Source organism: Scomber japonicus, chromosome 15 (assembly GCF_027409825.1).
Source record: "Scomber japonicus isolate fScoJap1 chromosome 15, fScoJap1.pri, whole genome shotgun sequence".
Lineage (NCBI taxonomy): Eukaryota > Metazoa > Chordata > Actinopteri > Scombriformes > Scombridae > Scomber > Scomber japonicus.
This window is the reverse complement of record NC_070592.1, coordinates 22,684,810-22,756,898: the sequence shown is the minus strand read 5'-3', so window position 1 is coordinate 22,756,898 and position 72,089 is coordinate 22,684,810. Positions and strand designations below refer to the sequence as shown.

General features: G+C 39.5%; 3 protein-coding genes and 1 long non-coding RNA gene across 4 annotated transcripts; 3 read left to right on the top strand and 1 right to left on the bottom strand.

Annotated features, from left to right (window-relative positions):
* Positions 1-18,374: 18,374 nt before the first annotated feature.
* LOC128374488 (uncharacterized) lies at positions 18,375-19,001 on the bottom strand. The gene is made up of 3 exons (XR_008323004.1): positions 18,843-19,001; positions 18,630-18,692; positions 18,375-18,512 (listed from the first exon to the last, which is right to left on the bottom strand). It is a non-coding gene; the product is annotated as an uncharacterized LOC128374488 (long non-coding RNA).
* A 9,050-nt stretch (positions 19,002-28,051) lies between these two features.
* LOC128373941 (uncharacterized) lies at positions 28,052-29,855 on the top strand. Its single transcript, XM_053334144.1, has 4 exons — positions 28,052-28,062; positions 28,142-28,256; positions 28,370-28,546; positions 29,217-29,855. Exons 1-4 carry the CDS (start codon positions 28,052-28,054, stop codon positions 29,853-29,855), a joined length of 942 nt encoding a protein of 313 aa, XP_053190119.1.
* A 14,782-nt stretch (positions 29,856-44,637) lies between these two features.
* Positions 44,638-48,911, top strand: rpl14 (ribosomal protein L14). Its single transcript, XM_053334202.1, has 6 exons — positions 44,638-44,693; positions 45,275-45,376; positions 45,479-45,573; positions 45,927-46,026; positions 47,972-48,025; positions 48,816-48,911. The coding sequence occupies exons 1-6, from the start codon at positions 44,691-44,693 to the stop codon at positions 48,873-48,875; spliced, it is 414 nt and encodes a 137-aa protein (XP_053190177.1). The 5' UTR covers positions 44,638-44,690; the 3' UTR covers positions 48,876-48,911.
* Positions 48,912-52,425: 3,514 nt separating this feature from the next.
* LOC128374333 (SNF-related serine/threonine-protein kinase-like) lies at positions 52,426-67,490 on the top strand. Its single transcript, XM_053334619.1, has 8 exons — positions 52,426-52,598; positions 55,805-56,192; positions 56,484-56,702; positions 57,706-57,952; positions 62,051-62,192; positions 62,797-63,009; positions 63,260-63,394; positions 64,852-67,490. The coding sequence occupies exons 2-8, from the start codon at positions 56,070-56,072 to the stop codon at positions 66,119-66,121; spliced, it is 2,349 nt and encodes a 782-aa protein (XP_053190594.1). The 5' UTR covers positions 52,426-52,598; positions 55,805-56,069; the 3' UTR covers positions 66,122-67,490.
* Positions 67,491-72,089: the final 4,599 nt, after the last annotated feature.

Genomic DNA, 72,089 nt, shown 5'->3' with positions numbered 1-72,089 from the left:
GCTCTTCGCGGTCTGTGTGAACGGTGTTCATGAGCAGCCTGTGACTTCTTTTTTCATTCTGAGTTCCTGGCAGCACCACGAAATTGCTCAACTTCCTCGCTGATTCACCGTCTTCACTCCAAGCACTTCAATGCAACATAAAAAGCTTTGTATTTTAATTAAATTCACAAGTTGTTCAATGTGATCTGTATAAAGAGCAGCCGTTAAAAGTTCCCCAAAATGTTTCTTTTCAATCCTGAGCAGCACCTCTGTTGTAATGAGGTGGAGACATGTGACATTTATGAGTCATATCTCAAAACTTCACCCCATAATGAGACTGTTTATGAGTCATATCTCAAAACTTCACCACATAATGAGACTGTGTGCGGTGCAATGCAATTACGGGAAGTGAGAAAATGTTGTTTTATGATGTATTTGTCAATTAACACTTTTAAAAAAGGTACTGTACTGTATCAACAAAATATGTTCATGTGACTGATTCATTCACTTGAGCTTCTTGTGCTACATGTTTCTGTTGTCTATGCTGATGGAAACATTTTGTAATTACTTTTCTACCTCTTCAAGGGAAGTTTCTCTTTGCCACTGTCACCAAGATCTTACTCATGGGGGAATGTTGGGTCTCAGTCTACAGTCTAGACAACAGTATGAAAAGTGCCTTAAGTACATAAAATTGAAATGAAAACATTTGAACTCCCTTAAAGTGTTCAAACTAGTCGCTATGCCCCTGCAGTACACAGTGTACAAACCTCTTTCCAGGTGTTGTGTAACATTACTTGTTTAGACCTTTCTGAACAGAATAAAAAAAAATGGTTCTTACATGAAGCTCTTCACTGGACTCTTCGCCATGATGTCTTAGTGTCAACTGGAAAACAACATTGTTATTGTTAGACATTGTTACAACATTAGTTTTTTGTTAGAAAGTGCACAAACACTATACTACAGCAGTTGCTATGCAGGATTCTGATTGGTTAACGTGGGCTTGAGCTGCTCTTGACGGCATCGGGTTAGTGTAAACGGAAACTTTTCTGAAAACGCACTGGTGTGCACGCAGTTTTTTTTTTAAACGGAGGGGATGAAATGTCCGTTTATGAAAATATCCGGGCACGTGTTAACGTAGTCTGACTGAGTTTTAGATAAGCGACAGATAGATCCTCAGATATACACAGATGAAAGAGCAGAGGGAGTTAACAGATCATTAGAATAGTTAAAATTAACCAACAATATCAGACAAAAAAGTACAATTTGAAAAGTATGTTTAAAAAACCTATTTAAAATAATATTATACTTGTATGTTTTTATGATTTAAGGTCAGAGATATTAAAAGGTAATTTCAAAATGATCTCAAATAAATATTTATCTTACATGTTACAATTTGTTAGTTGTAACGAGGCTACTTAATTAAAAAGTCTATCATTATTCAGACATTCAGGCCCTGAAGTCAAAGTATTTTTCCCTCAATTTATTTCAACCATGTTGCCACAAGTGGCGTAGATTCCCCCTTTGTTTTCACAAATGAAACTTATCTTTCTGAACCCCTAAAAAATTTTAAATAAAATGTTTAGGCAATCAAGATGTAGCCTGTTCAATCAGCGTTCCTTGTTTATTCCCCGTTTACGCTTCAAATGGTAAACAAACTTCATCTTTTGTTCATCCTGTTTCAAAAACAGCTGATAATTACCTCAAATGTTAAAACTCTTGCCTATACTCACATATAAACATTATAATGAAAAGAAACTATCTGTAAACTACATAAGAGGCACAAAGGTGTATGTAAAATAATAAACAACAAACAGACCAAATAAAAGTATTTACCCAAGCTTTAGGGCGACGGTAATGTCGTGTCCTCAAAAGATAAAACATGCGGAAATACCACCGTCATATATATTGCTGTTGCTGTGCTGCGTTCAAGTGCTGATCAAACGCTGTTTTATTGAAACTTCCCTATGTTTTATGGTTTAATTTCTCGGACGGGATCCGAAAATATTACAAACTTTGTCTTACTGGGAGCTTTTGTTCTTTTTAAACGTCAGAGTTTGGTGTTAGAGGTATTGTTTATTTAAAACTGGGCAAGTAAAAGGGGAAAGAAGTATTCAGATATTTGACTCAGTTTAATGCAGTTGTGTTGACACCATTCTCCATTTCCAATAACAACACTTATGGGAAACATTTTATGACATTAATACCCGTGTCTTTCTTCGTTGTGCTCACCACTGAAACCGTAAGTAATTAATTTTCTGGTGTTTCTTCTCAGTCAAATCCGATATTTTGCCGTGTCCCTGAAGGCGACAAGAGAATGTGACGCAGATGTTTTACTTGGCGATCCAGACCTGAGGCCTGTACTACGAAGCTGGATTAACATACCCGGGATATATCTCCGTTACCTCGGTTGATTTATCCAGACATTCGCAATCTAGGCTAAACGGTACTACGAAGCTGGTTATCAACTCGGTAATTGGACCCAGGGTTTTCCAATCTGGATCACTGCACGCTCACATAAAGGGGAGCGTATGACCAATCACAAACATGGAGACACCCTGCAGAGCTACTTTACCATGGAGGAGCAGACACTTATTCTTCAACAATATGAAGAATTCAAACATCATTCAGGCCAAAATCAACACTGTTGTCGCAGCAAAAGCCAGGAAGGAATGCTGGCAGAAAATTGCTGACTCTGTTAATGCGTAAATTCATGAGATCATACAATATTAATAAATTGGACAATAGAAACGGACAGCACTCTGATCACACAATGTCACTTTATTACGGCACAGACGTTTCGGGCAGAGCGCTTCCTCAGTGCCCTTCCTTTCATAAGAGACATTAAGTTAGTTTAATATTCAACATTCAAAATACAAACCTATTATGCGCTTTAACCATTTGAGTGAATGATGTCAAACCAACTGTATAACAGACTAATATCCCTCATGTGCCTCAAGGATTATTTTACAAATATATATTTTCGTCAATTTTTTACAATTACAATAAATATATACTACAGTTATTATGCTCCCTGACACTTTGATCTCAGGATGTCAAACCAACTGTATAATGTACAGAATAATATCCCCCACGTGCCTCAATGATTATTTTTTAAATATATATTTTGGCCAATTAAAAAATTGCATCTATCACTAAAAGCTCATTCTCTCCTAAGCGCTCCTCTCGCGATCCGCGCACCAATGTTGACAGCCAGGATCTTTTAAGAATGGGCAGGTCATTTTCTAAGAGAGCTGATTGGTCAGGAGGTGGTGCTTTTATACTCATTGATCTCTTATCCAGAACATAACCTGCTCCGGAGCAGGTTAGCCGTTCAGCATAAGTTACCATGGTGATTTACCCCGGTAAGAAGTGAACCAGCTTCGTAGTACGGAAAACCCAGAGTTAACCCTGAAGTTACCTCGATAAGAGAAAATCCAGTTTCGTAGTACAGGCCTCTGATTAGTATTGTACATTAGACATTTAATTTGTATACATATTAGATAGTCCAATGCTTCGTGGCTTTATTAAGACATTTGTGTATGAAAATATATCCGCATAAACAGCAGAACTTACTGCGCATGTGTGGCGGAAACAGTTTGTGCGGTCGGCGGAAGCTGTAACGTCCTTTCTGCACATCTACACCAAATCAAAGTCCTTCTAAGGACTCTCTTATTATAAGAGAGTAAGAGGTGCTCCACAGTCTAAAAGTAGAATTATTCAATGAAATCTCGACCGATCTCCCAACGGTTTGGTTCCCGTTTGGAAATGTCACACATGTAGCTATGACACAGAATGCTTGGATATTTTACAAATGATGGTTTTACTACCCAAATACAAATTCTACTTACTGTTTGCCGCAGTCATCAGTGGTGACACATGTTGTACGGGAGGAGATTGGCTCAGAGGATGTGTTCTCACTCAGGGAACAAGACACACAATTTGGCATCGACAACCACCACTCAAACTTGCTGAGTTTAGTGGTGTCTGTGTTTCACAAAATGAGGCTGCACCACATTGCTAAAATCACTTCAATCACATACCGGGGGGGGGGGGGGGGGCTCAGGTCTCTCCATAGACTGTATGGTCTCTACACTGAGAGCCTGACATAGGAGGAGCAGATAATCTAGTGCAACTGTGGAAGCCTAATGATGCCAAAAGTAAAATGAGTCGCACTACAAAATTATAACACTATTTATATGTTGTTCTACTTGTGTATTTATGTGATACAGGATTTGTGCAATTTACTTTTATTTCTGTTTTTTTATTTATTTTATGTTTATTTTATTTTATGTTATAATTTGTGATAATTAGATTCTTTATTTAATTTATATTTTATATATTAGAAATGTTTCTACTCTTTATAATTTATTTTTTAGTATTTGTGATTGTATCTAGCTTTTGTATTTATGGTTGTTATTTCCATAACTACCAAAATGATCCATCTATAAAATATCTAGGCTATATGGAGAAACCTTGTACAGTGCTGCATGCTGCATATGATAATTATATATTTAGAAAGTAGAACTAAAGTGATTCATTACAAGATGATTGTCAAATCCTTTCAAGTCTAGAAGGCCCTACCAGTCATGATCATATGAACATGAATTAGAGTTAGTTCAGGTATTGCACATCTTTATTATACCACCCAAATACCACCCAAGAATCCACTTGAATGCAGGAAATCACATCTACTTTATCCAACATTTCCTGGGGGTGGACCTCCAGCTATGTCTTTGCTCCAGAATGTAACCAATGTTGTCCATCTCCAGTATGCCGCCCTACAGTATCAATGGCTTTGGGCCCTACAAACCACCAGAATGCAGGGCACAACATGGGTACAACGGCAAATTAATTCCAATTCCCTGATATTTGAGCCACAAATGTGTGTGGCTGCGTGTGGGACAAAATTTTGGTCACCCCCGACAAAATCTCACTCCAAGGTTTTTTGAAAAGTTGGCAGCTCTGCAGTATACAATGAACAGTATACAAGAAAGACATAAGATAACAGATGAGCCAGGGGTAGTTACATTAAGTAAAAATATTGTAATAGGTACAGATATTTAGCGTTTTAATAGCCTTTTGTTTAGTCAAATTATCAAGTAACTTAAAATATTGCTCAATTTCTGTCTGAAAAACAACAAAACAAGGTTCTTTCTTATTAAATTTACTCTTATGGATATAAAACTTTGCCAGAAATAAAATCAAATTTATTAAGAAATAACATTTTTCTTCCTGCTTGGGATAATTATGGAAGCCGAACACAACATTTTCCCAGAGTAGAAGGAAATCTTTGAAGAGATGATCAATAATAAATCTGCTGAGGTCTGCCCATAATTTCTTTGTAAAGGGACAGTGCCTAAACAGATGGCCACTTTTCGCTCTTTTTCAGTCAATAAAAAGTTCAGGTCAGTTCGGTAAAAGCTGGGAAGTGGAAGATTACTTGTTCTTTGAGTAATTACATCTTCCAGTATCTATTGGTCAGATACAGTTTGTGCAGCAGCTATGGTACAGACATCTTTCTGTCTTTTCCATAGGACTCAGTTGAAGATCGCATTCTTCGTGATTGCAGACATGCAGCAGAGTGGGTTGAGGCCAACAAACAACTGTTCTCTGCCAAAGTGGACCTGTCTGATGTTCTGTACATGGGGGAAGGAGAACCAGGCTGAGGCTGCTCTGCAGTATGAGAGGGTGTGGAAAGATCAACTGGATGACCATGAGAAGGAGTCAATCCTGGAGCCCTTCAAATTCACATTTTATAGCACTGAGGACATGTGGAAATAATGGACAAAAGAAATAATTTGGCCTATTGTGAATGTCACACAGATGAGTGTCTTGTGTTCGAGAATAAAGGTCTACAGAACATTTGATCATGTAGATATCAAGAGGTAGGGTTGTATCTAGTGGTACTTAGGTGTTCCAGCAGCAAAAGAACATAATTAGCATAGACATAGAACCAAACATGAAATTTATGATGGTTAAGAATAAAAATACAGAATAATACAACAGAAAAACAAATTGGGGAAAAAAAGTAAAACAGCAGTCCAATAAAGTCAAAGTTAAATGATAATGAAAAGCCAGCGAAGTACTGTATATACTGTATAGTACACAATAAAATGTATAGACCTATGACATCTTATGAGATGTAGGCTTATGAATGAGTGATAACTTAAAAATTGTGCACTGACCAAAGTTATTCCTGCCCTATATTGTTTTCATTGATCAACTATTTGATCTCTTTTCAAGATCCTAAGCTTTATAGTAGGCCACAAAGACCATTGAGCCCAAGTCATATCACCCACTGTTTGTTTTTCATAATGACTAAGTTGTACAGTTAAGCAGTGCAGTGTATATTAGTCTACATATATGGCAATCATTAATGAGAAGTGTTTTGAAAAAGACAAAGGCTAATGCTTCAATTGTCCAAATCAAAATCTTTTTTTTTCTTTCAATTAATACAGGTTATGGATAGCTTTTTGTCCTAGATTTGGACAGAATAAATCAAAAAGACCACGTTGGGGCTCATGTACAACATAAAAAGTAAACACTGAACAAAAATGTCAAACAAGACAAAAGTTTACTATATAAATTCAAACGATATATACTACAGCAATTGATATTTTTTACTAATTCATGCTTTTGTGAGGAAGGCGATTCAACCGGAAGTGCATTCGCGATTTTATGTTGAAACGTATCCCGTGCATTTCCTGTCCTGACAGGGGCGGTGGTTTGAGAGAGGATTTTTTTTTTCAATAAACTTTATTTTCATTTCCGTAATTTACAAAAATCTCTCGATAGGAAAACGTGCATTCTTTTTACAATACAAAGATATCTCCATTAAAAATACAATCTACAAGGCTATAGACATAAAAGGATATCATTTAAAACATTTATAAAAAATAAAAGAAAATACAAGGCACTTTCATATCATTAATAAAAACAAAACCTTCAAAAAACAAATATTTCATTGCAACTTCACTCAATTTACAAATTGGCTTGTATACATTTAACCACTTAAAAGAAGAAAAATATTTATTTAGTTCGTTTTTAAACCAAACTATTGAGGGGTGTTTATTTTTCCATTTGCTTGAATGGATGTGATATTTACCCAAAACTATAATAATATTGACCAGTTCTGAAAATTCTTTGGAAAGATTATCTTTATATAAAAGAATCAGATGTTTATCAAATGGTGTGATATTTTCTATTTTATTACCTATCCATTCAAAAACATCTTGCCAAAAATGTGATGTCACTGTACAAGAATAAAAAAGATGTTCAGTAGTTTTTACAATCCGCATTACAAAAACAACATGTTCTTTGGCTTTTGGGCTGATTGGCCATTTCAGATATTTTGTAAATTTGTTTATAATATTTAGATCACTCTCTCTTATTCTAACGTTTGTTGCTCTTGTATGACCATAAAAAAGGTTCTGCATGAACATCTTTCGTATTATTTTATTATTGCATTTTTTATCAGTAATTAGCATTTGTTCAATTTTAATATCTGGTAAGACTATCTGTACACTGGAATGAGATATTTGATGAGTATTTTTAATCAATTGTATTAGTGGAACTGGAATAGCTTTACATATTTTGCTGTATTCCCTATAAGAGGACTTCATATTAAATTTTTCATTGAAAGAGTTGAGTTGTAAGATTGAACCATGTTCATCCAACAGGTCAGCAACCTTATTTTCTTTTTTGTTATTATTTGTTATTTTTGTAATTATTTGTGGATCATAGACTGTATAGATGTGGATCGCCAAGTAAAACATCTGCGTCACATTCTCTTGTCGCCTTCAGGGACACGGCAAAATATCGGATTTGACTGAGAAGAAACACCAGAAAATTAATTACTTACGGTTTCAGTGGTGAGCACAACGAAGAAAGACACGGGTATTAATGTCATAAAATGTTTCCCATAAGTGTTGTTATTGGAAATGGAGAACGATGTCAACACAACTGCATTAAACTGAGTCAAATATCTGAATACTTCTTTCCCCTTTTACTTGCCCAGTTTTAAATAAACAATACCTCTAACACCAAACTCTGACGTTTAAAAAGAACAAAAGCTCCCAGTAAGACAAAGTTTGTAATATTTTCGGATCCCGTCCGAGAAATTAAACCATAAAACATAGGGAAGTTTCAATAAAACAGCGTTTGATCAGCACTTGAACGCAGCACAGCAACAGCAATATATATGACGGTGGTATTTCCGCATGTTTTATCTTTTGAGGACACGACATTACCGTCGCCCTAAAGCTTGGGTAAATACTTTTATTTGGTCTGTTTGTTGTTTATTATTTTACATACACCTTTGTGCCTCTTATGTAGTTTACAGATAGTTTCTTTTCATTATAATGTTTATATGTGAGTATAGGCAAGAGTTTTAACATTTGAGGTAATTATCAGCTGTTTTTGAAACAGGATGAACAAAAGATGAAGTTTGTTTACCATTTGAAGCGTAAACGGGGAATAAACAAGGAACGCTGATTGAACAGGCTACATCTTGATTGCCTAAACATTTTATTTAAAATTTTTTAGGGGTTCAGAAAGATAAGTTTCATTTGTGAAAACAAAGGGGGAATCTACGCCACTTGTGGCAACATGGTTGAAATAAATTGAGGGAAAAATACTTTGACTTCAGGGCCTGAATGTCTGAATAATGATAGACTTTTTAATTAAGTAGCCTCGTTACAACTAACAAATTGTAACATGTAAGATAAATATTTATTTGAGATCATTTTGAAATTACCTTTTAATATCTCTGACCTTAAATCATAAAAACATACAAGTATAATATTATTTTAAATAGGTTTTTTAAACATACTTTTCAAATTGTACTTTTTTGTCTGATATTGTTGGTTAATTTTAACTATTCTAATGATCTGTTAACTCCCTCTGCTCTTTCATCTGTGTATATCTGAGGATCTATCTGTCGCTTATCTAAAACTCAGTCAGACTACGTTAACACGTGCCCGGATATTTTCATAAACGGACATTTCATCCCCTCCGTTTAAAAAAAAAACTGCGTGCACACCAGTGCGTTTTCAGAAAAGTTTCCGTTTACACTAACCCGATGCCGTCAAGAGCAGCTCAAGCCCACGTTAACCAATCAGAATCCTGCATAGCAACTGCTGTAGTATAGTGTTTGTGCACTTTCTAACAAAAAACTAATGTTGTAACAATGTCTAACAATAACAATGTTGTTTTCCAGTTGACACTAAGACATCATGGCGAAGAGTCCAGTGAAGAGCTTCATGTAAGAACCATTTTTTTTTATTCTGTTCAGAAAGGTCTAAACAAGTAATGTTACACAACACCTGGAAAGAGGTTTGTACACTGTGTACTGCAGGGGCATAGCGACTAGTTTGAACACTTTAAGGGAGTTCAAATGTTTTCATTTCAATTTTATGTACTTAAGGCACTTTTCATACTGTTGTCTAGACTGTAGACTGAGACCCAACATTCCCCCATGAGTAAGATCTTGGTGACAGTGGCAAAGAGAAACTTCCCTTGAAGAGGTAGAAAAGTAATTACAAAATGTTTCCATCAGCATAGACAACAGAAACATGTAGCACAAGAAGCTCAAGTGAATGAATCAGTCACATGAACATATTTTGTTGATACAGTACAGTACCTTTTTTAAAAGTGTTAATTGACAAATACATCATAAAACAACATTTTCTCACTTCCCGTAATTGCATTGCACCGCACACAGTCTCATTATGTGGTGAAGTTTTGAGATATGACTCATAAACAGTCTCATTATGGGGTGAAGTTTTGAGATATGACTCATAAATGTCACATGTCTCCACCTCATTACAACAGAGGTGCTGCTCAGGATTGAAAAGAAACATTTTGGGGAACTTTTAACGGCTGCTCTTTATACAGATCACATTGAACAACTTGTGAATTTAATTAAAATACAAAGCTTTTTATGTTGCATTGAAGTGCTTGGAGTGAAGACGGTGAATCAGCGAGGAAGTTGAGCAATTTCGTGGTGCTGCCAGGAACTCAGAATGAAAAAAGAAGTCACAGGCTGCTCATGAACACCGTTCACACAGACCGCGAAGAGCGTTGACGAAGAAGGATGAAGATGTAACAAGAAAACTGTAGGACATTCAGAAAGTGGAGCGATCTTTATTTTCAACGGAGCAATTTTTTATTTTGAATACAATTTTGTTGGATAATCAAACTGTTACATTCTTGTTTCATGCTCTGTTGTATTGTCGTTCTTATTCGTGTTGAGGTATTGATTCTTTTCATACACCTAATGTATAATTTACAAGTGCAATTATTTTGTAAAGCAGATTATACCAAAAACTGAATAAAAAGAGGAGAAAAAAGATAATCTAACTTAATTTCTAGAGGTTTGCGGATGAGTGAATGAATGAATTTAATGAATTGAAGTGAAAAGTTTCGGTCTTCACAGTGAAGATGATTTCCTGGATCTCAAAATTTTCTCGGTACCATAATGACCTGGAGAGAAGACTCAAGGGCGCCACTCATACACAGGGAGAAGTAACAAGATGAAGCAGGTAATTACAGACAACATATAGGGCTCTATCTTGCGGTCGGCGCACAGCGGATGGCGCACGTGGCGCATGTGTCTTTGTTAGTTTCCCCTGGCGCAGTTGTCATTTTCTCGCCCTGAGCCCACGTTGTCTAAATAACAAATGCACTTGCACCAGTCTGTGCGTCTATGGGCGTGTTGGTCTCAAAATGAGGTGTGGTCAGGCGTGTTGGTGGCGCGTTGCTATTTTGAGGCAGAGGATAGCAATTGTGCTACTGACCAAAAAAAACAGGCCTAAAGTCACTGGAGCATATTTCACTGAATTTTTTCCTGTAAACTTGATCAAGATTGTCATCTATTCTACCTTTCAGGCCTGCAGAACGGCAGTTCAGTGAGAAAAATTTCCAGCTGTGCAATGGAAAAACAGGTAGATCGCTCACATCTTTGCCTCACATATAAAAATCTTGTTATGATAAACCTTTTCTATATTCTATTAAACCCTTCTTGTTTGGCATGTGTTGCAGATGCAGATTACCTGGAAGATGTGTCAGTCCTTGTGTCCAGACATAGACACGAGATTTTACCTTTAGAGAATCCAGCTGGTGCCACGTTGAGGATAGGAGGGCTTGAAGACACCATTTACAAAGATGCCGACGTGAAGGAATGGGGCACATTCTACCTGCCAAGTCCGGTACACATGCAGGTCATAGGTGTGGTGGAGGGCACGTCCTGCCCATGTGAGCAGCTCGTTCTGATGACCTGTGAGGACAAAAAGGTGTACGCCTACGACGGAGAGGAGCTGCATTTGGTGGCTTCAAGCGTGAAACGGCTATATGACAAAAAAATTGAGTATCCAGCATCCAAAAGCTACTATGATGGGGAGGCCTTCAAAGACATGGTAAGAAGTTACAGTCTTACTGAGAACAAGCAGGGCTTTGTGATGGTTGACCCTTGTGATTGATCACCTGTGGGAACTAACTATTAATATCGTCTGTTGTGTATAGACCGAGAAGGACTGGGACAAAGTCAGGGCGGGTCCCGTGGGGAGGAGGCTGGACGAAGAGCACAATAAACTTGTGACAGCAAATAAGTCCAAATTCCTGGAGAATCTCAAAAAGGCCAGACCGAACAGAGGTGGGTATCTTTGTTGCAGGTGAAGATGAATATCATATTTATCAAAGAAAGGTTTTTGTTCTGATGCCTTAACTGATCAGAATCTTCGAGTGTAGCTTAATGAAGACAAGATTAATGGATTAATAGAACCACACAGAGCCTGTCTTACAAAACAAGTTCAACTTACTCAGCCTAGAGTATGCATGTGAATAAGACATTGATTGTAACAAACAGTCATTCTACAGCAAAACAGCCAGAGCAGCAAATTAACTCTTATTGTTTAAGTTTACTTAAAAGATTGTTTTGCACAGTTGTAGCCAAAACACTTAATTTCTATGTCACACTTACAATTAGTATGTATTGATTCTTCTCTCTCTCTCTCTCTCTCTCTCTCTCTCTCTCTCTCTCTCTCTCTCTCTCTCTCTCTCTCTCTCTCTCTCTCTCTCTCTCTCTCTCTCTCTCTACAGGAGTTGTCGCATGATGCCTTTTATTTTCTTTCTCTCTTTCTATTTTTCTGTACTTTTATTTCAGACGCAAAAAACTACATATGTCTGCCTGCAGGGGGCGCTATAAGTAAGGACAACGCGTTTTGGCCTATAACTCTCACACCGTATGTCGCACATTCAAAAACCTTATATCCCCAGATTCCCTGAATAGAGCTGAATCACTTTGCCATTGGCCACGCCCACTTCCGCCTAGAAAGTTTTTTTCGCAAAATCGCCACAACTGGAAAACCTACTTTTTCGAACTCCTCCTTGGGATTTTGTCCGATCTGCGTGAAACTTGGCACGTACACTGTTCAGCTCCCCTGATCTTAAGTTATCAAAAGAATTTTGCTCAGCCAAGGTAGGGGCAAATTATTAACAAACTCATTTCTGTAGCTAGTTATGAAAATGCTAACTGTTGGATATCTCGGTCCAACTAAATGCTATTAACACCAAATCTCAGATCCTTGGTTGGCATGTGACTGTGAGGGTATGAGCCAAATTTTTTTGAACTTCTCCTACAGTTTAAGAGCTATCTGCATGAAACTTTAATCCACTTACAGATGAGTCTGGTGAGAAGTTATCAAAAGAATTTTGGCACTCCAAAAAATGCTCTACTTATAGCCAAACAATCGTTTTTGCTAGCTAAGAAAAACACATTGTTTCATATTTTGGTCAAAGTAAATGCTTTTAACTTCAAACTTAAGTCACTTGTTCAGGAAGTCATCCAGAGGCTCTGTGCCAAATATGGTGCAAATCAATCAACAGGGGGCGTTATAAACCCACAAATATCAAGTTTCCTAAAAGATGATCGCATTCGCACATAATTTGGTGAGCATGATAAGACATCACTCCAGAGGCCAGCTGCAAAATTACGTAACAATCGGTGAAAGTGGGCGGGACTTATTACGACAAATCCAAATCGCCACACATTCAGCCTTTCGCAAAAAGAATTGAAAATATTCTTCCTCAGATAATAAGTCTAGATCAAACAGGTTTTATTAAGCAAAGACAAGACACAAGATAGCATTCGCCGAACGCTACATGTGATTGAGGAGATAAACAAAAATAAACTCCAGGCGGTAATGTTAAGCCTTGACACCGATCGGGTTAATTGGGAGTTCCTATTTTGACTATTGGACAAATTTGGATTTCATCAAATTTTTATTAAAACTATTAAAGCACTATATAATAAACCAAAAGCCAGAATAAAAATAAATGGAGCAATTTCAAACCTATGTGGCTTTAAAAGAGGGACCAAACAAGGCTGCCCATTGAGCCCATTATTGTTTGCATTGTTTATCGAACCGTTAAGTCAGGGGATTACTCAGAACAATAATATCACTGGTATAAAAATATTAGACCAAGAATACAAGATTTCTTTATTTACTGATGACGTTTTAATTAGTTTGTCAAACCCTGAAAATTCAATTTTGGAACTACTATCATTCTTAGATGCTTTTGTCTCGGTCTCAGGCTATAAACTGAACATCCAAAAGACCCAAATACTAAACTTCAATTACAAACCTAGCCAAAACATTACTTCTAAGATTCAACTAAAATGGGATCTAGAACATATGAGGTAAGTATCTGGGAGTCAACATTCCAAAAGATTTATCAAACTTATACAACTTAAATTTTGATCTATTAAATAAGAAATTAAAGGAAGATATATGAGATGGAATCTTGTTCCAATATTAAGTTTTGAATCTCGGATTGAATCTGTAAAAATGAACATCTTGCCAAGGATACTATCTCTATTCCAGACCCTTCCAACTGAAATTAATGATAAACAATTCAACGAATGGGATAAATCATTGTCATGTTACATTTGGCAGGGGGAAAAAAACGAGAATAAGGTTCCAAACAAGTCAATTATCAAAAAATAAAGGTGGACTGGCTCTTCCTTGCCTAAAAGATTACTATATATCGGCCCAGCTAAGGATCCTGTTCTGTTGGTGCGTCTCAGATTACAAAGCAAGATGGAAGGAAATTGAAGAAAACATATCGGGGACCATGCCAATTCAAGCAAGAATAGGAGATAAAAGACTAATTAAATGCTTGATGGAAATGGGAAACAAATGGATCAATTTATCATTGAAGACATGGTTAAACATTGTCACTGGAAATGATATGTTAGAAGAGGTAAAGATTCTGAAATGGTGCCGCTATGATCCTGACTTTGCCCCAAATAAGATGGATGCCAACTATAGAGGATGGGTTAGCCGGGGTCTCTCCTCATATTGCACCTTGTTCAAACAGACAACATTGAAGAGCTTTCAGATGTTGAAAAGAAAGACTACATGGTCTCAACAATAGTGACTTTTTTAGATTTCTTCAGGTACGCCACCACCTAAACAGCACTATTCTAAAAAGTCAAAAGGCGTTTGAAAACAGTTCATTAAAAGTGTTTATCAGTGCCTATGGGACAGATTCCATGCTTAAAGTCATCTCTAGACTTTACAGAGGCCTGCAGGAAATAAAAATAGGGAATACTACATATATAAAACAAAAATGGGACAGGGAAACCAACAGCTGCCTTTCAGAAGATACCTGGATTAAATACTGTGAATTTCAGTGGAGGATATCATGCTCAAACTCATGGAGATCTTTGGGCTGGAAGTGTCTCATTAGGAATTTCCTTACACAGGGCCACCATGTTGGAGGTTGTGTCGTTCTCAGGAAGCCGATCACTACCAAACTAAACTTCAAATTCACCTTGACCTCTACAAACAAAGTCTTTGTAATTTTAAATATGAGTTACTCAAAGCTAGACAGCAACTTTTCTGAAATAATTAATAAGAACATCAACAACACTCGTACTCTGTTTGCTACGGTTGATAAGCTTACAAACCCCCCTAAACAGATAGCTCCAGAACTCCTTTCCACAGAAAAATGCAATGAATTTGCTTTTTCAGTGAACAAATCCAGTCCATAAGGTTAAATATCAACACAAAACAATAAAATGATGCAATCCCTAAGACCTCCCAGGAATAACTCAACTGCAATGTCAGAATTTAAAACAGTTGACCAAAAAACCATAGAGGAAACAGTGCAGCATCTAAAACCATCAACATGCTGTCTTGACACAATGCCATCAGATTTCTTTAAAACTATTGTGAACTCTGTCCAAACAGATTTGAGACAAGTAATAAATAGCTCACTTAAATCAGATGTGTTTCCTAAACTCCTAAAAGTAGCTGCCATTAAGCCACTCTTAAAAAAGAGAACGCTGGATGCTTCCATGTTAACCAACTACAGACCTATCTCAAATCTTCCTTTTATAGCCAAGATCATTGAGAAAGTGGTTTTTAATCAACTCAGTAATTTCTTGAACTCCAGTGGCCTTTTTGACAAATTTCAATCAGGCTTCCGACCTAACCACAGTACAGAAACAGCTCTTATTAGAGTGTTAAATGACAGAAGGTTGAACACTGACTCAGGCAAGGTGTCAGTTCTGGTCCTGTTGGATCTCAGTGCTGCGTTTGACACTGTGGATCACAGTATACTGTTGAACAGGTTGGAAACTTGGGCAGGACTCAGCGGAACAGTCCTAGACTGGTTCAGGTGTTACTTGGAAGAGCAGAGTTATTTTGTGACCATTGGAAGTTATGAATCTGATCGAGTGGCTATGACATGTGGAGTTCCTCAGGGGTCTGTTCTTGGACCCCTTCTGTTCAGTCTATATATGCTGCCCTTGGGTCAAATTCTGCAGAACTCTAATGTAGACTATCACAGTTATGCAGATGACACACAGATATACCTAGCACTGTCCCCAGATGACTACAGTCCAATACAGTCACTGTGTCACTGTTTAGAGCAAGTAACTAATTGGATGAAACAAAATTTCCTTCAATTATATCAGGACAAAACTGAGGTCATTGTTTTTGGCAATAAAGAGAAGAGGATTGCTGTCAGTAAACATCTCGAGTCACTCTCTCTAAAAACTAGGGACCAAGTCCGAAACCTTGGCGTGCTGATAGACTCAGATTTGACTTTCAGCAGTCACATCAAATCAGTCACCAAAACAGCCTTCTATCAGCTTAAGAACATATCCAGAGTGAAGGGTTTTATGTCTCAAACAGACCAGGAGAAGTTGATTCATGCTTTCATCTCAAGTAGACTCAACTACTGTAACGGTCTTCTGACTGGACTCCCACAAAAAAGCATTAAACAACTGCAGCTCATTCATAACGCTGCAGCTCGAGTTTTAACCAGAGCAAAGAGATCACAGCACATTACTCCAGTTCTAAAGTCTTTACTCTGGCTCCCAGTCAGCTATAGAATAGATTTTAAAGTTCTGCTACTGGTCTACAAATCACTGAATGGTTTAGGTCCAGAATACATGAATGACATGTTAGTAGAATATAAACCCAGTAGAGCTCTGAGATCTACTGACTCAGGTCAGATAGTTGAGCCCAGAGTTCAAACTAAACATGGTGAAGCAGCTTTTAGCTGTTATGCTTCACACCACTGGAACAAACTACCAGCAAAACTGAAATCAGCCCCAACCGTGAACACTTTTAAATCCAGGTTAAAAACATTTCTCTTCTCCTGTGCTTATGATTGAGCTCTTTTAAAGCACTTTACATTTTAATCTTTCATTGGCACTCTGTCCTTTTAATGATTTTAAAGCTAATTTATAATTTTATGCTGCAATCATTTTATTTATGTCTTTCTATTTTTCTATACTTTGTTTTTATTGTGGGGGTGGGGGTTAATTGTATGATTTAAGTTTCTCAAATGACATGTTTTTCTGTTTTATGTAAAGCACATTGAATTGCCATTGTGTATGAAATGCACTATATAAATAAAACTGCCTTGCCTTGCCTTACCATTTGTTCTGGGCCTGTCCAAAAAATAATCATTTTCTGGCGCAAAGTTTATTCAGAACTAGTAACTAAATTTGGAACGGACATTACATTTAACTGGGATGAACTTCTTTTTGGGCTTGTACACTCAGCCAATGTAAGTGTGAAAAATAAATATTTATTTGGAATATTGAGTCTAACTGCTAGAAAAGCAATTACAAAGAAATGGCTCAAGCCAGATATCCCAGCTATAGATGAATGGTATGATATTATTTACGATGTGTATGTAATGGAAAGAATCACTTTTTCATTGAGGCTCCAGCAATCTAAATTCAGTGACATCTGGAAGCAATGGAAAATGTACATTTCCCAGAAACGCCCTTATTTTGTTTAAGTATCTTTTCTACAACAAAATGTGAGGCCGCTACCACCACAAGCTCCACTCTCAAACCACCGCCCCTGTCAGGACAGGAAATGCACAGGATACATTTCAACATAAAATCGCGAATGCACTTCCGGTTGAATCGCCTTCTTCACAAAAGCATGAATTAGTAAAAAATATCAATTGCTGTAGTATATATCGTTTGAATTTATATAGTAAACTTTTGTCTTGTTTGACATTTTTGTTCAGTGTTTACTTTTTATGTTGCACATGAGCCCCAACGTGGGCTTTTTGATTTATTCTGTCCAAATCTAGGACAAAAAGCTATCCATAACCTGTATTAATTGAAAGAAAAAAAAAAAGATTTTGATTTGGACAATTGAAGCATTAGCCTTTGTCTTTTTCAAAACACTTCTCATTAATGATTGCCATATATGTAGACTAATATACACTGCACTGCTTAACTGTACAACTTAGTCATTATGAAAAACAAACAGTGGGTGATATGACTTGGGCTCAATGGTCTTTGTGGCCTACTATAAAGCTTAGGATCTTGAAAAGAGATCAAATAGTTGATCAATGAAAACAATATAGGGCAGGAATAACTTTGGTCAGTGCACAATTTTTAAGTTATCACTCATTCATAAGCCTACATCTCATAAGATGTCATAGGTCTATACATTTTATTGTGTACTATACAGTATATACAGTACTTCGCTGGCTTTTCATTATCATTTAACTTTGACTTTATTGGACTGCTGTTTTACTTTTTTCCCCCAATTTGTTTTTCTGTTGTATTATTCTGTATTTTTATTCTTAACCATCATAAATTTCATGTTTGGTTCTATGTCTATGCTAATTATGTTCTTTTGCTGCTGGAACACCTAAGTACCACTAGATACAACCCTACCTCTTGATATCTACATGATCAAATGTTCTGTAGACCTTTATTCTCGAACACAAGACACTCATCTGTGTGACATTCACAATAGGCCAAATTATTTCTTTTGTCCATTATTTCCACATGTCCTCAGTGCTATAAAATGTGAATTTGAAGGGCTCCAGTATTGACTCCTTCTCATGGTCATCCAGTTGATCTTTCCACACCCTCTCATACTGCAGAGCAGCCTCAGCCTGGTTCTCCTTCCCCCATGTACAGAACATCAGACAGGTCCACTTTGGCAGAGAACAGTTGTTTGTTGGCCTCAACCCACTCTGCTGCATGTCTGCAATCACGAAGAATGCGATCTTCAACTGAGTCCTATGGAAAAGACAGAAAGATGTCTGTACCATAGCTGCTGCACCAACTGTATCTGACCAATAGATAGTGTGAAAAAGCTTACCCCTTCCACTGGTGTGTCCACGTCGGCAGGTCTGACTGAGACCTCAGCCTGCTACTCTTCATCCTGAAAATATATAGATAAGCAAAATGATCAGTTGGCGGCAGATCTTCTTATCTAAGAGTAAGTCCAGAAAATGTTTATTAGGACAATGACAAACAGGTCACATGAATCATGTGACGTGTGTATCTTTAACCTAGAATGCAATGGCATTACCTTGAAATGCAATGGCATTTTTAATGTGGACCTCCAAATGCCGCTGAAGTCTGGCTTAGTTTAAACATGCCTTTGGGACAAAGGGGGCAGTGAAACTGACTGCAGCATGTTGTGCAGCGTTCCACTGCAGGCTTTCCATCACATGGAATGATTGAATGATGCATCTAAAAATGATATAAAATGCATCATGTGTTTGAATTATAGTACATGAACTTCAATTCAAATTAATGTATACAGCCTGCAAACTTAGATTGTCTTTGCTTACAGGTAGAATGGCCACTTGCACCAGGTAGTGTAAATGAGGCCTTACTTCTGTAGAAGAATTAATGACGACTACGAAAATGCTGCACTGTGGGTTAAAGTCCAGCATTCAAAAACGTCCTTAAGTGACAGTGGCTATAACAAGACACTTAAGTAATTTAGTATGTTATGTTAGAAGCAAAATATACTCAAGTATCAAAAACAAAAGTACAGAAGCATGCTATTTCTCAGTCATTTCAGTTACTAGTCATTGTGTTTATATATTGTTGTATACAACAGAGGTGGAAAAATAAAAATGTGCCAAGTCGTCCTGCCACATTTTGATTTCACTTGTGCACTTAAACAGGAGCTAGTCGACCTCTGGCAAAACATCATGGTGATGGTGTGTAGCTTGGCTGTCTCATATCATGTTTGTGAGTTCAGAAAGACACGTTTTCAACTGTGTGACGATGCCCAGCTAATGCAAGAAGTTTACATAAATGTTTCATAACGTTACATACAAACACATGCAAACAGTTACTATACGTTATGCACTAAAAAGTTAACAATCCCTGAGAATTTAAGGTGTTGATGCTAACCGCCAATGGACAAAGTTAACTTTGGCGTTAACTTCAAAACGACAACACGAACCGACATGTAACATCCGGTAATTTGCATCATTAATGACTTCTATAACGTTACTATTTTTACGGCACCTATATTGATGAAGAACACAAGAAACCATGCATTTACTTTCTGTAGATAAGCAAAATTCTTCTTCTTCTTCTTCTTCTTCTTCTTCTGCTGTTTAATGGCGGTTGGCAAACAACGAATTGGCGCATTTCCGCCACCTACTGGTATGGAGTGTGGATCAAAATGGCCATAACACCCTCACAAAATAACTAAATAAATACTACAAGAAAAAAAATAAAAATAAAAATAATAATACATTAAAACAAACAAACAAACAAACGAAAAAAAAACGAACTTATATCCTCCCCATTAAACCACTCACTCTAATAAACTCTAACATCAATTGCCAACACCTACTTCCAACGTGTTCCTATAACATTGTTCTGAGATCATACTGTATCTTATTTTTTGTAAGTTTTCTAATCCACCTCTGCCTTTCATCTTCATACCCCCGACAATGCACCATAACATGCTCTATTGTTTCAGCTTGACCACATTTCTCACATTCACCCGTGTTATGTTTCCCTATTTTAACTAATGTACCATTTAGTGCTGTATGCCCAAACCTAAGTCTTGATATTATTGTTTCCTCTCTTCTGCCCCGTCCTGTACTTCTCATGTCTCCCACTTTCCTTTGTATTGTGTAAAACCACCGTCCTGTCCTCTCTTCCTCCCATTGCTTTTGCCACCTACTCCTCAATCTTTGTTTGATTATGTTTTTGATTTCTGCCTTACTGAGGCTAACTGCCAAGTCAACAAAACTATGTTTTGTTGCCTTTTTTGCAGCCTTATCTGCCTCCTCATTCCCTTTTACCCCAATGTGTGCTGGTACCCATAAAAACACCAATGTAATCCCCATCATTTGCACCCTGTATAGTGTTTGTTGCACCTCAATCAAAATATCCGGCCTGCTGTGTGAGTGACTGTACTGAAGACTCTTTAGTGCTGCACTTGAATCAGAACAAATAATTGCTCTGAGTGGTCTTGCCTCTTCAACCCACTGCACTGCTAATAATATTGCCACCATGTCCCCTGTGTACACGGACACTTCCCCACTGATCCTTTTCCCTACTGTTACCTGAAACTCAGGAACAATAAAAGCTACTCCTGCCCTTTCTGAGTTCTTGGATGCATCTGTATACAGTTGAACGTAAAAATGATACCTATCAATATATGCCTGTACCTTCTGTACATTATACCCAAACTCTCCCTCCTTGCTCTTCTGCATTAGTAGTGTAAAATCAACTGTGGCATTTGGCTATTTCAATCTCTTCTGTTTCCTGTGTTATTGTCCAACCAAAACCTTTACTGTCCCTTTTTCCCTGTTCCCAACACGGTTATAAAGTGCATTTTGTTGGATGGTCTGTCACATGACCCTGCAAATTAACCCAATACACCAACGACAATTGCAACCTCCTCATATTTAATGGCATTTCCCCCATTTCCACCTGTAATGCTGCTGTTGGAGTTGTTTTAAAAGCCCCTGTACATAGCCTCGATGCCTGATATTGAATAATGTCTAGTTTTCTCAGGGATGTGCCTACCGCGGATCCATACACCACACATCCATAATCTAAAATAGACCTAATCAACCCACAATATATGGATTTTAGCGCACTCCTGTCTGCCCCCCAGGCATACCCCACCAAACACTTCATCACATTTAAGACTTTTTTACATTTATCCACCACATTTTGAATATGCACCGCCCATGTGAGTCCCTCATCAAATTTTTCTAAAAACTTAAACTGTTTCACTCTCTCCAGTTCTTGATTGTACAATCTTAATTTAACTGTGTCACCAATTCTTTTCCTTGTAAAAACCATTAACTTTGTCTTTTCAATTGAAAATTTGAATCCCCATTTATAGGACCATTCCTCTATTTTTGTGATTGCACTCTGTACATTCTTTATGATGAACTCCAGATGCCTTCCCCTCTTCCAAATTGCCCCATCATCTGCAAAGAGAGACACCCCCATTTCATGTCCTAATCTCATAAACACATCATTTATCATTATAGAAAACAATAATGGACTCACTATGTTCCCTTGAGGTGTTCCATTTTCAATAACCATTTTCTCTGAATATTTAGTCCCTATCCTGACTTGTATACGTCTTCCAAATAAAAAATACTTAATCCATCTGAACATACGACCTTTAACACCTAATTTCCAAAGTTTTATCAATAATCCCTCTCCCCACATCATATCGTACACCTTCTCTACATCTAAAAATACTGCCACTATACTTTCTCGATTTATCTGTGCCTTTCTCACCTCATGTTCTAGACATAGAGCTGGATCCATAGTATTCCTCCCTTTTCTAAATCCACTTTGATATTTAGATACATATCTTTTTTACGTTCTACATAATAGGTTAACCTGTCATTTACCATTTTCTCCATTATTTTACAAACGTTGGATGTTAAAGCAATTGGTCGATAATTTCCTGGATTTGTGCAGTCTTTCCCTGGTTTGCGTATTGGAACTACCACCGCCTCCTTCCAACTTTGTGGCAACTTCCCACCCTCCCATACTTTATTAAATAACTCCAATAAAATGTCCTTGGCCGATTCACTAAGATGCTTCAACATTATATACCAAATCTGATCCTTGCCTGGAGCTCTTAGTTTTATTGAGAGCGCGGTTTAGTTCAGCCTTTGTAAACGCCTTGTTTAATAAGTCATTAGTATCTTCCTCAGACTGCACCACTCCCACATTCACCGCTATTGTAGCTTCCCTTCCTCTTGCCCCTTCCTCAGTGATATTCCCTGAACTGTGCACTTTGACAAAGGCCTTCACCAACATCTCCGCTTTCTCTTCATCTTTTACCGCTGTCACTTCACCATCCTTTAATACTGGATACCCATATTCTCTTTTAATACCATTCATTCTCTTTATCATACCCCAAATTTTCCCAATTTCTGTTTCCCTCCCCACGGAATCACAAAATGCCCTCCAACATTCCCTTTTTGTACTTTTTATGACCCGCCTTACATGTGCCTACATTCTCTTATATTCAATCAGATTCTGTAAACTGTGATTTCTTTTCAACATTTTAAAAGCTTTATTTCGAGATTTAACTGCCTTATCACATTCCTCTGTCCACCATGGAACAATCTTCTTCACGCACTTACCTCCCTTCTTCTGAATGGCCTTCCTTGCTGCATCTAAAATACCTTCACAAACAGAAAGATGTAATGTGTCAACATCTGTATTAGTATCAATTGCTTCCATTCCTTTATCACATATACACCCAAATTTTCCCCAATCAGCCCTCCCAAATATCCACGTCTCCACTCCTTCATTATCACCTCCCTCTAACCCCACACCTAACACTGTGTTCATCGGATAGTGATCACTGCCAATCGTAGTGTCTCTGATTGAAGTCCATGAACAAATACCTGCCAATGAATCTTTTCAGTGACGTGCGGTCAGGGGAGGCAGGTGAGGCCGTGCCTCACCTGTTATCATGGAAAAAGACTTAAAAATGAAAAAAATAATAAATGGTTATATTTGTCCAGTGATTTGCACTATAACGTTATTTTCTATCTAACTTTACCAGTTTCGGATTATTTTTAATTCAAAATCGCTGAATTTTAACATGTACTGATCAAACACTGAAAAGAGACGCGCAGTGAGGCAGCAGCGAGACGAGCCTCACCATGGATTGCGCAATGACTCGTCTTACTGCACTGGCATGCTATGCAGCGAGACAGTACAGCTGTGCAGCTGTCTCTCTGTATGTCGCTATTAACATATTCAAACACTTTTACTATATGAACTAAATTTCCATAGTTTAGCTGATGATATAATGTACAGTGTGTTTCGTGTGCTGAGCAGCATAAAACGGCTGCAAAAAGTCACTAAGTGAGGCACGCAGTTCTCCGGCCTCATGGCAGGGGGCGCTCCTGATCCCAGTGATTCTTATTACGACTCATTAGCTGCAGAATAAGTGACAGTAAGCTACAACTACAGTGAGCAAGTCGGCAAGTCATCCGTTTTTTTTCACTCGGTTCGAATCCCGAACCGAGCGGTCTTATCCTGCCTGTTTCCTGTCTCTCTCCACTGTCCTGTACATTAAAGGCAAAAAAAGCCCAAAAAATATACTTAAAAAAAAAAAAAAAATCCCCACACCATACCAATTTCCCCCCTAAATGTACACTTATTTCATCAAACATTTCTATTCTCATCCTATCACCTGGGTTATAAAAATTTACAATTTTTATATTCCCGACTTTTGTCCAGATTTCAATTATCAAACACTCCAACCCTGTCCCTTTTCCCAAAACTCTATATTGTAACCCTTGCTTCACAAATGTTAAACATCCCCCCTCCACTCCCCTCTCCTCTATCTCTACGGATACTATCATAGCCCGTAATTACAAAATCCAATGTTATCTTGAGCCAGGTTTCTTGAATACATATTACTTCTGGTTTCTTTTCTAAGTCTTTAATGAATCCTTTGAATTCTTGGCCATTTGCTATGAGACTTCTTGCATTCCATTGTAGAACAATCAGATTGCTTTATCACTTGAAGCACCTGGTTTCCCATCTATTTCAAGTCTTTTGTTAATTTGCTCCCAAGACACACCTGTCATGCCCAAAAACTTCTCAGCTCCCCTCACAATTATTTTAATCTTCTCTGTTTTATGTTTAACTTGGTCAGTGCAATTAATTACATAAGCCACAAACAATATCAGTTAGTTTCCTCTGTTCTGCCTTCCTCTGCTCTGGGGACCATGTTCACCATGTCAGCCTTTCTCTTTTGTCCCTGCACCCTCTTCACTGCTTCTGCATAGCTTATGTTGTTCACTGCTTTCACTTGCTCAATTTCTACAGCTTCCTTCCTTACTTCACATCCACCAAACGTGACCCTGTGTTGCCCACCACAATTACAACATTTATTTTGTGCATCTTCTTTGCACTCCTCAACTTTATGTTCACCTCCACATTTGAGGCACCTCTGTTTCCCCCTACATACTGCTGCAATATGCCCATACCTTTGACATTTGTAACATCGAAGCGGTGGAGGTACATAAGCTCTAACAGGAAAGCTCATACACCCTATTTTCACTCTTCCTGGAAACACCGAGCCCTGAAACTCCAGAGGAACAGACATTCCACTCTCTCCCCATTTTTAGTTTTTTGCAGTCTCTTTGCTCTACTCACTTCACCCCCCACAATACTCCATGTAATCCTTTCCAAATATTCATCTACAGGAATCCCTGTTATTACTCCTCTTGCCATTTTATTTTCTCCCAGAACCCTTTTTTCACTTATCGTCTTCTTGCAAATACTTTCCATCATCAACGCTTTTTTCTTCTGAACCTCTGTTACACATACTATTAACAAGTTGCCATCCCTCAGAGAGTCTTAGCCGTCTTCACCTCTCCTAGCTTCTTTCTCAGTTCCCTAGACAATACCACCGGGCTCACACTAATATGCATATCCTCCTCTCTGAATCTGAGAATTATTTTCCACTCCTCCCTCAGAGTCTTTTTCCGATTAGTTCTCCTATCTTCCTCTGAACTGTTTCCATCCCAACTTCTCTTGCTGCTCTGACTCCTTCCCTCCTGCCTGTCTCCTCCTCTCCTTCCCCCACTAGCAACACGAGACCATTCCCCAAACTCCATGTCATCATCACCATCATCCCCCCCTATTCCCTGTGCCGCCATCCTGATCCAGTCACAAACCAGTTTATGCCAACCACCACTTCGCTATTTCAAAATCACCGCCGTTTGTTTGTCCGTCGCTGAGATCTGTTGCGTACGCCTGCACCTCCTCTTCCGTGTCACGATCGCCGCGTTCCGACACACACACTGTGATGGTGTTGGAGGACCATCAACCTCCAATGAAGAATATAGAGTTAAAACTAATCAGTCTGATGAGTGTAGAAGTGTGTGTGGTTATATTGTAGCAGCCTGGTGTCATCAGCTGATTTAATAAACAGTGAACGGCTGTGCATAATGGCACTGTGCTCTGTGCAGCATCTCAGAGGCTACAGACTTATAAACATGTCAGTCCTACAGTATAAACAGCTGTGGATAACAGACACTGTGAGAGTCACCTACATTCATAAACAGATTAATACAGATGTTTTAACCACAGATGTTCGGATGATTTTCTTGTTGATAAAATCAAGTGGAAGCGGAGCGACTTTTCTCCATCAGCAGGCGTGGTTCTGAGACCCTGTCTTCACAAAAACACCAACAACTCACTCTGTGCTGCATATTTCCACGTCTCCTTCCGTCAGGTCACCGCGCACACACCTGCACACCACACAGACATCGTGGCGCTTTGTTTTTATTTGTTTATCTATAATTACAGTTTTAGTTCTCTTTTAAATCGTTTTGTTCAGTCATGGAGTAACAGGTAATTTCAGCAGGGTTTTAATTATTGAAAGTATCTAAACTTATACTGTAGGACGTATATGATGATTAGTCTGAAGCCTCTGAGATGCTGCACAGAGCGCAGTGCCATTACGCACAACCATTCACTGTGTATTAAATCAACTGATGACACCATAACTACACACACCTCAACACTCTGGTCAGTTATAACATTCTTTTCAGCAACATTAACTCGTGTTTTATTCTTGAAACACATTGCTTGACAAATGCGCCATTATAATAGCAAAAAAATGGGGCCCAAAAACTCCCATGTAAAAATGCCCAACTCCCACACTTAGAAATTACATCTAAGCACAAAGCTCATTGCTGTTTGTTGACTTGAACTTTAAAACCTGAATAAACTGAAGATTAATAAACATGTTGTCTTGAGTGGTTTTGAATAAAGGGTCAGTGAATGGTTTTATGAAAATGATGTGAATTATATGCTGTAGTCTTCACATACACCATATGAATGAGGGACCACTTTTCTCTTACTTCCCACACATGGTTCATCTATTTGAGATTTTTTTTAAATATTAACCTGGTGATTTTTCCAGGTTTTATACCGCTTAAGTTGTTTACTAATCACACATTTAAACATGGATTTGCTTGTAGAGCAAAAAGACTGGGATAATATTACTATCTCATTAACCCATTGTGGTAAGGAAACCTTTATTTTGAATTAATATGAGTAGTTTTTCCATCCCTGCTTTTACAAAGAAATATATTTCCTATGTCACAACATAGACAGTGTACATATTTTAGGCATGCATTGTTTCCAAAAACAGGAATTAAGGAAATATGTAGTTTGAGAGAGCTGAAAAGTGTGACACCACCCCATACAGTTGGGCTAAATGGACCTTTGCCTATGCTGTGTAAAGCCAACACATACAATAAACTTTCCATGTTTAAAATGAATTACATTCCCAAATCACAGATGAGAAACAACCATGAACAAATAAAATGCCATTACATGTTTGTACAGATTCTTACATAACTGTGGTCAGGGAAGAAAACATGACATGATATGACTGTAACACTTCATAAAAGTAAATCAATCTGTTTGGGTGTCTGTTGTTTTGCATTGCCGATATCTCTTTGCTAAACCACAACAAGTTTCTTTTTCCTGGTATCTGCAGTCATCACTGTGTGACTGAAACTTTCCATTACGTCTGCAGCTATTTACTTCCTGCTTCAGCTGTAGCATCTCACACAATTATACAGACGTACTGTCACTCAAACAGGACAAACATCATCCTCCAACTAATAGTGAGTTGCTGTACTTTGCATTCATGTTGTATTTTCTTTTTTATGTCCTCTTGGTATAAACAGCTTTAATTTAGGAGAAACACACTCCAGCCAGGAGATTATCGCCTGACATTTGTATCTATGCTCTTCTTGTGTTGGCACTCCCTGTACATACCTATAAAACCTCCCTGCCCTGTTCAGTCGTCAGCAATCCAGTAGTTTCAGCAGGAAGAGAACTGATAAGCGATCACTCAGCATTCTGGGTGTGGATAATTACAATGAATGCTATATAGTAGCTACTCATATCTTATTACAGCTGTCCTCATATTGTGAGTTCAACAATTTGGTTTCATGTTACATCAGAAAACTGAGGCGTTTGTTGTCAAAAGAGGAAGAGCTGTAGTTGTAGAAAAGGAAGGCGGGACTTTATTTTTGTCATCCTTTTAGTTTCATTTACTTATAATCACTTACTGTACGATGGTGAGTAGCTGTTTTTAAGTGGTTTCCTTTGCCAATACTTTATATGATCATGTTTTGATTCTGTATTGCTAAATTAATTTCTGTTTTGAGTGGAAAGTTTGATTGATGTAACGTGTCATGTATCATTTTTCCGAATTTTCATTAGAGTGCCAAGAAGATGGAAGAGAGGTGAGTCTACTGATTTATTGAACCACGTATTGCTACATTCTGTTTCTTCAATCCCTAAAAACGGTCTTTTTTACCATAGTGAAGCCAAATTGAATGCAGCCTACTACTTCAGAAGGAATGCTTTCACGATTATTGAGGAAGTGGTTAAACTGAATACCATCTCTCCAGAACATACTACATTGTATGTGGATGAGGTATGTATGATCATGACTTTTTTGAAAGTATGCATGGCTCTTTCATTGTGTATTTTGCAAAGTTACAAACAACACAGAAATGGTATGTTTTTCAATGTCTTTTTACCATACAGGTTCTTCACAGTATCTTCTTTTTGGGAAAGATCAAGAATTGCCCCAGATATACCCCCCAAATGATTGTGAATGATGATGAAATTTATGATGCGCTGAAGAAGGACTACCCCCGGGCTTTTGACCTGTATTCTTCTCAACTGCCCAAGCGGAGTCCATTTTCATGTGTGCTAGACATGGTAAGATTATAGATTCTTAGAAGACAATACACATCTTCCTTGTAAAATTGTACAGAATTGTTATGTTATCAAAGCATTCTCAAATATCACAGTTTATGATGAATGTACGGTACTGTGCAAAAGTATTAGTCGCTAACAGTAAAGTGAGGATCCATTCAAAAATAATCCATTAACTTAATACAAAGTGCAGAAGAAACCTAAATGAAGTCAATATTTGGTGCAAGCTGCTTTGCGTTTAAAACAGCAGCAGTTCTCCTCAGTACACCTTCACACACAAAAAGGTGGTCCTTCATCTTGGTGAAGTTGCCTCAGTTCTTCTTCTGCAGATTTCGGCATCTCAGTTGCTTCTGTCTCATGTCATCCCAGACTGACTCCATGATGTTGAGGTCGGGGCTCGGTGGGGGCAAAACCATCTTCTACAGGACTTCTTTTTCTGCTTGTTGCTGAAGATTTTTGACTCTGGCATTGTCATGCTGCAGAATATAGGACCAATCCAATGTCTCCCTGATAGTACTGCATTAAGGATAACAAATCTAAACATCTAGAGTGCCTAAAACATTTGCACAGTACTTTGTATCATTCCATTTCATAAACACAAAGTGTATTTCATTACATGTTACCTAGTTTGTGGGCATGAAAACAGCAGTAATGACATTTTGATTGCTTGCAGATTGTCCACCTGGAAGGACAACAAAATGAAGACTTGATAATAAAGAGACTGCAACAGCTCATCTCTCGACTAAAGGAGGACAAGAGAAATGAACTGGTCCCCTCTACCATCTGTGTCTCTCAGAAGTCCAACATCCAAAATTCAGACAGATACTATGGAGTATCCATGTCCACTAAAGGGCCAAATCCTGGGCAAATTGTCGTTGCTGCCTCCTGTTGTAGCATCTGGGATGATTATGTAGCTGGTGCAGTGATGACCTACTATCCAGAGAAGAAAAAGAAGACATATTTTGATGGAACCATCAAACTTCCAGCGGATGTCAGGTGCCAGGCGTTCAGCCTCTTTAGAGAAGAGCCAATGCCTCCTTGCAGATCTTGTGCAAATATGTTTGGTTTGCAGACAACTGAGAAAACGGAGTGGGCCTATGGCAACTGTGCCGAAGTTGAGAGTGTGAGCAACTTGTTCAAAAAAGAGAACGATGTTAAAGAGAAAGCGCAACCAACATCTCCAACATGGACAGATGAGAACAGGACGAAGGCTAGAGCAAATGTTGAGAAAGAGCTGAAGCGTTTGCTAGGCATGGTGCAATTTAAGGAATGGGATGGTAATTACTACACCCCACAAACCAATTATTCTTGAAAAGAGGGAGTGAAAGTAATGTTCTTTTAACACAAAGGGGCCTAATATATATGTGTGTCGGAGCTATTTGTTAATTTTATGAAGTTTAGCTATTGTTTATAGTTTGTTTCAAATCTAATTTACTAATTAAGTAATTTTGTTTTGTTTACTTTATTTGGATTAAAATTGGATAATATTTTTGTTAATTATTTGTTTAGTATATTTATTTTGGGTTTAGTTTTACTAGTTGATTATCACTGAGAGCACTTAAAGTTTATTTAAGTAGGTAGGCACACTTGTACCAGCATGCACCTGGGTGGGCCTATGGTTTTTTACCAGCGCACTAGAGGCGGCAACAGCTTTGGATTTCTTTGTTCTTTTGTTTGTTTTTATTATTTTGAAATAAATCACCGCAAACGCAATATTTTTGAATGGACATTCATCTTTTCATCTCCCCTCTTTTGCCTGCGTTATCCCACACCCATGGTGCGTCAGTGGCCCTTTGATTATGTTTAGTTTAAAGTTGAATTTGTTTTTTTTGTTTATTTGAGGACAAATGGCCACTACAATGTGTTTGAATGTGATTCTTCATAAACAATAATGCTCCACAGTTAGACTATGGGCATGACACCCTATAATCAGAGATTCAATATATCATGCTTTCTCATTTCAAAGTGTTGCTCCTACAGCTGCTTGTTATGTGCAACATCTCCATCATGCACAGAGACAAACAGGCAGAAAGCTAAAGAAAGTGTTGTGAAACATCTTAGGGGTGTACTGTGTATGATGGAATTTAATGATAGGGATAAGAATTACTACACCCCATAACAGTATCAAGCTGTTACCCCCATTTGCTTTAGTCATTTGTTAATTTTAACAGTGGAAATGTATCATGAGTGGCAACATTCAAGAATGTTGAGGTAAAGGAGCATTTAGTTATTCTTTTGAAAACCATTTAATAATGTATCACTTGAACACATAATGTAAAATAAATTAATGCTGTATATGAATGATGTACAGAATTATAATTTTGGTTGTAAGTATTTTCAACTTCATTCTATCTAAATATTATTCAGGTCAATTTTATATTAAAACACAATAATATAAAACAATACATAATTATAAATAAAGCAGAATGATGATGTTCTGAAAATGTTTATTACACAAACTAAATGTATCTATAGTAGTACAAATGTATCTGTAATAGTACACAGGAGAATGGACTCCTCCTGCATAGTTGAGTGGAATAGTGATGATCTTAAAGGCATTCCGTCTGAAGTCTTGTTGCCTTGCCTTGCCTCTAAATCAGTACAGATCACATTTTTTAGAGGTGAGGTAGAGATGACTTACCTTGTCTGTTGTTCATCATTGTTCAACCATGAGAGGAAAAACGTGACAACAATTTAACATTTCGCCTTAAAACAATTAAAAATCAGGCTTGCAGAATCTAAAGACAGTTAAACAACAAAAGGATGCCACCGAAATGCTGTTACTCACCATTGCTGCTGCAGAGTGAGAATGGAACAGAAACCGAGTAAAACAGCGCCTCCTTAGTCAACCAACGCCTTCAATAGTTCATCAAGTGATTTACAGGAAATCCACATCGACCCTTTTGCAAAGGATGAATGAATGACTATAGAGTAAATAGTAAGAATCATGATGGGGCTACATGTCTATTTCCTGGACCAGACTATCAAGAATGCAGAAAGAGCAGGAGTTTGTGAGTTAAACTGAGGATTTACTCAAAAATGCATATTCAGCATAATTTTACACCAAGCACTATGAACTGTAACAGAGTAAGGCAGACAGGTGTTTGTCGGTTAAACTGTAAAGCCCATCACTGTGTGCACTGAAAAAAAATGTGTTTTTGGTGCAGTAAATTAGAGTAACTGTCATAATTTCTACCTTGTATTTTTAAGATTCAGTAAGAACTGGTGTTTCTTAAGTAAAATTAAACATTTTTGTAACATATGAGGTGGACGACGACATGTTTAGTCACTCTGGTGACATATTTATTCTGCGGTCTCAACATCAACACAGTAACAACAGCACACAGCTACAGTGCCACCTATGGACCAAACTGAGTATAGCACTTCTGGTACTTCAATACACTACATCTCCCTTTTTCAAGATTGTTTTTTTTTTCCAATGAGAATAATAACACAACAGTTATGAAAAAACAGGTAATGTTATCTTCAACCTTGTTCATCAAAAGCACTGTAAAACATAATATAGTCTTAATTAGACTCAATATCCAACCAAAATTACCATCCGATTACTGATCAGATTGCTTAATAAAACTTCTTATTTTCTTGCACATCAGCAAAACAAATTACTTGACATAACTTTATGTATTTCAAGTGTAACAAAACATATGTGCCTTAAAGTCATGACTGAAATGGAAAAGATTAAACTCGTTACACAACAGCTCAATGTGTATAACACTGTGTGAATATATTTCTTTTTTTCTTTCTTTTTTTTAATTCACACAAACCTTAAATCAAACATTGAATCAAACCCATATCAGTCCTTAAGTCAGCCTGTTCTGGTTAGACTAAATAACGCTGAGGCACTTTCACAGGCCTTCCACAGCGTGTTGTTTTTACAGGGCTGTTTGCAGTATTGTCAGTCACCACTTTTGGACTTGGTGGTGCAGTGGAACAGTCTGGAGTAGGACCAGGTGAATCAACACTTGGCAAAGTGTCGTGTGGGACATGACATGACTGCTCTGATGAAGTGTCAACAATCCCTGGGAATGAAGTCTCTTTTGTTTTGAGCAGGTGTCTGCGATTCCTCCTGTACACTTGTCCACTTGGAGTTTCCACTATGTAGGATCTTGGCAGATTGTGTTTCTTTACCACAGTGGCTGGTTCCCACTTGCTGCCTTGCCTAATCCTCACATTTTCTCCATCTCTGAGATCAGGCAGTGCCCTGGTTCCATGGTCAAAGTATTGTTTCTGTTTTTGCTGCCTCTTTACAAGGTCACTCCTGGCATTTTTGTAGACAGCTGGCTGCAATAATGTCTTTGTCACAGGCAACTTTGATTTGAGCCGTCTCCCCATGAGCATTTGAGCAGGTGAGACACCAACCCCGCTCAGTGGTGTATTCCGGTATTCCAGCAGGGCGAAGTAGGGGTCACCTGCACTGTCCTGTGCTTTTCTCAGCAGGTTCTTGACCGTCTGGACAGCCCTCTCGACTTGCCCATTTGACTGTGGAAAAGTCGGACTGGAGGTGGTGTGTCTGAAACCCCACTCGGCGCTGAAATCCTTCATCTCCTGGCTCACCAGCTGTCTGCCATTGTCTGAGAATAACTCATCCGGCACTCCATGCCTTGCAAACATCGACTTGAGTCCAATGATGATATATTTGCTTGAGGTTCCACTCAGTTTGACTAGCTCTGGAAACTTTGAAAAATAATCCACACACAGTAAAAACTCTGCATCATTGAAGTGAAACAAATCCACACCTATCTTTGCCCATGCTCTCTCAGGCACTGGATGTGACATGAGTGGTTCTTTTGGATTACTGTTCTTGTGTGTGTTACATACAGCACACTGAGCCACAACTTCCTCTATCTGTTTGGCCATGCCCGGCCAGTACAGTACATCACGGGCTCTTTCTTTACATTTCACCATGCCCATGTGTGACTCATGGATTTTACTGAGTGTAACCCTTCCTACCTCTCCTAACACTTTGTGATAGACTTAAGTATACTAAATATCAAATAAGGGTTGACTCTGTTCCAGATTCGATGAGGAGACTGCTAATATGTCCTGGCTAATGTTGAATTAGACTTATATCCACCCCAAATACAACACACAAAACAATTTAGTTTAGAGAAAATATATATATTGAACCCAGAAAAAAAATTCTTCAATATAGTCCATCCATCCATCTTCTACCGCTTATCCGGGGTCGGGTCGCGGGGGCAGCAGCCTAAGCAGGGAAGCCCAGACTTCCCTCTCCCCAGCCACTTCGTCCAGCTCTTCCCGGGGGACCCCAAGGCGTTCCCAGGCCAGCCGAGAGACATAGTCTCTCCAGCGTGTCCTGGGTCTTCCCCGAGGTCTCCTACCGGTGGGACGTGCCCTGAACACCTCACCAGGGAGGCGTCCGGGAGGCATCCTAATTAGATGCCCAAACCACCTCATCTGGCTCCTCTCGACGTGGAGGAGCAGCGGGTCTACTCCGAGCTCCCTCCGGATAACTGAGCTTCTCACCCTATCTCTAAGGGAGAGCCCAGCCACCCTACGGAGGAAGCTCATTTCGGCCGCTTGTACCCGCGATCTTGTTCTTTCGGTCACTACCCAAAGCTCATGACCATAGGTGAGGGTAGGAACAAAGATCGACTGGTAAATCGAGAGCTTCGCCTTTCGGCTCAGCTCTCTCTTCACCACAACGGATCTGTGCAGAGTCCGCATTACTGCAGACGCCGCACCGATCCGCCTGTCGATCTCCCGTTCCATCCTTCCCTCACTCGTGAACAAGACCCCGAGGTACTTGAACTCCTCCACTTGAGGCAGAATCTCATCCCCGACCCGAAGAGTGCACTCCACCCTTTTCCGGTTGAGGACCATGGCCTCGGATTTGGAGGTGCTGATTCTCATCCCGGCCGCTTCACACTCGGCTGCGAACCGATCCAGTGAGAGTTGGAGGTCACGATCTGATGAAGCCAACAGGACCACATCATCTGCAAAAAGCAGTGACCCAATCCTGAGGTCACCAAACCGGACCCCCTCTACACCCTGGCTGCGCCTAGAAATCCTGTCCATAAAAATTATGAACAGGATCGGTGACAAAGGGCAGCCCTGGCGGAGTCCAACTCTCACCGGAAACAAGTCCGACTTATTGCCGGAAATGCGGACCAAGCTCTGACACCGGTCATACAGGGAACGGACGGCCCTTATCAGGGAGTCCGATACCCCGTATTCCCGGAGAACCCCCCACAGAATCCCCCGAGGGACACGGTCGAATGCCTTCTCCAAGTCCACAAAACACATGTGGACTGGTTGGGCAAACTCCCATGCACCCTCAAGGATCCTGCAGAGGGTGTAGAGCTGGTCCACTGTTCCACGGCCCGGACGAAAACCACACTGCTCCTCCTGGATCCGAGATTCGACTATCCGACGGACCCTCCTCTCCAGCACCCCCGAATAGACCTTACCAGGGAGGCTGAGGAGTGTGATTCCCCTGTAATTGGAACACACCCTCCGGTCCCCCTTCATAAATAAACAAAAAAATGAGTACTGGATCAAAAATATATCAGTACCTATACCCAGTTGGATTCACAGTACACAGTACTATTAAACTCTTTTCTTCATCACAATTTGCTAATTGGATTTTTTTCTTTCAACCAAAATAAACATTCAAGTAAATGAAATATAACCTCTCTGAGATCTCAGGTATGTATATAAAAAAATAGAAATTGTCCCAAAAGTTCAACTGAGTTAGAAAAAAAAAAAACAAAACCCCAAAAATAACAAAAATATGAGTGCACGATAGTCCTACCACCCTCTTTCACAGTGAATGTCCAAGGTGAGTATTGCAGGGGGGCTGGGGGAATTATGTGTGAGGTGTGAGTGTGGATGATCCTTGAAGGTGAGGGATAACCAGGATGGAGATGCAGGTGGATGACAGCAGAAAGTGACAGGGGGAACCCGAGGACTCAACGAGGGACGCCTATACAGCCATGGAAAATAATTAATTATCTAATACTTAAAAGTCCTTTTCAATATACATTTAAATAAAATTACTGCTTTACAGTGTTAATGTTACTTTTTTCCACAACCTCCTAATAGAAATCACATCTCACAATAAACAAAATATGAATTGACATATTTCAAAATACACATACTGTAACCTATTCACATTAGTTTTACTGTTCATCACACTCAAATAGCTTATCTGCATGAAATCTCTGCTGAAATATTCAGTTAACCTGCACTTTGCAGTTGTAAAGCATTCACATACAATAAATCAATCAATAATCAATACAAGATTCATAAACCATGTAGCACATATCAATTACACATTAATCAATTACTCCAACATCTTTTACATAAATCCCGACTGGTTTTAGTGAGAATTCAAGGCTAATCAGTTAAGTTTTTTTTCCCTTTTTAGCATCGTGTAACATTTTGCTACAGAGTTAGCATGCTAATGTGGATTACTGATCGTTACTCACCGGGAAATCAATTATCTACAACTCTAATATTTCAACGTTGTGTCTTTTGAAGCCACAGGTCATCAGTATCATCTACTTCTGCTTTCTCTTCCTTATTTTCTTCTTATTTATCAAATTATTTCTACGTTTTTCTTAGATATACACACACACTACAAGTAGCAACCGAGGGGGTAAAAAACAAAGAGTGTACAGGTTGAGATGGTTACTCGCATCAGTTTTTTGTCATACTGAAAACAGCACGTAACTACTGCCACCTGAATTAAAGGGACAGCAACAATCTTGGGGTGAAACTAACCAGGGTTACATGAGCATTTCACTCCTCAGTGTGTGTGGAACTACTAACCTTGAGTTCTTGAATATGAGTCCATCCACATAAGCCAGTTCTTCTCTAAATGTCCAGTACTGTCTGATGTTGTCTGGAAGATGTCTCTGTTTTTCTGGCCAACCACTCTGAATTGCTTTGGCGACGAGTCCTAACACAGCATCTTCTTCTGTGGCTTTTCTGAACTCCTGCAATTTCTCTTCTGATACTGGGAGTTGGTGGTTGACAAAGTTTACTTCCAGTTCTTCATCAAGGAGCTTCTCATTGTGTTCATTCAGAAACACTCTGCTTAGAGCATCAGCGATATGCATCTCCTTGCCTGGCTTGTATTTGACATCAAGACTGTACTTTTGTAGCCTCATGAGCATTCTTTGCAGTCTGGCTGGGGCGCTGAGAAGTGATTTTTTGAATATCACTTCCAGTGGCTTATGATCACTTTCAACATGGACCCGTCTTCCATAAATATATTGATGGAACTTCTCGCAGCCGAACACTATTGCAAGCAATTCTTTCTCAATTTGGGCATAACGTTTTTGACAGTCAGTTAATGCCCTGGAGCCATATGCTACTGGCTGTCCTTCTTGAAGTAGCACCGCTCCAAGACCCTCAGAGCTTGCATCCACAGATAGTGTAACTGGCTTGTTGACATCATAGTACTTGAGTACTGGTGCTTGGCTGACAAGAGCTTTAAGTTTATCAAAACTCTGTTGTTGCTCTGTTCCCCAATGCCACTCCACATTTCCATCCAATTTCCTCAGAGGGGCGCTTATGTCCGAGAGGTTAGGGATGAATTTTGAGGCATGTCCTGAATGGCTCTGATCTTTTCAGGATCAGGCTTGAGTCCCTGCTCACTGAGCACATGTCCAATGTAAGAGATTTCAGTCATTCTTATCTTATCTTATGTTAAGTTTCAGATTGATGCTGCGGAGGCGTTCCAGCAGCTGCCTCAAACGACGATCATGCTGCTCAATGCTCTCTCCCCAAACAAGGATGTCATCTATGACATTGACTACACCCTCTAGCCCTTCTAGGTGTCTGGCTATGCACCTCTGAAACACTTCAGGTGCTGAGGATATACCAAATGGAAGTCTTTTAAATCGATATGGTGTGTTGAATTTACACAGGTGAGAGCTTTCTTCGTCTAGCTGGATTTGCCAAAACCCATGGTTTGCATCTAAAACTGAAAAGAATTTGGCATTTGGCATTTGAGCTACCACTTCTTCAATTGTGCGCAGTGGGTGATGTTCTCTCTTAATGGCAGTATTCAGATCTTGTGGGTCAATGCAGATCCGAACTTTGTTAGGTTTTGTTACAGTTACCATACTATTCACCCAATCAGTAAGTTCTGTTTGTTTGGTTATCACACCTAAGCTTTCCATTCTTTTCAGTTCAGTTTCAATTTTTTCTTTCATGGCGACAGGCACTTTCCTGGGTGCATGCACGACTGGAGTGACTTCTGGATCTGTCTTAATGTGGTATACTCCTGGTATACAGCCTAATCCAGTGAATAGGTCCTCGTATTCACCAAGAATGTCACTCTCCGTTTTAAGCACATGTAGTCTCTTGACAAGACCCATTTCCTCACATGACTCTCCTCCCAGAATTGCAGGCGCCTTGTTCTTTATGACTTCAAACTCCACATCATACTTTTTATCTTTGTACTGACATGTCAACATGACTTTTCCTTTAGCTTGAATGCGCTGGCCTGCATAAGCAACAAGCTTGGAATGAGATTTGCTCACCTTTTTGTCCACTCTCAACTTTCTGAGGTCACTCATGGAGATGACGTTACAATCAGCTCCCGTATCCAGTCTGACCTTCAAAACTTTTTTGTTGACAATCAGATTTTCATGACACTTTTCTTTCTTTGCATCCACAGTATTAACCTGTGAGACTGGGTGGTCATGTCTTCCTGCTTGGATTGAGCCAATAAAGAATTCTTGGTCATCTGCCTCTGCTTTGTTTATTTGTTGCACTTTATGGTTGTCTGTGTGTCCTCGTGAGTTGCACATTTTTGCATAATGATTTTTCCTGTGGCAGGCTTTGCACACTTGTCCGTAAGCAGGGCATTTCCTCGGCTCGTGCCTGTATCCACATCTGTTGCAGTTTCTTTGATTTGTTGTCTTTGACGTGGCACCATTATCTTTCTTTTTGTCATGTTGTTTTTGCTTGCTTATTACCGTTCTGTTTTAAATTTGTGATAATATATAAGTCTGCACGTAGTTTGACGCAAGATATGTCACTGTTCATAAATTAATTTAAAGTTAGCATAGCGCACAACGCTGAAGTTAGCTTCCTATTCGACAGCCTCCGATTCGGCACTTAAGGGGAAAGTTAAGGGGGAATTCATTTAAAATGAATGAATGAATAAAATTAATGAATCATAAAAACACAGTCCTTGATTTGTGAAACCCTTAATCTATTTGTGAAAATGCTATAAAGGCACATTTTTTACTCAGGATTCATGTTTTTGTAGAATCAATTGTTCATTACAAGTTCTATAAATCTGTCATGTGTTAATTGTTTTATTTAGCTAGACAAAACAAAATGTTCATTTACGTTTGTTCATGATACATATTATAAATATTTTTCTATCTATCAACAGGAAGCAAATCAGAACATTCTCATCATTCAGGCAAGTAGAAAATAATGTATGCATGTTATTTTCCCTTATTCATCCATTATAACATAATATTAAAATTGTGACTGAATATTTTAGACCATTGTTTTAATACCACAAATTGTGTCTCTTCATTTTCAGGGTACAGGGACTTTGTGGACAGTTGGAGTTGAGGTCTAGGGAGAGGAGGTCGAGGAGAAATTCATCAGGGAGAAAGAGTAGGCCTCTTGTGATATGAGATGGTCATCAAAACGTTTAGAGCTCATAAAACATTATAGGTTGAAGCATCCACACACTGGTCAAGGCCGGTCACTACCCTGCTTGTACTTAGATTGTCCTTGTTTATTTAAAAGTTGGGGGGCACTTCATGCACATTTGTCTAGAAATCATACACAGACTCAACAGTCAGGGCAGATAGTTTCATTTTCGTGTCTTGTATGTAATTCATGTAGTTTTAACACAGAGAAGCAATATTTTGAACACCTCAGGACTCATCTGAAAAAGCATTAAACTGTTAATTGTGTTTTTAAAGATAGTGACTACACTACGAATATATATTCAACTTTTGCTTCACATAAAAGTAGGAAGAACAATCCTCACTGCATTGAAGATTGCTGAAGTTGTGGTGGATGGTGCTGGTCTACCATTATAGTGCATTATATTGATAGTGTTCCTAATATTTTGCACCAGTAGTGTATATTGAATGCAGTGTATACTGTGTAATACTGTCTGTCTGTTCTTTTTATGTCAGTCATGCCAATGTTACATTTATGGCTGCCCCATTAAAAGATTGGGCAATTCAATCCACAATAGTAGTGGATTTACTTTGACTGTTCTTGTCTGTTAAACAGTTTAAAATGAAAAATAAACAGTTTAATTGCATTGTAATATAGTTGTGTGATATGTGATAAATATATATTAAATGCATAGAGTATTACATTTATTTGGTAACATTTATCAAAAGAAAGCTGGCAATGATTACCTCATTTTAGTGAGTAATGTAACGTAACCAAGTAAATTAAAATGTCATGCACAAGAAAATCATTAAAATCTACTAAATTACTTCATAACAGCAAATACTACAGATACATAACATTTACTTAAAATTTAGAGTAAAATGATGTTGAAAAACAAGTAGACTTTACTTAATTTGTTTAAATAAATATAACGTGGATGTAATTAAGTAAATGCTACTTAATATCTTCACAACTGTTATGTTTTATGGTAGGTAAAATTTACTTGACACTGGCAAGTGAGTGTTACTTGATATTGCAGCTTTGAATTTTATTTAAATCATTTGCGTGCAAATCCGTACGATATATTTTTTAAGTAAATCTTATGAGTTGTTTTTTTCAGTGCATGGTGACTGACTCAGAGTTTCAGTCACCTCTCTTTCTGGAACGGATAACACAGAGTTTCCTCATCTCAGGGTTAACATACTCTGAGTTGTCCATATAACCCGCTTTTGGAACCCCCCCCCCCCCGATGTGTGCATCAGCCAAGTATCAGCAGCGCAGTGTGTGTGTGTGTGTGTATGAGAGAGAGCCGGTATCAGTGAAAACATGGAGGAGTTTCATTGATTTGGGTTTTCTCCTTCTTTTTACAGTCTATGGTTTTCTCCATACTGTAAAAATCTATGCACAAAACAGACTCCCCCAAACCAAGGGGGGAGTTGTGGGTTCTCCGAGTGAGGATCACTTCCGCGTTCAAAAAGCTGCAGTTCCCCCCGCGGCCTCTGGGGGCTGGTGCCAGCAGTGAGCAATTTCCCATTGAGCCCCATGTTAAAATAGCCGACTTTACAGCTTAAAAAAACATATTTAAAGCCTGGTGCCAAATACTTTTTTGGTCTTTACCGATAGTTTCCACCTCAGTGAACACTCTGGGGGGGGTGAATTTTTTTGTATTTTTTTTGTTTAAGTGTTATTTAGGCTTAAAATTCTGGCATAAATTAGGGCGTGGTTACGTTGAGTGACAGGTTCACAGGCAGTTGCCAGCAGTTAGCTCTATGCTAAAGCATCGGCTGGACTAGGCTAGGCTAGGCTAGGCTACACCCAGAGGTCCGCGGCTACATCCAGCAGACAGGCGCTGCGGTGTCCGTGTTTGTGAGCCTATTTTCGGGTAGTTTTTAGCTGGCAATATGGCGTGTTGTGCTGTTGATTGTACTAACCTACCGACAAAGGATTCTGTGTTGCAGTTTTTTCGGTGAGTAAACCGTAGTACTATTTTACCCATAGACTATATAACATATATTTTACCTGGATTTTGGCACTGTATAATGACTTTATTGCCGACTCATGGTCTCTGCTGATACAGACAGATGACCAGAGCAGCTAATGTTAGCTGCTGTTGTGGTGTGTTTTGTGTTCTCAGAGTCCGTTTAATGCGGGATATATACAGTGTCAAGAGTAACTTAAATGAATAAATTAATAGGCTTATGCCACACTGCAAAAAGCAAGCTTCTAATTCAGAGAATATGTGATCTGTGTTGTATTGGTGATACTGATTTCAGAAATGTTCAAAAACAAGATCAGAGCACCCATAAATAAATACAATATATATTTCTTATTATATTCATTGTTGGTATTATTATTAAAGGTGAACTGTGTAACTTTGTTCTTTAGGAACTTTTTATCAAGCAAAGCCCTTTTTATTACTCCATATCCTCAAATAGCTGTTAGTATCAAAAAGGTTTGTGACCTCTGATCTATAAGTTGCTGAGCATCTATATGTGTCATTTTAAAGTTTCCCTCTAGGTGATCCGGACAGGCTGGACAAGTGGGTCGTCAGCATGAGACAGAACTGGACCCTGCTCTCCAGCCCCAATCCTCCCCTGTGCTGTCAATAAAATCTGTATTGAGCGTGAACTCAGCGTCTGCCTGCCACCTGTTGTCACAGATACTCAGAAATGTTCTTTTTTGACTTTCTTAAAACTAGATGTATAATATGCATCTTAAACCTTATTAAAATCAGTTAATCATGTGGAGAGATTTCTCATGCAGGTAGATAATTATCTACATATTAGAGTTCTACCGTTAGTAAAGGTAAGACATAGACATATGATTTAGCACATTTGAAAAAATATGTACCTTTTTAAAGACTTTCTAAGGTTCCATGGGAACCCTGGAAAGGTCAGAAAACAGAAACACTTGTGAGAATGTTTACAATTTTTAGTAAAACTTGACTAAAAACTTGAGCTTTAATGCTTAATATTTGTGTTTTAAGTTGATATTACTTTTAACTGACTACGACATTTTTAACATTTTCAATAAGTGTAGAAGACAAAAGGAGTGCAATTATGAAAATAATTTATTTGAACATGAGGTACTCTTTAAATGAACAGACAATGAACAAACAAAACAATCAGTATATATAACAAATAATAAATAAACTTTTAAAATAAAATAAAAAACAGGGGCAGTGTTTGGCTCGGTTGGTGGAGCGCCCTATGTGAGGCTGTAGTCCTTGCTGCGGGTGGCCCGGGCGTGGAAGCTGGCCGGGGCCTGGTCTGGGCAACCAGCAGAGGCTGGACGGGGCCTGGGTGCCTGGACGGGGCCTGGTCTGGGGCCTGGGCAGCTTTCTTTTCCATTTTCTAAATATAAAGAAAGACAAACATCTTGTAACCAGTGGTGTACAAAGTATTGAAATGCCTTCAGTAAAAGTAGCTTACTAATACCACACTGTGAAAATACTCCACTACAAAGACCTGCATTCAAAACCTCACTTTTGTGAAAGTGTTAACATTAAGTTTTATCTGCAAAATGCAATTAAGTATAAAAGTTAAAAACAAGTAAAAACGGTCCCTCTCTACTGTCATAGAATGTTTGTGGATTGATATCACTGATGAATCAATGCATATGATGCATTTTATTGCTGAGGCTGTTTAAGTTTAGCACAATTTAACAATTAAATATACTATTGAGTCGATTTATCTATATCTATCCCTGTCATGTGAGAACCCTGTATCTCACTTCTTTTAAAAAAATATTTAAGTGTATAAAATGCTTAACAAACTGTCTTTACATTATTTTACATAGTAATTTCACAGAGTAGTAACGTTAACCCTCAGATCCTGTTGCCACATTTTATGGACCATCAGATTTTTCATTTGTCTGTGATCATGCTATAATGTTCATGGGTTGCAAATAGGTGCCTTTTGCAAGGTACATCATGCTCCTAAAAGATCTCCTGTCTGCACCTTATAATTCTGTTTATCGCGGCTCCCGGGGTAGCTAAAGCTACTCGCGCTGCCCCCAGGGGACTCAACGACCCGGAGCCGCAACTGGGACGCGCTAGGGGGGGTCGAGATGAGGGATTTCATCGGGCTGATGATACTGGAAGTGATTTTGTCTCTTTCACCAGATTTAAAATTGTATCAAAATTTGCCGTAAAAAAAAAACTGTAAAACGATAAGCCAGAAGCTCCAGCTCTGGAGAAACAGATAGCGGACACTCCCAGAGCGCTCCCCGAGAATGGTGCGTCGCCACCCGGGGAAAATACGTGAGGGAGACGGCTGCGAGATTTGGCGCTAAAATATCAGATTATACCACTTTCCCTTGGTCGATTGAGGTCCAGTAAAAAGTATGATTGTCTTTTAACTCTTCTCTAGCCATATGTGTATTATGGTGTCATGTTTTTTACACAGAAAGGCACTTGATCATGCCTTTTAGCCGACATGTCACAAAAACTGTACGGTACATGGCCATATAAAATTTAAAAAAATGCTCCAGCGAACTATAAGCAAACAAATCAATGTTGGCCCTGTTCAAAGGCAGACATATGACTGTTCTCATAATAGTTGGAGGAAACAAAATTATTTTTTATTTTATTGCAGTTTTTCAACATTTTTTATGACGGATATTAGCGGTCCCTCACTAAAACAGGCCATGAAAAGATTGAATTATGATAAAATATTGATAAAAGTACACATCATTAGAAGACACCTAACCCTAAGCAACAAAAATATGTATATTGTAATACCTATTTTAACTTTATTATGGTGGTGTCATTTCTAACAGGATCTGAGGGTTAAGATGAGTTTTGGTCCCCAGCGGACTTATTTAACTTTATTTCTTATGTAGTATAACTTCAATAAAACATTAATTATTTCAAGAGCTGCAGCGTTATATATTTTTTATAAGGAACTTAACGTTACCTGCGGTCGAGTCGGTCGCTGTCAGGTCGCTGTGCTGGAGGCTGGACTGGCGTGTAGCTGCTTGTTAGCCTAGCCTAGCTGATTAGCCTTAGGCTAGCTCCGTTCGGTGCGGTTAATTCGAGTTCAGTGGGCGGGATCTCGGCCGGCTGACCCCGGCTGACCCGTAGAGTCATCGCCTCTCCTCCAAATATGGAAAGTACACGCCCACTAAAATCCAAGATGGCGCAGTCCACATGCCCATAGTAGAGTCACAAAACACACTCCCCCAAACCAATGGGTGACGTCACGGTTGCTACGTCCATTCTTTTTACAGTCTATGCCCCAAACCAATGGGTGACGTCAACGGTGCTACGTCCATTCTTTTTACAGTCTATGATTAGACACGTATTATACATTAGACAAAATTTAATTTATATACATATTCCAAATATTAGATAATCCAACGCTTCGTGGGTTTATTACGACATTTGTGTATGAAAATATATCCGCGTAAACAGCAGAACTTACTGCGCATGTGTGGCGGAAACCGTTTGTGCGCTCGCCGGAAGCTGTAACGTCCTTTCTGCACCCGGACTGCCATCATGGTGAGTTCGCCATGAGTGTTTTAGCGTTTCAAAACCGAATTTCTCTTAAAATATATCATTGTCCAGCAACAAAAAATACCCATGTGTGTTTCTAACACACCAGTACACATACTTACAAAGTGTTGGAAACGGGTGAGTCGGTTTATCTTAGGTTTTAACGACATGTGTAAAATGTCGGATATCGGCCGCTGTACAACGTGGTCCGACAGGCAGGCAGGGCCGAAAACCGCTCGGTGAAGCTAATAGCTACCCTGTTGTATTACAAGAACATAGTTATATCTAGCGCTTACGAAATTGTTTCATTTAGATACGTATTACACCTATTCTCTAGCATGGTCCCATCTTGAGAAATGTACTGTGAGCTTAACGAGTTGTTAGCTGTAACAGGCTAGTTTGATGCAGGTCAGGGTATGCAACTCACTTTACTTACGACTTCAGAACTGACCTCGATAAGTTAAAAGAAAACCCTGCAGTTATGTTTATCTAACAGAGTGCTTTACTTAAGTGTTTTGTATATTATTTTCCTTGTCGGGTCCTCTTCAAATTTCGCTCCTTACCGAGTTTATCTTTATTTGTCTCAGGTGTTCAAGCGCTTCGTTGAGATTGGCCGTGTTGCCTACGTCTCTTTCGGACCCCATGCTGGCAAACTGGTGGCCATCGTAGATGTCATCGATCAAAATAGGGTGAGTGCTCATGAAGGGAAGCAAATTGATCAGTGCGAAAATTTGACTTTTGTCTCATTCGGTGTGTTAAATGCTGTTGTGCTTTGTGTATGTGCTTTCCAGGCTCTTGTCGATGGTCCCTGCACTGGCGTGAAGAGGCAATCCATGCCCTTCAAGTGCATGCAGCTCACAGACTATGTCATCAAAGTACCTCACAGGTAAGTGGGTCAATTCCTGGATGCTGAAAATCCTGTATTGGGACATGTAGAGATGTGGCCACTTGTGTGATTTGTATGTTTGTACATCTAAGCCACATTAATTTGAAATAAATACAGATAGGCTTATGTATGAATAGACTAGCCTTCAAATGTGTTGGTCCCATGTGACCTCCTGCCAATACATCTTGAGTGAGCTGCAAGTGTGTCCTCAATAAAAGTAGGAACAATATAATTTTAAAGCCACTTTGGGTGTAGCCTTGTCTTCTAGAAATATTTTAATGTAATTTTATGTGATCAGTTTATGTCTGATGGACTCTAAATTGACAGTATTTGACATGTGTGATGTTTCACAGCGCCCGCCACAAGTTCGTGAAGAGAGCCTGGGAAAAGGCTCAAGTCAACGAGAAGTGGGATCAGAGCAGCTGGGCCAAGAAAATTGAGGCAAAAGAGAAGGTAAAGGCTATAGTTTCTTTTTCTCAGTTCCTGTTCTGTGTCAAAACTATCAATGTTTAATATCATCATCAGTACTCCAGTAGTCCTATGTGAACATTTTGATTTTAGGAAGTGGCTGATTCAGGTATACAAAAATGAACAGATGTAGTGCTCACATAATTCTAAGAGTTGCTTTTCTCATGGTTCTGCTGTTGGATTTCTTGGTTTCCACAGTAGACAATACTGCAACGTTTTAAGGACACAATACAGCTCTAACATTGATGATGGCTGGATTTCATTTTTAGAATTAAGTTTGGCCAAATGGTGGTGTTGTCTTCAGAGTTGCACTTTTCAAGGAAACATGCTTTACATTTGATGGTTCCACCATTTGAAGATTTGCTGTTTTTCCTTTATTTATGATAAGTGAATATCTGAGAAATGTACTGTTAGTCTGACAAAACAAGTTAAGTAAAGGCATCACTGTGATCTGAGACACTGTGAATGCCCCTTTTCACTATTTTTAACATTTCATAGACTAATCAACTAATTGAGAAAATAGTTGAAAGATGAACCAAATCAAAAAGTTGCACACAAACTTGAACACTGTCTAACTTGCAATTTAACTAGCATTTTAACTTGTAACTTAGACAGTGCAAGTTTGTTTGCAATGTTTTTGATCCATTCAACCCTCTTGTACGTACATGTCTCATGAAACGTGCAAACTCCTTCTGTTCTGAGATTATTAGTTGCAGCCATAATTACCAGTTTTAAAACTTCAGCTGAACTATTTTGTAAACAGCAGGTTAACATGTGCCACTTCATATTGTTCTTATTTCACTGTAGTAGGAATACATACAGCATTAAGTGACTTGTCTGAGCAGCTGGTGGGGTATTTAGAGTAATGAGATGTTCTGTTGGGATGCCAGCAGGACTTCTCACAAACCAGACCAGTACAGTGGTGGTTTTGTACCTGATGGTGCAGCTTACCTGACATTTCATCCAACACTCCAAACTGCACATGCTGCTTGTGCCATAAGACAAAATGTCACATGTACCATCAGAGGGTGCTGATGATTTAATTTAAAGTGATTTTAATCAAGTACTGATATAAAATGTGCATCCAGCTGGTGACTGTCACCTTGGTGTGTGATGACAGCATTAATTGCATGAGTCTTATGCCTCACACATTCCCCGTCGATGGTGCCTGAGCTGTTTGACTCTGACTGTTCCAGAGGGAAGAATAACACGTTTTGTATTTCCTTCCCTTTTTCTGCTTCATTTACTGTGAAGCAGATGAGTTTTTCTCCCCAAGATTGAATTTTGGCATTTCCACTTTAACATAATTGTTGGTAGTGAAGAGACAGACAGGAGAATGGGGTAGAGAGGGAGGTATGGCACACAGTAGTCTGCAGATACATTCATGGTCTATTACCACGTCACTCTGTGAAGATGTTTGTGTGAGGCTGAAAGTAATCAATTTAAGTACTAAATAGCCATTAAAACTCATGAAACAGAACCCTGCTGTTGAAAATATTGTTTTACCCTGAAAGCTGGGTCTGTATATCCTATACTACAAATTATTTTGATGCTGGCAGATTATTTTAGTGGAGGTGGCGCTCACCTTCATCAGCTAAGGGAAGTTTTCCGGAATCTCACATACACCATAACAGCTTTCCTACCTCCTTTTTATCTTTAAGTGTAAAATCATTAAACTAAACCTTCAAACAACGGCTCCTCAATGAGAAGCATCCTCACAGCACTGATTCCTCCACCTAAGAGGCTACATACTAATGCGACACACTGGCATGGCCAGATGGAGCACAGCCACCCTGACAGCATGCCTCCACCCTTCTTAAACACAATCCACGCCAGCTCAGGGTTGGAAGCAGTAAAATAATTTCTCTTGGTTCAAACCAGTAAACGGCTCAGGCTGTATCACTGACTTATCATCTCTTTTTCTTTGCAGAGGGCCAAAATGTCTGACTTTGATCGCTACAAGGTGATGAAGGCCAAGAGGATGGTAAGTAAACCAGAAAGACAGAACAGCTGTTTTTATTTAAGCTGTTGTCAGTATGCATGATTAATTGGCCAATGAAGCAAATGTTACACCTGAAGAATCCTCTTAACCAAAGATACAAATGAACAAACTGGAAAGAATAAAATGTAAATAGTTTTCAAAGCCTGAGTGTGATGATACAGTATTTCATGATTTAATACCAGGGCAGTTATAAGACTAAAATGACTCATGCCTTCCTCAGTATCTCGAGTGCTACCCATTTCTTTCTATTGCTGTTAAATCTTTAACATGTTAATGTTATGTACATTTTAAGTGTTAGCAAGATGTCCTTTATTAACATTCTAGATAAATCTTATTTTCTGAGCAGAATCTCCTCCAGGGGCTCATAATTAGACATGTGCCTTTTAACACTCTGCTGTGTGATCTGATGCAATGCCTTCCATTTTCATAAAACCACCCTTAATGTTAAGCATGAATTTTGGATTCAAATAGTTCATATCCACCTTCCTGATACTGATGAGCATGGTTGGATTATTATTTGTTATTCTTGTATTGGATACAGCTGTGTACCATGTGATCACTGCCACAGCCAGTGGAAATGACATGACTGATGCAGTGTTGTTAATAACTCATTGGCAGACAAAATCAAATGTGCTCATTAAAAGCTTTGGCATGATTTTCTGCAGTGACATGTCCGTGTAAATTGTCCTTCCTGCTAGGTGTAGACAATATGTGTGTTCCTACAGCAGTAATGGATTATTTTTTAATATGGACTTTCTCTTTGTGTCTGCAGAGGAACAAGATCATCAAGCATGAGGTGAAGAAGCTCCAGAAAGAGGCAGCAAAGAAGTGAACAGTTTTCACACAATAAATGTCCTGTTCAGTTGTTCATCTGTGTCCTGTCTTCTGTTTTTGCTGAGTTAGCAGAGCTTGTTGTTGCTAATTTGAGATGTTTTTTTCTCTTCTGGTGGGTCATTAAATTGTAATCAACATAATAGAAGAAATTCTCAAGTGTCTGTAATGAAAAAAAATAAGATCTGAATTTAATTAAGATCAATTTGGTTAAATATGTTGCAACACATTTATTTTTTTTGTCAATGTCCTCAGTACATAATTACTACTACTGTTGGAGAATGTACTGTGAACTGAACTTATGATGCACAAAATGCTTTTGTATGACAGCTGTTATTTTGTGGCACATGTCTTTGTCAGCCTTGTATAAGCAAAACTGACATGAAATACTGAGCCGTATGCAGTGTGTTAAATGCAGTTAGTCATCCTTCTATTGAGCAGTGTGCTTCATACAAATAAATTATTCAGTTCAAAAAGCCAAAAGATGTGTTCTAAAATTGTTCAGTAAGTTAGAAACAGGAAGAGAAATGAAAAAACTGGAGAAAAGACAAAATAGAGCTTAGATGGTCTCACCTTAACTCACTATGTTTTCACTCAGGTATGTTACTGTGAAACTTAAAGGAGTAAAATGAATTTCCAGATGCAATGTTAATAAGCGAGAGCCAACTTAAATTCAACTTTTAAAGGACATGCAGCGTAGTTTAGCAGGTATAATTTAATGGCACAGACAGCAGTTTAATGTGTGGCATTTTTTCCTAAGCTGGGAAAAGTCTCAGTTGCAGAAAACTCAGACTGAGCTCAGTAAAAAATGTGTTTTCTCCCAGCAGCAGCACATCCAATATTTCTCAACTAGAATCTCAGTCAATTGTGTAAGAAAAACACAAATGAAACTTATTCAGTTGTTTGAACCACAGTGAGAGTTCCTACAGAAAGACTTATTTAGCTGTTTATTAACTTTCATACAGATATGTCCTGTTTACTGTATGGTCTTCTTACTCTTACTGTTTCACTCAGTTTGATCAGGACTTTGGTTTTTACTACAGTCCCCTTAGTTGTGTAAGAATATGTTTCTTATGTGGTTTGCACTCAGTGTCTTTTCCTCAAACAGCCACTAGATGGCAGACTCAGCTAATAGTGAAGCTTGATCCCTTTGTTTCTGTTTCTACATAATTAAAAGTTAAAGTAGCTAGTGGTGGAAAGTAACTGAGAAAATATAGTCAAGAGCTGTACATGAATACAATTTTGAGGTGCTTGTAGTTTACTTGAATATTTACATTTGATGTTACTTTATACTTCCACTCCACATTTGAGAGGGAATATTGTACTTTTTACTCCATTACATTTATTTGACAGCTTTAGTTACTTTTCAGATGAAAATTTGACACAATGGATGATATAACAACCTTTTTAAATACAACACATTGCTAAAGATGAATCCAGTGGTTTCCAATCTTTTGGTCCTTTGACGTCTTACAAAAACCAGTGTCCAATATTTCAACCCAATCCAATGTTTCATCAAAAATCAAAGATTAGAGAAAAAGTCCAAAAACTGAAAACAGATTTGTGTATTGGAACTTTATTTTTTCTTCTTTCCTCTCCCATCAATCATCACACGACCCCTCAGGTTTACCTGGTGATCCTTTGGAGGGGCCTGCCCCTTAGGTTGGAAACCACTGGACTAAACTAGCTAACTAACTGATGCTTCACTATTAATAATCTAATGATGTCATATATAATAATATATCAGTCAGAAGGACCAAACCACTACTTTTATTGTAATACTGCATACTACATCACTCATAATACTGCAGTATGTTTACTGTAATACTGCATACTACATCACTCATAATACTTCAATACTTTTACTGTACTGCATACTACATCACTCATAATACTGCAGTACTTTTACTATAAATACTTTAACTACATCAAGCTCATAATACTTGTGTACTTTTACTTAAGTCGGATTTCTCATGCAGGACTTTTACTTCTAATGGATTATTGCTGTGTAAGCACTTTTACGTAACTAGTAAGGACCTGAGTACTTCTTCCACCAGTGAAAGTAGCAGGTAAACAAAGGTAATAAGGTTGGTTTGAATTCATTTGTTTTGGCTTGTTCAGGGTAAATATTGGGGGAAGCTGTTTGCTGCCAGCTTTGCCACCCTCTAATATTGCGGTTGTTCTAATGTCACTAAACAAAGCTCCACCCTGTGCCATCAGTGGCTTTAATGTGAAGCAGATGATCCGATAGATCCCATGCGTGTAACTATTACATAACAGCAGAGCTAAACGTTGCCCAGCTGGTTCAGTGCAGAGAACAGGGACGCACATGCCAGAACACCTCCCTCTCACCAGCCACCACCAGGCAGCCCGACAAGCAGGCCCGGCAGGCCCGGCAGGCCCCTCACCCACTAGTCTGTTTTCTTTATGAGACGTATACAAAGTGATAATGACCCATTGTTCTCTTTATAGCCTAATAAATGTTCATTTTTGTATCATCATTACTCATTTATGTTGTATTCCTTAAGTTATGAACCAAACATGAGCACGTGTCAGGTTAAGAAAAGTCAAAAGACAGAAGTATATTATGTGTTATTTTCATGGTGCCTGATTAACACGCTTTTCTCCGAGCGTACTTCTGACGTCAGAGATGAATGGCACCAATGCGCAGTGATGATAGAGATGTCATTCACAAAAAACGACACCGGAACACGGTGTAAATCCCCTTCAAAATAAAAGCTTAATAGCCTACATAAAGAGTGCCCTTTTTATATCCTGCAGTGCAGCAACCTCTCTTGTGACAAAGACCTCCAAACTCAGGGATCCCCATCTGGTTCATAACTATCTATACATTAGATTAACAATGAATAGTGTAAAATAGTAACAGATGTTCATATGTAAAAGTTCTGCACTACAGCTTTAAAATCATGTCTCCTCCTTCTGCCTCATGAGAAATGATAGAATATGTAAATATAGTTCATTTGAAAACAAGATAGACAAAAGATTTATCCTTGACTGTCAAATGTATTCTCACTGTTTATGCACTAGAAGCTTCAAATTTCCACATCACACTTAAGTTGCATACTTGACCGCAATTGGCTCCAGACTAGTTGTGCTCATAGGCCCACCCCTTAAAATCGGAGGTTATGGGGGGTATTTATTATATCATATAAAATGTGATTTCCTTTTCTGAATATGGTAATTATTCTCTTTTTGCATATTTGAATGTTTGAATAAGGTGTTACAAGTGACTACAAATTAAGCACACAGACTGGAGCAAGGTGCTGGTTCATCTTCTTTTAAAGCCCTGTCACATGTCAGACATATTAGACAGTAAGCTAATTATATTTTAACAATAATAATAATAGTTGTAATAGTAGTAGCAGTAGTAGTTGTAGTAATTTATTAAACAAGAGCCACGCACAACAAACATTAATCTCAAAGTCCTGTATTTCCGGTCACGCTGCTGTCTGCGTGTGCTTGACGCAGCTGAGGGAGGGAGAGAGAAACAGAAAGGTTGAGTTGACTGTGTGACAGATATACACACAGTCCCATTGGAATAATCTGTGCCCGGTTCACTGTCAGTCAGTACCGAGTGTTGACTGAGCGGCGGAGGATTTTTCAGCCTCGGTTAACCTGCAGCTCACCGCCCGAAGCCCCGCAGTGTCCCGCAGTTTTAAACGGAACAGATAGGACGACTGGCACTGCTTCATACTGCTGTGTGGTGAGTAGGACTGTGTGGCAGTGCTTGCAGGCTTACAGTGCGGGCCCGTTTAGTAATATGTGTCAACTTAGCCGGGCTCAAGCTGGGTTTCTATGGGGGGGACTTTGTCTTCATGCGCATCTTTGAGACGCATCGTTCGTATGCTGACCGTGTCTTCACAGCTTTCATATGTGTGAAGCTGGCGCAGCCTGCTCTGCACTGTCATGTAACCGTGGACGCAGCCAGCAGGCATGTTGACAGCTGAGGGGGGTTGGAGGGTCCCATATGGGCAGTAGCACCTATGCAGTGAAAATATAACTGACACATTCTCACAGCTTTAAAACAACAGTCTATTGATATTCCAGTAAGTTGAAAGTACTGTAAATGTAAGATTGCCTTTAATATTCCTGTGACATCCCTCCACGCAAATAAAGTGTCCCTGTAGTAAGTTTACATTGATGTCTTCATTGTATCTTTATAGTATGTTGTATTATAACAACATACAGAGAGGACAAGGTGAAGAAAAATGTATCTCGGTATAAAACAAGCTTGAAGGCTGTGCTCATACTCAGTGTGTAAAAACAAAAACTTACTAAGAGAAAGAAAAACAAGGGAGAAAAACTACTTAAAATCACTATTTTGCTGCTTCTATTATTTTTACAGGGACCTCTGGTTTCACTATGATATGGTATTATACTATGGTATTATCAGTGATATTTATATTGAGCAGTGCATTGCAGTATTTAGCATTTATTTATTTGAGGGGTCCTGATACCTGAGATTATAAACATGTCAGCATTTCCTCCAATCTATGCTTTTTTGTGTTTCATTTTAGGAGCTTTAAAAAACAGTTTCAAACAAAACGGGGGGGGGGGGCGGGGGGGGGGGGGTGAAATCAGAATCAGTCGTCCATTAACTGAAGACAACTGGTAAACCAATTTGGTTTGTTTTGAATAGTAACAAGCCAAAAAGTTGCATCATGTATTGTAGCACAACTGGCTACCTAATGTTTGAGTCTAAAGATGATATAATCTCAGATCCATAATGTATTAATATCTCCTGTGTGAAACTGTTTGCTTGTGAACTAAGTTTGGTATCTTTTACATCATTAATGTTATCTTAATCAAATGCACCAGGAAACTTATTTTCCAGTCAACCAGACTTGTTAACCCACAGTTGATATCTTCAATCTCACAGTTTATGTGAATGGGACAGCTATTATAACAAGTCCTTGACCTCATGTGTTTGTGCGTGCGTGCGCACACACACACACACACACACACACACACACTACTACCTTGTAAATCGATACACCACCAGCACTTTGAACAGTTACACAACTGACGTCAATGAATGCACAACTGGTAGAGTATATTGAGAAGTCAGAAAGGCACGTCACAACAAGGGTGTTTTAGTATCCCTTCAGCTTGTATTTTCATCCAGCTTTTCTACCAGCTTTAAACTGATCAAGTGATTACACACACATCGTCATGGTCTAGATTTAGACTGGCAGATCAGTCATTCACTGGTGGTGAGTTAGCATTATTACTCTGGTTGAACTGAGGTCAAAACACACCAGCTTGTCACCACACTGCAACCTGCTCTGATCCCATTGAACATGCACTGTCAGCCTGACGTGTGTGTGTGTGAGAGACACAAAAGCAGTCACAAATGTGTGTGTGTGTGTCACCTTTCATGGCTTCAGTTTTTTTGAAACATCAACACCTACATGTTGTCAGTACCGGGGAGGCAAAGAGTTCAGCGCAGTTGAGATTTGTGTGTGTGAGTGTGAGAGAGAGCGAGACTGAGCAGAGGCAGATAGAGATGTCAGCTTCCTATTATAAGAAAAATGACTCACTTTTTTCTCACAAGTACAATTCTCCAACTGAGGATCACATAAAACCCCAAAGAGCTTTTTAGGCTTTCATAGTTTCATTTGAGCAACCATAGACTGCTAGTGGGTTCAAGACATTTTTTATTTTTGAAATTTTACTCTATCTAGTTCTGTTGATAGGCATGTTGTACCTGACAACAGTTATTTGGCGTCCTGTTGTCTCTGTGAATCCAGGTGACACACCTAGGAGAGGATAACCTTGCAGGAATGTTCTTTGCCTGTACATTGCGTGTCTTTTGCCGCCTCCTTGCTCTTGGCACGCAGGTAGATTCCTGGAAGAGGAATGCCGTGCCTCCCTAGAGGCGTTGTTTCATAAGCAGAGCTGTGAAGTAACATATTGTATGACGGCAGTAGCCTCTGGTGAACGGAGCAGAGGTCAGACATGTGGTATTTGAGATGACTTAGTTTAGAAAAGTAGAATTTGCCATGGGCAAAAAATATCAAATAGCATGAACATGGACTATGAAAACAATAAAAGCAGAGAGCTATGGCTTAAGTTACATGTAAACTATATTAACTACAGAAAAAATACCTATTACTTGGTCAGTGGATGGACAGAACAAATAATCTGCAACACTTTTAATAATCAAACTATTGAACACATTTAATGAATCAAAATGCATTATTTCCTGGTTCCAGGTTTTATGATGTGATTATTATCTGCTTGTATAATTACACTGAATATCTTTGGGTTGTGGTCTGTTGGTATGACAAACAAAACATTTGAAGATGTAATTATATTTGGCGTGGCCTTGTTGATGAGCTGTAATAACTTTGGTGAACACCTTAACATTAATCATCAGCTGAGAATGTGTAGGATACTGTATTTTATGACCAAATATTTGGAAAAGTAACTACATTGCTTAGATGAAGATTTCTGTTGACTGTAGTTAACGTTACCTGTTAAACATACTAATGTTAATGTTTAGCTCCAAAACACCAAGTACAGCCTTACAGAGCTGCTAGTGGGGGACTCGTAGTCCCATTTTGTTGTTGTTTTAGAGGCAAATGAAGAATATAAGGTCTTTGATTCTATTGTCACTACTAATTTAATTGGTACATGACATACTAAAATCCACCCCAATGTCATTTTTGCTAGTTGTCTGCACTTGCAACTCTCATTGTGATTACATTTTGTGCATAACATTTGGCCTTCTCCAGCGGAGGCAGAACAATGTTGATGAGAGAATGTAGTGTAGGAGATAACCGTTTGTCAGGAAAGTTCATGACTCAGAGTTTAACAGGATTTGCTCAAAGCAATGACTCAGTTCATTCATGAGTTAGATTCTCAATGGATGAATTTACTTTTCCTTTGTGTCATTTTGGCCATTAGATCACAAGAAGATGGGACTGGAGTGAATGGAGTGCAGTTTGGAGAGCATTTGCCACTACTGTCCTGAAGTTTCAAATCCCTGCAGCCACATCAGTGAAAAGCCCCACTGCTGGTCTAGGATCATCCTCTGTAGCCCTCTACAGTCATATCACTGCCAACAAGACAAACCTCCACTAACTTCAATCTAATCAGGAGAAGATGGAGAACTGACTGGTGACCAGTGGGCGACAGAAGGCAGCTCCTCCCTCCCTGTCCACCAACAGCCATGGCGGGGCTCAAACGTCATCATGATGGGAAGATTGCCGGGCTGTACGACCTAGACAAGACGTTGGGTCGGGGACACTTTGCTGTAGTCAAATTGGCCCGACACGTATTCACTGGGGAAAAGGTGCGTCTTCCCGCAATACTTGTATGTGCAAATGCAATGCTTGATGCCAGTGATACAATTTATTCAGATATAACCAGTCATTGTCAACATACTGTTAAATGTTTCAGCCTTATATTCAAAAACCAAAGATAGGTGACATGTAACACATGTAGAGATTTGTTTCTAAGAGTGCGTTTATTTGCCAAGATATTGTGTTGATTTTGGCTTTTGTATGTGTTCTATATCACATGATGGTCTTAATATTGTTTCTAGCAGTGTTCAACAACCTTTATGCAAATGTTGCTCTTCCAGGTTGCAGTGAAGGTGATAGATAAGACTAAGCTGGACCCAGTGGCGCGAGGTCACCTTTTCCAGGAGGTGCGATGCATGAAGCTGGTGCAGCACCCCAATGTGGTGCGCCTCTACGAGGTCATTGACACGGCCACCAAGCTCTACCTCATCCTGGAGCTGGGAGATGGAGGAGACATGTACGACTGCATCATGAAGCGTGATGGAGGCCTCAGTGAAGAGGTGAGAAGGACTTTTGGCAGTAGAATAGCCATTCACTCAGGTAGACTGTCTTATCACCGACAAAGGTCTTTGATACTAGCTTGTGATATGCTTTTTTATTGTTGTACCTGCCTTTGAACTTGCCAGGAGATGTAGGAGAAAGGTGATCAATTGGATATCATATTATTTTACCTGGGAATGGATGAGAATCACTTAAGTTTAAAGGACCAAAATTGGATTTTAGTAGTCATGATTATGGTTTAATTAGTGTATAATCACCTAAAAACATAAGAATCAATATGTTTAGCTTAGAATGAGCCCTTTATATCTACATAGGGAGCGGGGCCTCCTCCACAGAGGCCACCATGTTGCTCCACCATGTTTCTAATGTATGTAATGTATCTAATGTAAAAAAAAAAAAAAGGAATTAGCTTGATATACTATGGATTTGAAAGTTGTTGTTTTTTTAACTTGTGATGAGGATATGGGGGGTGCTTCTGTGCTTATTTCTGTCTGTTAAATATGAAAGTTAGAGAACAGTTAGCTTTGCTTAGAATAAAGACTGTCCGAAGACAAAACAAAATGACAAGTTGCAGTTTCACCTAGCTGTTAGTCAGTCTAGCTGTTGCTCCCTTTCTTGCTAAGCTAAGCTAATCACATGCTAGCTGTAGCTTCCTCTTTAACAGACATGAGATTGATATCAATTTACTCAGTTAACTCTGGGCCACAGAGAGAGTAAATTCATTTCACTAAATATCAAACTATTTTTTTTAAGTGTCTATAAAGATTTTGCTACAGTGAAACCTACATTAGTTGTTTCACACTGTTTAGTTTGCATGCTCCATTGGTGTTCATGTAGTTTTCCTCCCACTGTCCAAACACATGCAGCTCAGATAAAGACTCTAAATTATCTATAGATATAAAAATGAGGGTGAGCAGTTGTCTGTCTCGTGTTTGCCCTCTTATAAATTCACAAACTAAGATGTCTTATTTCTTGATCTCCTTTCTGTCTCTCTTCCTCAAGGTGGCCAAGTGTTACTTTGCCCAGATTGTCCACGCCATCTCCTACTGCCACCGGCTACATGTGGTGCACAGGGACCTGAAGCCAGAGAACGTGGTGTTCTTCGAGAAGCAAGGGGTCGTCAAGCTCACCGACTTCGGCTTCAGCAACAGGTTTCAGCCCGGGATATCGCTCAACACGTCCTGCGGCTCGTTGGCCTACTCTGCCCCTGAAATACTGCTGGGGGATGAGTACGACGCTCCTGCTGTGGGTAAGTTTATAGAGCTGACAGAGAGCAAGTGAGGATATACAGGGTCTATCCTGATTTATCAAAGTGTTGTAGCCATTATCAGCAGATCATGTAACACCACCATATATCAGTCTTAACGCTTTCACATTCACATTCACACACTCTTTCTGCTTATATGACCTACTGAGCACACACTTTGGCCTTGATGTATGACCTGCAGTACTTTTGGACCGTAGAGACAACTTGGCACACTGGCAGCTTTATCAGCTAACTGATATAAGGAGAGGACCTGCTCAAAGTTCAGAGGGTGTTAAAAGAAATCAGTTTCTGGAAATCAGGGTTATTCAAATTTATAATAACCCAGCACCGCAGTCGTATATCTGCAATTTATTTTGATTGAAAGTCTTTCTGTGGATAATAAAGTCTGATATCAGATTAGGCTGAAATAGGTTTCGTCAAGCAGCTTCACCATTGTCACCAGCCCTCCATCTTTCCTATCGATAGTGGTACAAACCCCTTGCTGAGCTACGGCTTAGATATTAAATTAAAATGTAATGGAAAAGAAATGAAACAGAAGCGTGCAGATTGGAGGAAAATGGGGGCGGGAGAAACACAGGAGGAGAAAAAGAAGGGTACAGAGAAAAACAAGGAAAACAGACAAAGCAGGAAAAGGCATCAGTAGTCTATCTGTCTACCCAGAGGCCACTGCGTCAGAGCAAGGGAAGGTGGGGGGGGGGAGCCCCGCAGAAACAAGAGAGGAACATTTTCTATTTTGGAGTGGATTTGCAGTGGCTATTTTCTCCTGTCGCTCCTTCTCACTCTCTTTTGTGCCAAGCAGACAAGCTGGTCACAAATATTGAAAGCAAAGTAATAAAAAGTCACTGTAATTTGACTCTACGTGTGTTTTATGTGCATGATGGTATGAGTGGCAGGATATGTGTGAGGTCAGCTGTCCTGTAAAAGCCTGTCTGAGTGCTTGACCCAGATGATAAACCAGACATTTTCAGCACATGTGGGTGCATGTTCATACTTCCTGTGCACTATTGTTCATTCAAGTGAGATGATGTTGTGGTGATTGCAGGGGATTATCCATCCAGCCGGGATGTAATATTGTGTGATTCTATCGGCACTGCAGTTTGATGTGGAACTGGCTGAATGGAGGCTGGCACTCCTGACGTTCAGGGCTTTGAGGTAACTTGGCCTGGGATTACAACGCTGCCAAAGTACCTGCCGACGGTCCGCAGGGTGCTGAGTTTTGCAGTTGAGATGCCAGGTGGCAACAGGCCCAGTTTATTGCAGAGATAAAGAGGCTGTCCTCACTCTGCCTGTTCAAGTTGGGCCGGCTTGGAGTTTGTTGCTGTTTTGAGGAAGCGCCGAAAATAATTTGAGATGAAAAGTGATCCAAAATAGAGAGAATGTCGCACCGGTATTCAGTCCTACTGAGCGCACAGAAGGCGCCAATTAGCAGGAACTGAATGCTCAAAAGTGCAAAACAAAGAAGCAGTGAAAAAAAGCTGCTTTTATCTATTAATGCAAAGCACTGAGTGCTTTCACAAGCAAACAAATATGACTTCCTCATCACTCTCTCACATGCTCAGGTACTTGTGAATGCAGTCACATGTATGGGGCAATAAGAGGAAAGGGTTGTCTGTTTTGTAATTTCTAATGGGACTCCAGCCTCTGATGAACACAAATGAATAAAGAGAGTGAATAAAAGGAAAGTTTAGGATACAACAATCAAACAGAAGTACATGACATATTATTGCTGTGCAGAAAAATTGAATCTTTAACACATTGCAAGCATGTTTGTGCATGTTTTAAAGCAGATTATGGGCTAATAAGTACCATGAAAATATGCCTGCCTTCTTTTTTTTTTGCCTTGTCGATGTTATGCAGTGTGTGGGCTCCCTCCTTTTTGTCTTCAGTAAATGGAAAGTTAAATATAGATTTCTGCTTCTAGCTCAAGAAGCACAAGCCGCACTTCAAAAAAATTAACTTACCTAATAGCAATTACAAAGAACATATCCTGGGCACATGCATAATTCAGGAAATAGCTGTGCATAATAATGAACGTGCACAAGTGGGAAGATTTTTTTTTTTTTAGAAAGAGATAGAATGTTGCACAATGGGGATTAGCAGGACGGGATGCTGAACTTGGCCCCCTGAGCCGTCAAGACACAAGGGAGTGGTTGTTGGTTATCACAGGGAAGCAATTGGTGTTAAATTGCAATGCAGAGCGGCAAAAAGGGATGTTTACACTTCCAGCTGTCACTGCTAAGTAGCCGGTGTAGTTAGCACCCCGGTGATGCTAATGTGCAGTGACGTGAACGGTGTTATCCAGAGATGTGTCAGCCATCTGGTTTATAAATAAAGTTATCGAGGAAGGAAGTTTGGCGGACCGCTGACGCAAGTAATGAGGGAGAAGGGTCACGGTTGCTAGGATACGTTGGCTAGGGGTAAGATGGTGATGGGGACTGCAGCAGTGTTTGCTCTCTCCATCAGCAGTATGAGATGCTCCTTCACAGCCTCAGAGCAATAAATACTCGCCCCCCGCAGTAAACTGGCACGCTTGCTTTATCAGATTGAAATCTCCAGTGTATCCTGGCAAACTGAAGACATATCACTTGGGATGATGAGGAGATCAAACCCACCCGGGTTCAGCTTACTACCCTATTTTTTGTCAAATAAATCTCTCATTAATATATACTGTATAACTGATATATGAGCACAAGGTCGGTTCAGGTAGTAATTCATACATCTGTTGTTGGATAAACAGTAAAGAGACATGTTACATTGTGAACTCTACAAAATGTAGCACCAAGAATATACAGCAATAGGCACACAGTACTAAAGAAAATGCCCACAGAAATGCAAAGGCGCCTAGAGATTAGCAGTTTAAAGCTGCACTACTAAATATTTTTATATTAACAGTCAAATGACTACATGTAATGCGAACAGAACCGCTAGTAGTGGTACTAACTAACTAATTAACTAACTAACTGTATGCTACCTGTTAGCACTAAATGGCTAACAGACACAGTTAGCAACTAGCTGGTGAACATAGTGGAGCATTTATCAGCTAACGAGCCAGGTATTTTTCTCAGGAGTTGGTGGAGACCAAAATAGAGCTACACAGAGAGTTAATATTGGACTTAAATTGACAGAATACCAGAAACATGTCTCCAAATGAATGCCAATGTTTTTCCATGTATGCTGGATGTGTAAATAGGCAAATACATTCACCAAGACAACTTTACAAGGTGATAATGTTGTGTCTACAGCTTGGGGGTTGTGCTCAATTATTAAAAAAAACCCCACCCACAGCTTTAAAAAAAAAAGAAAGAAGTATCTTTCATACTGCAAATCGACTGACTTGCTGATATTCATGCTGTTCATAAAGAAGAAGAAACTGCTTTTTTATTTATTTTCTGCATCTACTTCATATTGTGAGACACACAAAGCCCAAAAATCCTTTTGCTATCCTTCCAAAGTGGTGTAGAAAAAGTGGTTAACATACTGACTAAAATAAACGGTATGCTTTCATGTCACTATCTCTTTCCTCCATACACAGTTACATTACTGCAGAATGTGTGTCAGTGGACCATCCAGCTGACCGGAGCGGTGGTGAAAGCCTGGAGCAAAACATTGCTCTTTTGAAATGACTAATCGGACTAAAAGAACTGTTCCATAAAATTAGCATTTGTATGAAGCTTTGAGGGATGAACACGTTAACCCACTTTCTAAGGGGCTGTGTGTTTGTGTAGGAGTGCATGCAAGCATGTATGTATGTGTGTGTGTGTGTGTGAGCATGATGCTGGCGGCAGGCAGCAGTGCAGAGTCTCATACTTGGTTAGACAGATGTGTCCTAAGCTAGTACATATTTATGGAAATGGCTCTGATCGAATATGATTCATGCTTCATTTCAAATTGGGGGGGAGTTAGACAATGCTTGTGTTTTTTTCTATCTAGGTCACTAAGCAGAAAGGACAACTGTGTTTCACTTTGTCTGTCATTCTTATTTTTTATTATTTTCCTCACTGTAATCTTTTCTTTCACCATTGTTAAAAAATTCACAGTTTGGGTATGGAAAGAAAACTCTCTCTGTTACTGTCTGTGCAGATATCTGGAGTCTGGGGGTAATCCTCTTCATGCTGGTCTGTGGTCAACCCCCCTTCCAGGAGGCGAACGACAGTGAGACGCTCACTATGATCATGGACTGTAAATACACAGTGCCACTGCACATCTCCAATGCATGCAGAGAGTGAGTAACGTGCACACATCCCCTTCACAGATGGACAGGGTACTCTGCAGGTGCTGCATATTTCATGTTTGTAGATGTGTGAAGAAAAGACGGAACGGAGAGAGAGAGGAGAGCGGTTCCGCGTTGTCCTGCTTTCACTCTGTGCTGCAGTCAGCTGCTCGACCAGAGATGCAGTGCTGCGTTAAGTGTATCTAATGCACCCTTAAAAATCGGCCCTCTATTTTTAACATTGTGAGGGTTTAAGGATGCGTCAAGGCAGAGCAGGACAAAACAGGATCTGAATACATTTGAAATGGCTGTAGCTTTGAATACACATATCGTTTTTGGACTTTATTTGGTTATGTTGACTTGTACACAGTACTTCAAATATTGGCATTCTGATTCATGTGTTGTTTGTTTTCAGCCTTAAACAAATTGGCTGCCCATGTGGCCATGAGGAAACCGCATTTCCCCCTGTTTTTAGCTCAGGCCGAGCACTAAAGTCATAACATCAGCTGCTAGTAGAACCATTCATATTCCTGCAGATTTAAATATGAAATAAATATAACATTTTATGTAATACATCTAGAGTTTTAACGAAATGCTCCCCTGTGATTTCCTTCAGTCTTATAGGCCATATGCTGCAGAGGGACCCCAGGAAACGAGCGACCTTAGAGCAGATCGAGGGCCACGAATGGCTTCAAGGTGTCGACCCCTCCCCGGCCACCAAGCTGTCCACCCCGCTGGTGTCCCATCGCAGCTTGTCGGAAGAAGAGCATGGCTCTATAATCCAACGCATGGTGCTGGGGGCCATCGCAGACAGAGACACCATAACTGAGTATGTGTCCTTGTTTCACACACTCGCAGCTATCCTTTCCCATGTAATCTCCAGATATTTTTCCATGGTACACCAGTCCACCTAAAGCTTAATTCAGTGTCGTCAACACTTTAATTGCCATTAATAGCTGGCAGTCAATCCTGAGCTGTTGTTGTGTCAAATTAAATCTCACCCCTTGTCACTTCCAAAGTCTGGATTTAGTGTGTGTGTGCTTTGGATTGCTAATTGAATTCTCTCTTCGTTTTCTCAGGGCTCTGGAGTCGAATCAGTACAACCACATCACAGCTACCTACTTTCTGCTGGCTGAGAGGATGCTGAGGGACAAGCAAGAGAAGGAGCAACACAGCCAGACACGATCGCCTAGTCCCAGCAAGGCCCAGTTCAGGTACACACACTCACCTCACCCTAAACTGAACCTAAACAAATTCCAAACTTAACCCTAAAACCAAGTCTTATCCCACAAACAGCCCTTTGATGGTCTGCCTTAAAGTCAGGACCTCCGAAAATGTCCTCACTTAGATAGGCATACAAGCTAAAACACACAAACACCCCCACACACAAACATTTCTTGAGATAGACACAGTGCTGCCTCCGCATTGCTGCCTACTGTCAGTCTCCAAAAGATGAGTTTGACAGCAGATGGACAGAAGGAGCCTTTTTTCTAGCAGAGAATGAAGGAGAGACTGGGAATACAACAGAGGCTACAGATCAAAAAACTTTTTTATTTTCCCTAGAACGGAGTGAAACACAAGGACATGAGATTAAACAATATTTATAAATCAGGCTGTGAAGGTGAGGTGAAGGCTGTCTACTGTAAACACTATTGTTCATTTTTACAATGAATATGGGTGTTAAGATGCACACAACAGATGCCTGTTCAAAGGGATCTATTATAAACACTTTGCTGTTGTGAAGAACAGCTAGTTATCTTTTACCCCAGGACACAGCCAACTGGATAGCTGTGAAGGAGATAACGCTTAAGAATAAATAACAGACTTTGAGACCTCTTTTTGTATCAAATCTTATAATGTTAATAATGTGCTTACAGTGATTCGAATACAAAAATGTAATGTGACCATCTCATTAGTTGAAGTTACTTACTAAAGAAATTAATTATGGGAAAAAAACAGTAAATATGGGGCTACTTTCATCAGTCAGTTAGCTTAGCTTAGCACAAAGACTGGAACAGATAAAATAGCTTGCCTAGCTCTGTTGGAAATTAACACAACTAGTACCTCTAAAGCTCACAAATTCATACTAAATACAGCGTTTTTACACTTTGGTTCTTGTACAGATTAAATAAAGAGAGAGTAGAGTTGCAGTAATGGGGAAAATAGCTTAGTTTAGCATAAAGACTGAAGGCAGGAGGAAACGGGGAAAGCTAATTTAAAAAACATATATACCAACAACTCTAAAACTTACAAATCAACATGTATCTTTTCTCTTCAATCCATACACAAATTGAAATTTACAATTTTATGCACTGTAATTATTTCTTGTCAGTTAGTGAGCTTTAGTGGTGTTGGCAGCTATGTTTTTAACTTTGTACAAAGCTAGGCTATCTGTTTCCCGCTACTTCTGTCTTTATGCTAAGTTGGGCTAAACTCATCTTGACCCCAGCTTCATAGTTGACGCACATACATGAGAGTGGTATCAATCTTCTCATTTAACTGGTGGGGGAAAAGCAAATATGTGCCTTTCCCAAAATGTCACATACTATTTCTTTAAGTCAGCCATCAACTAACTTAAGATTTTTTTGTAAGAGTAAACATAAAGACACTGTATCACTGATTTTGCTCAGTCCACTAAACCTTGTGTTCTGTGTGTGTTAAACATTCACAGGCAGTCCTGGCCCACCAGAGTGGATGTTCACCAGGATGTCAGTGATGGCTTGGGTGGTCCATCTATCTCCCACCCCGGGGGGCCCCAGTCCCCAGCCCGCAGTGCTGAGAGCCTCCACAAAGGCCCCAGGCCGAAAACAGCTCTACTGGATCTCAGCCAGCGTAACCATGTGCCAACGTCCAGCCAACAGCCTGCTCACCAGAACCAGGAGAGGGGGCTCAGGCCTTTGGCGAAGCCCCACTCCAACCCCCTCAGGCTGGGTTCTCTGGCCTCAGTGGGCCCTTGCAAACCCCGTAGTCCAAGTCTTTTCAGTGTAGAAGAGGATGAGGAAGAAGAGGGTGAGGGAGGCAAATGTTTGCACCCCTCCACGCTACCTGCTCAGGTGGTGCTTCGTTGCAAAGCCTCCTCCTCATCATCTGGTAATCGATTGACATCCCGTATGAGCGCTCCGGTACTCAACCAGATCCATGAGGAGGAGAAAGAGGATGAGGAAGAGGAGGAGAGGGGGGAGCTGCATGGACTTGGCCCACCTAAACCGAGCCTCAGCCTCAATCTGAACTCCAGAATACCATCACTGTCAACGCTCATATCACCTAAAACTGTAACGGCACCAGTCGCCACACTGACTCCCAGCTCAGAGACCAGTGATGATGATACAGAAAGTCACCACAATCCTGACACAGCAACTATCGGTGGCCATGGCGACGACAGAGAAGAAAGGAAAGAAGATGGAGGGAAAAGAGGGGCAGGGCAGGGCAGTCCCTCCAACTGTGCCAGTCCGGGATCAGGCCAAGGCAAGGGCACAGCCAAAGCTCCCAGCGGCCTAGTGGAAAGCCTAAAGCTTATGAGCTTGTGCTTGAGCTCTCAGTTCCACAACCTGACTGGGGGAGGAGGGGGAGGAGGTGGTGGCAGCGGGGTTGGTGTTGGGGGAGATGCTCAGGACCGTCCAATGTGGAGGATGTGCATGGGAGGCTCCACCGGCAGCCTGGATAAGGTCTCGCTCTTGGGTGGCCCTTCACCTAGGGGGAACCTCTATCACCGCCAGCCCCCACTAGGAGACGCGCTGGCAGACCCACTGCTGGAGGGTCCCTGCTCCGGCACGCTGAGATTGGGAGAGCTGGACCTGGCAAGAGAGAACCACAGAAACATGAAGAACCGGGTGCTGCAGATGCCTCTGAGCGACAAGACTCTGTCTGTTAACATCCACCGGAACCCCAAGGAGGGTCTGCTCTGCACTCCCACCCCTCACAGCTGCTGTCAAGTTATCTAAAGTGCAGACAGCCACTCCATGAGCTGCTGCACCTCCACACTCCTCCACCCTTCTGTACATCCCACATCTTCACGCTTTTTATTTAGTTGTCACCATAAGCTCATGATTTCACAACATTTTTGTGTTTATTGCTGTTTTCTCTTATTTAACACTTATGGTGGATTTACTGGGAGAAAGCCAACCTTGCACAATAAGAGATACGAAAAGTCTGTTTTAGCCCTTTGGTGTATTTAAATGGCAGACATTAAGTATGGAAACAGATACAGGACGTGTTTGTTAACATTTTTTGCTCACATACATACATACACATACATACATCCTATATGTACACACAATGTGCACATCCACAAACACCTACATCACTCTGATAAGCTGATGAAAGGGAAAGCTGAGGAGTTTTAATATCATGTTACATATAGTTTTTTGTTGCACTTTGATGCTGTTTTTTTATTAATATAATTTTTAAATTATTTTTTTGAGACAATCATTTTATCCTTTTTTTAAAATTCTGAAAAAGTTATGACTGTGTTTTCATTAAAATGAGGACAAATAAAAGAGGGAACACCTGAAATGGACAGCAGCACTTAAAGTATGATGGTGGCACATGGTATTTTGTAGTCTATCACTGTTTTATTTTTCTATCTCGCTCTGCAACAAAATGCACACTCACTTGTCAGGTGTATGTGCAATTACACAGCAGAGTTTGTACATATGTGAATAACCTCTAAGACTCCTAGCAGTACTCTGTACCTGTAGTATTGACGGCAAAGTTGTATTGCAGTAGAAACCTGAATATTAGAGCCTTATACACCATTATTCTTCACTCCTACTGGATATCCAAGGTTTTGGTTGAACCCAGACCTACAAATGCAGGCAGGAAAAGATCACTGAAATAGATCTGAGGTCTACACTTAACACACATGAAATGGCAGCTCTCTAAATTCAGAGTGAAAGAATACTGGGTGGAACCGAAACCATGTACATCCCGTAGCTTGCCAGGATCACGGTAGCCACTGTTGTAGCGTATTCCAAGACGAAAACAACCAAGGGGTTTCAATAGAACATAACAACACGGCCCCTTCAAGTGTCGGTATGTGTAACTGGATGTGTGACCCACCCCTAGTGGAATATATAACTTGACAGTGCATGTGTTTTTGCTGTAGCAACCTTAATCCTACCCACTGAGGTCAATCCACCTGCTGTAACTACCTAAGTAACAGATTCAAATGGTCACTTTACTGTAGCCTCACAGCAATACCAACGACTGCAAAATGTACAACAAAAATGGATGTGCCATAAAATCTGTCTTGAGCATATTGTACTGTATGTATATGATAGAGATCTATTCAAATAAACAGACGTGAATGAAGTCTGGTGCTTTCTTTTGAGTGAAAGTTGATTTTCTTTTACCAGTCCATCTTTTTATAGTGAGGTTTTTGAAAATCCATGAAAAGACACCTGTTGTGCAGTCATATTAACAATATTCACCATGAGGCATTCATGGAAAAACTGAACATTTTTTGTAGAGTAAAGGAAAAACTACTTATTGCAATGTCTAACTGAGGGAATTTTAGATGTTTAATAACATGAAGAGGAGTTTACACTATAGTTACATGATGAAATATACACATGTTTACATGTTGATCTGATCTTGGTGCAAATATAATAAAATGTGACTGTTTTTGGCAAATAGGCCAGTACAGCCATGCTAGCGGCTCTTTTGTTAAGTTGTATTTTGCAGGAGGCTACTCCGCTGTGCTTCAAGCTAAATGCTAACACTAGCATGGCAAGAAATGCTCACTGTGACAACATGCTAATGTTTAGCAGGCATAATGTTAACCATGCTTATTGTGTTAGTCTAGTCTGTTATGCTAGGATTTCACTAATGAGCACTACACACAATGTTCTGCTAACACTGATGGGAATATCATTAGTTTTGTGTGTTTGATCATAAAATAAAAACAAAAACTGCAATTTTGAGTTGATTATGGGACTAGGTGAAAACTCTGTGGAGCTTTTTTTACTTGTGTTTTGGTATGAATTACAAAACTTTATTTCACTCTAATGTGAAAAGATATTTAAAGATATTTTACTTTTCAATTAAACTCTAATTTTGACTTGTTTAACTGCTGACATAGCTAGCAGCTGCTGCACATACAAACTAACAGGTGGTAGTTGAAGACATAAATATTATTAACAGTGAAGTTGCCACTGGCCCTAAAACATGAGTTTTTGTTTGTCATTTGTGATATTTAGCATAAACAGGGATTATCTCTGTGAAGGACAGCTGACACAGAATGGGCCTGTCTACTCTACAATTTCTCCCATTGGGTTTATTTTCCTGAATGGTCTCAAAGCTCCCCTTTCAAACACTGAGGGGAGTTGTAATCCTTGCAACATCTGGGCTACTGTTCCACATCAGCCAGCTGGGAGAAAATCAGATCAGACCAGATGAGCTCTAGGGTTGACAGATGAACCCGTGTGACCCACAGACTTAAGCACACATGTACACACACACTCAGACAAAGTGATGCAAGTGCAGTGACAGCTACACACAAACAAGCAAGGAAAAATAAGCCATGTAGGCCAACATACACACACACACACATACACACACATACACACACATACACACACATACACACACACACACACACACACACACACACACACACACACACACACACACAAATGAATGAGTGACAAGGTCGTCATGCAGGTTTCAAAAAGTCAGTGGGCCACTGAGGATAGTGTGTCAATGAGGGGATGTCATGTGTACACAGAGGCACGTGCTGGAATTAAAATCCTGCCATCGACCCACAATCCTGTCACTGCAGTGAGATATAGCCTATCATTCCCATCCGATCTCTCTCTGCCTTCATAGCTTCCTAAATTTCAAGACACCAAATACCTAGAATATGCTTCATATGACTGGTACTGGCAACCTTGTGAGTCCAAATTAGTTTATGTAGTTTTTACAGCTGATGCTGTGAGATACACAGAGGATCAATCTGTTAGACTGGCATAGAAACACTATCTACTCCATGCTGTCTGCAGCCAACAGAATGTCTGGTTCTGGCATATCAGCATGTGTTAACAGTAACGGCCTGTTAATGTTAATCCTTATGCTGTCATTTGTACAGATGAAGAACAGTGTTTTTTAGTACAGTATTTATCCTATAGTCCAATTTGCAAATCTCTGTGTGGCGGTATACATGATGTCTGAAGGGCTCACATGTATTGATGCTGCTGGAAAACAGCTCAGAGTTGTGAGTAGAACACATTATGATTAGTAGAGTGAATTACATACTATTGGTACAACAATACAGTATGTCTGATGTATATTTAAGTTTTACATTTCAGTTTTGTGTTCTAAATATATTAAAAAGAGATGTATTTCACAGTTTTATTTCTGGTGATATTTAAGGCTGCATTAATTTGCAATAGTAAATAGTCTATGCAAAGCTAATACAGTACTAATACTAAAATACTAATACTATTACAAGATTCTTATTAATCTCTATAACTTTACAGCAATTGTCAAACAAATGTAGTGGTATAAAAACTCATCATATTCCCCTCTAATATGTAGCAGTATAAATTAGAACAAAGTGGAAATAACTCTATACAGTACTTTAAAGTTGTATCTAAAGCTGCAGGAATCATTTTTTGGCCACTAAGAGTCAGAAAATCACAGAAACAAGCTGGCAAGTACATAGCCACGACTATCTGTAACTTTTTTGGAAACAACAGCTGCCTGCTATCACATAGTCATTTGACACATTGTTCATCTGAAAATATCGATCCATGTGTAGCTATAAATCACTGCTATCACAGGAATGTAGAGCAAAGATCAAGCCAAAAATAACAAATAATAACTTAAACGTCAGACTCAACAATAAAAAAAACAAACATTACATTACAGTGTTTTTCATATTTTATGTTGATTAACATCAGGTCATTCATTGTATGTATGGCCCAGTATTTATAATTCATGGTCTTTGTGTGGTTTCAACTGCAGATTGAAGGATGCATCTGTCAACAGAACATTTAATCTGACCGTTACTGGAGCTGAATGTTAAGGCTGAACTCCTGCCACCAGGCTGTCAGTGGAGCTGCTGATAAAACTGCTGTAAGGAACAAAGCCCTGAAGCGTACACACACACACACACACACACACACACACACACACACACACACACACACACACACACACACACACACACACACACACACACACACACACTGTCAGCAAGCCAGATGGATCCCACACCTCGTAGACTAAATACAGCCTGCCGACAGCACTCCTCTGTTATTTTAAAACTTCATTTCTTTGTGACTGTGCCCAACCAGCACCATAAACACACACACACACACACACACACACACACACACACACACACACACACACACACACACACACACACACACACACACACACACACATGCACACACACATGCGGTCAGTCTCTGAGTACACAGATACTGGCCATCTGAAGCTTTTTTTATCTGACATTGAGCAGTGTGCGATGTTCTTTGTATCTATACGTGTGTGTGTGTGTGTGTGTGTGTGTGTGTGTGTGTGTGTGTGTGTGTGTGTGTGTATGTGTGTACATTTGATTTCACTTGTTCAGAGTGTTACTAAAACAGTGTGTTTGCCCATCTCACACAATGTGAAACCAAGGACTGCCAGAGAGAGCAAGCAAGAGAGATAGAGAGAGAGAGAGAGAGGACAGTGAGTCAATTAAAGGCAAATTTTCATTAGCTGTGACAGTCTGGGCAAAGGCAGACACAAGTAGGAGGGTGTCAAAAAAAAAGACCAGCTTTTACAGCCGTTACATAGAAGATAACAGAAGCCATGGCAATTTAACAACAAATAAAGTTGTGGCACACAAACTATATCACCAGGAACAGAAGGGGAGAACAGCAGCAGGTTTACATGTGAAAAAACTCCTGCACTGTGATGGAGACAGGACACAGCTGGAGAACAGTGGGCATCACAGCTAGAACAGGCGGACACAACACTGCTGCTAAACAGGAAATCACAAAGCAGGCCAGACGCAGAGATGACTGCAGGTTACCTTTCAAGTTGCAGCTTTAGGAATATGAGAATTCCTCAGATAATGAAAGAAGCGATAAGGATCAAATCAGCTAAAACATTGCACTCACTTCCACAGTGAAACAAATTGTTGTTCAGGGAACCTTAAAAGAGAGATGTTTGCAAGGACATTAGCGGAGATGACACGTTTCCTCCCCGGCCACATCCTTTTGGTACTGAAGGACACTCGCTTTTAATGATCATAAACACAAGAAAGGTCTGTTGGATGTCACTGGCTTGTTTTAATAAGATCCCAGAGGTTTCTCAAGCTGGAAGCAGAAATTCTCATTTCTTTCTGCAATAATTAACAATTGTAGCCTCCAGTTTTTGTCCAAATTAGGTAAAATAGTGTGTAGTGTGACAGTTATTGCATTGCTCATAGTTTTTACAAGCTAAAGTCAGCTTATTTGTCACAGGGACTACTTTTCAGTCTGCATGAATAACTGAGGTCTAACCAAATGTACTAGACTATAGTTTGCATTGTAGAAAGTGTAGGATCCAGTGTCTTTGCAGTCCAACATTATTGCAGGTTTCCCTTAATTAGGGGAAACCTGCAATAACTGATTCAAAGTGTCAGAAAACTGAACTATACAAAAATACTCTATAGAACTGAGGGGAACTGCAGGGGAAGGTGATACTATAACATATTTTCATGTACATGTCACATGTCATGTGAAACATCGTGAAGCTTTTAAAAGACATATGCTGTCTCCAATAGTTTTAAAAAACTCTGTCTCTTGTTGTGAACCCCTAACTTTGTGGACGTGCAAAATTAACTCAAGTCAGTTTTATTTGTATAGCCCAAAATCACAAATTCACAAAGGAGTTTTACAATGTATATAACACATGACACTCTCTATACCATCATTC

Excerpts from the sequence above, each read along its gene's own strand:
- LOC128373941 (XM_053334144.1), top strand. Across the intron at positions 28,257-28,369 it reads CTACATTGTATGTGGATGAG|GTTCTTCACAGTATCTTCTT; the intron begins GTATGTATGATC and ends TTTACCATACAG. Across the intron at positions 28,547-29,216 it reads TTTCATGTGTGCTAGACATG|ATTGTCCACCTGGAAGGACA; the intron begins GTAAGATTATAG and ends GATTGCTTGCAG.
- rpl14 (XM_053334202.1), top strand. Across the intron at positions 45,377-45,478 it reads ATGTCATCGATCAAAATAGG|GCTCTTGTCGATGGTCCCTG; the intron begins GTGAGTGCTCAT and ends TGTGCTTTCCAG. Across the intron at positions 45,574-45,926 it reads GTCATCAAAGTACCTCACAG|CGCCCGCCACAAGTTCGTGA; the intron begins GTAAGTGGGTCA and ends GATGTTTCACAG.
- LOC128374333 (XM_053334619.1), top strand. The coding sequence starts at position 56,070 with ATGGCGGGGCTCAAACGTCATCATGATGGGAAGATTGCCGGGCTGTAC. Across the intron at positions 57,953-62,050 it reads GTACGACGCTCCTGCTGTGG|ATATCTGGAGTCTGGGGGTA; the intron begins GTAAGTTTATAG and ends CTGTCTGTGCAG. Across the intron at positions 63,395-64,851 it reads CCCAGCAAGGCCCAGTTCAG|GCAGTCCTGGCCCACCAGAG; the intron begins GTACACACACTC and ends AAACATTCACAG.